The sequence below is a fragment of the Phoxinus phoxinus genome (genome assembly GCF_949152265.1).
Source record: "Phoxinus phoxinus genome assembly, chromosome: 2".
NCBI lineage: Eukaryota > Metazoa > Chordata > Actinopteri > Cypriniformes > Leuciscidae > Phoxinus > Phoxinus phoxinus.
In genome coordinates, this window is record NC_136877.1 from 51,277,234 (window position 1) to 51,349,322 (window position 72,089).

A 72,089-nucleotide genomic window follows, 5' to 3' on the forward strand; every position below is an offset into this window, starting at 1 on the left:
CATCTAAATTAATTTGTGCCAATGAGACCACAACTCGTGTCATGTGTAGCCTGCTCAACGGATTCACATATTGATCTATAATATAAAATATACAAGTATGTGATCATAATTATAGTAATTGAAAAAAAACAAACAACTTTGGGTGTTCTGTTTTTATAAAATAAATAAGTCATGTTATTGTAACAACAATTAGTCTCAAATGAGTCTCGGGGAATATTAGTTCAAATGGACTGGATATTCATGAGTCTATGAATATGATTTGCTTGTTATCTAAAGATATTAACCTTCCAAATAAAGGGAATATTTAATCATGTACACGTAACCTTTATCAGTTTAGTTTCAGTTATCTGGCATTTCTGTTTAGATCTTGCGCCTCATTGACTTTTGAGTTTGTGAGCAAATAACAGATTCAATTCAAATGCAATTATTGGATTTTAATAAAACAAAATAAAGAATACAAAACTACAATTTCACGATGTCACGATGACTCGCTTGCTGTAGTCCTCAGTTGTAAGTCGCTTTGGATAAAAGCGTCTGCTAAATGACTAAATGTAAAAAGCGCTATATAAATAAAGGTGACTTGACTTGACTATCAAAATGTTTTAAAACTTGCGCCTTGGAACCCATTTCACAGTGTGCATTCTCAAGCCATCAAACACTGTTGTAGTGCAAGTGAACGGCCAGAACACATGAAAAGATTTCTGTTTTCAGTAAAACGGTGTCGTATAAGCGGCCCTACGTTAATAACTAATGATCTTTATAATGGAAGTGAATCAATCAAAAACTAACTTTATTATTTCAACTTTTTATTTATTGTCAACAGAGTTGAAGCAAGATGTATGCCCAGTGGTTACATTTATTAACAATTCAGATTAAAACAAAAGTGCAGGAGAATAACTAACTTAATGTAGACAAGAACGGACAAATTACAAGGTCCATAAAAACACAGAGAAACCAAACAGCTAAACCTACCAGCTATCAGGCACTCAGCGTGAGACTCATGCAATGACACTGTTCTCATGCCTTCAGGCCACACACACATTTCATTACGCAATGAACAATCACAAAACAAAGAGGACACTGTCACCGACAGACAAGACAGAGCAGCAGAGCACTTTTGACATAAAACAGTCACAGCTTTAATTTTACTAAATTATTATGAAATTCAAACTGTAAATACATGTGACGTATCATGTTGCTGTAGAGCCTCAGGTCAAGAGGCATGTGAACGGATCATCTCTTCCTTTCTACCACTAGAGTAGTAGGTAAAAATGGATCAATCAGTGTTTCAACTGTGGAAAGATGTCAATAAAACAGCTTGAGAATTATGTCATGTAACGTAAAATTTAGCCCACCTCAGGAAAGCCATTTAATGACCATATCATGTTAATTAGCTAAAAAAATTAACTAATAGAGTAGTATTTTGCTAAATATATGCACTATTTTACATATGATATTTTTACTTCTATTAAGTCAAGTCACCTTTATTTATATAGCACTTTTTATAATACAGTTTGTTTGTAAAAGCAGCTTTACAGAGATTACAGGAAAATAATGCAACAAAGTTTGTTTCTAGAGAAAATATAGATTCCCTTTCGAAGGGAACTCGACAATACGTCATCGACGCTTTGGGGAACGCCTCAGGCGTGACAGGTGTCTGAAATCACAATCAAATCACGGCAATCACATTGACCGGCGACAGCCCGTGAATCATTAAAGTGAATGATTAACGTGCAAACTGGAAGTATATAAGGCCGCCTTGCAAACATGACAAATCATCTTTTCGTCTTCAGGGACTGTTCTGTCCTCACTAGACGTGTCACTTTTCTATCCAGCTAGACAGACAGTGAACAGGCGAGATGTTGGTTCATGGCTTTTAATCTCATGAATCTTTTCTCGTTAATCTTTAACATTGTAAAACTGTAAACACAAGAAAATACAGCAATTAGAATTGTACATATTATTCAAAGTGCATATCTGACTGAACAGTATTTACTGCCTAAATAAAGCACTTAATTGAAACATTAAATCAACATATTGAGCATTAAAAGTTCTATTTTCATGTGCATTTGGTAATAATATTCTTAGTTTTAGATAATTGCTTGAAATCACGGAATCCAAATTAGCCTAATTAACATAACAAAAGATCGCTAGCATACGGCGCTAACTACTGCCAATGTATTGCACAATCACCTTTCATCACGGATTACACAAGCACTTTACGTTTCGTTTATAACACATTTGCATCTTTAGACTAATGAATTGACTGTCAAGCATGAGAAACCTACTAATCATCATATTTACATGACAAATAATAGTAACTTACAGCTTTATGCGGGCCACGACTTCACCATGCGAGCCGCTCTTCAGCCATGACACTTTACAATGAACTCAACTCACACAAGTAAAACGGAAGTTTCCAAACACAATCCTCGCCACAAGAGGGCGCTTAAGGGTAGACAAACAAATCAAACTACTGAACCATTACACTCCCCGTCTGGTATAAATGCTTTTATACCACTAGGCCCAATTAACACTTATCAGTCTTTGTATCACTACTTTGGGGGAGCAGGAGAATAAGTTGAGTCACTGGGCGCAAGTAAACACGAGAAGTCCCTTGCTTCACAACTTTGACTTCCACTTTTCTGACCTTCTTGTCTTCACTAGGGATGCATTTAGTAATGAGTCCTATGGGCCATTCATTACGTTTAATTATATCGTCTTTCAACAAGACTACGTCCCCCACTTGAATGTTATCTTTGTCATGAGTCCATTTCCTCCTTGGTTGAAGTACTGACAGATATTCTTGTCTCCAGCGCTTCCAAAAGGTGTCTGCAAGACCTTGAACATGTTGCCATTGTTTTTTGTACATGTCTTTTATGTCAAATGTCCCTTCAGGAGCAGGAGCATCTCCTGCCTTTGGAGTTAGAAGCATAGAAGGAGTCAAAATAGTTGGTGAATCTGAATCAGTACTTATGGGAACCAGTGGACGAGCATTAATGATTGCCATGACTTCTGCCATTAGTGTTGTGAGGACTTCATGGGTAAGGCGAGTTGGACCTGACTGCAGTAACATGGCGTCTAGAATGCGGCGAGCGATGCCAATCATTCTTTCCCATGAGCCGCCCATATGTGATGAGTGAGGCGGGTTGAATGTCCATGTGCAGCCTTCGTTGCTAAAGTAGTCTTGGATCTCCGGATGATCGGTACTGATTTTTAGCTCCTTACAGGCTCCAATAAAGTTGGTGCCGCGGTCGGATCTGAGAACTTTGGAAGGTCCTCTAACTGCGAAAAACCTTCTCAGTGCATTAATAAAGCATGAGGTGGACATAGATTCAATTACTTCTATGTGAACTGCACGAGTCCCTAAGCAACTAAACAAAACTGCCCAGCGTTTGCTTTCAGCGGCCCCACCCCGAGTCTTGCGAGTGACTACACACCAGGGCCCAAAAACATCTAAGCCGACCCTAGTGAATGGGGGCTCCATGGTGAGTCGATCTTCTGGGAGGTTGGCCATTTTTTGTTCAACAGGTTTTCCTCTTAACCTGCGACAAGTGACACACTGATAGATTACACTTGAGACTAGTTTCCTGCCTCCGATTATCCAAACACCAGCAGATCGTAACGCTCCCTCAGTGAGGTGACGACCTTGGTGAGCGACTTCTTGGTGATAATGTCTCACAAGCAGAGTTGACACATGATGTTTTTTAGGGAGTACCAGCGGGTGCTTTTCATCATATGGAAGGTTGGCTAGAGACGTCCGACCCCCCACCCTTAACAGCCCATCTGCGTCTATGAAGGGGTTTAGAGTCCACAAGGGACTTGTTTTTGGGATTCGTTCCCCGTTATGCAGTTTCTTGATGTCCTCTTTGAATGCACATTGTTGGACGCTTGAGATGACTGTAAGCTTAGCTTGAGTTTGGGGATTTGTTGAGTTTTGATCCGAGGCTTTGGACTTGTTTCTAGCTAGAGTAATGAGTTTTGCCATACCTCGTATGAGATGTTTCCACGTTGAGAATCGTTCGAACCGATGTGGTCTGAGGGGTTCAACGCTGGCTTTAGTTGCGTAGACATTCACTTCTGGTCGAATCTCTGAATCATGCTCTGGTTCTATTAGCTCAAACTCATTTGCATCTGCTGTAGATGAACATTGGGACAGTTCCTTCGACAAGAATGGGGGTCCAGTGAACCAGTATGTTTGCTGCAATAGAAGTGCTGCTATTGGGCGAGTAGCAACGTCTGCGGAGTTGTTTTCTGATGAGACATGATGCCACTGTGTTGGTACTGAAGATTTTCTGATTCTAGAAACTCTGTTCGATACATAGACATAAAATCTTCTTGAGGTATTGTAGATGTAACCTAATACAATCTTACTATCAGTGTAGTACTTTACAGCATGAAGCTCCAGGTCGATTTCTTGGCATATAAGCTCTGCCATTTCTGTAGCAAGGACAGCGGCGCATAGCTCCAGCCGTGGAATTGTGTGAGCTGGTTTTGGTGCTAATTTAGCTTTGCCCATGACAAATCCGGTGAGGTGCTGTCCCTGCTCATTGACAACTCGCAAGTAGGCAACAGTTGCTATTGCTGTGGAGGAGGCATCACTGAAGACGCAAAGCTCTCTGTGTTGCGTTGAGGAAAGAGACAACGGTACGTATGGTCTGGGAATGTGTAGTTGCTCCAACTCGAGAAGAGAGTCTCTCCATACAGACCATAATCTTTCTTTGGCTGGCGATAGGGGGTCATCCCAGTCGCATGGTTCTGAGGTTAGTTCTCTTATGAGTGCTTTTCCCTGTACAGTTATAGGCGCAACAAAGCCTAAGGGGTCGTACAAACTATTAACAGTGGATAGCACGCCTCTTTTGGTGAATGGTTTTTGTTCTTTAGAGACTTGAAATGTGAAGGTATCTGATTCGAGACTCCAGCTGATGCCTAAACTTCTTTGCACAGGTAATGGGTCAGCATCTAAGTCAAGGCTTTTGATGTCTTTTGCCAAGTCATTTGCTGGGAATGCCTCCATGACTTTGCTGCTGTTTGAGGCAATTTTGTGTAAGCGCAGATTCGACTCCGCTAACATTTTCTGTGTTTTTTGCAGGAGAGCGTTTGCTTCACATTCAGTTGGGAGTGAAATGAGACCGTCGTCAACGTAAAAGTTCCTGGTGACAAAATGCTCTGCGTCCTTGCCATATTCTTTCGAACCAGCTTCAGCTGCCTTGCGGAGCCCATAGATAGCAACAGAGGGAGACGGACGGTTTCCAAAAACATGGACTTTCATGCGATACTCGATAATCTCTTTTCTGATGTTGTTGTCTTTAAACCAGAGAAATCGTAGGAAATTGCGATGGTCTTCCCTTACTGTGAAACAGTAGAACATTTGTTCTACATCTGCTGTTATTGCGATGGGCTCTCGGCGGAATCTGATTAGAACCCCAAGCAAAGCGTTGTTTAGATCTGGGCCGCTTAAGAGGACATCGTTGAGCGCTACGCCCTCATGTTTGGCGCTCGAGTCAAAAACTACACGGATTTGCTTGGGTTTCTGCGGATGGTACACCCCAAACATGGGGAGATACCAACACTCCTCATTCCTCTGTAAAGGGGGTGCGACTTCTGCTTGCTTGTTGTCTATGACTTTTTGCATGAAATGTACAAAGTGCTCTCTCATCTCAGTTTTTCTGTCGAGGCTTCGTTTCAGTGTGTTGAGCCTATTTAAAGCCTGGTGTCGGTTATTTGGTAGACGTTGTCTGGGTGTAACAAAGGGAAGAGGTGCAACCCAGCTGTTTGTCTCATCTTGATACATTTCGTTCTGCATTATTGTGAGAAATTGCCCATCCTGTTGTGAAGGTGCCAATTTTTCATCATCCTCCCTCCTGATGAAGACAGTGTCCCCGAGAGTGTCTGTTTGTGTTGCTTGGTAAGTATCTGTGCAGATTTGAATGTCTTTTGTTTGACTTACAGATTTGTCTTTTATTTGCAGGACATTGGTACATGGACTGAAGTACGATGGACGACCGTTGAGCAATGTGTTAGTTTTGTACGTTGCGACAGACCTTGGTTTGTGTGCGCCATTCAAACAGACATCTCCCACAATAACCCAGCCGAGGTCTAAGCGCTGGGCGAATGGTGCATTATGGGGACCGTTGCACTGCTGTCTCACTTTGTGCAAACTCAGGATGTCTCTACCTAAAAGCAACAGGATTTGTGCATTTGAGTCTATGGGATGTATCTTGTGTGCGATTGCTTTTAAGTGTGGGTGGAGTTGGGCAACTTCAGGCGAGGGGATCTCCGAGCGATCCTCTGGGATCATGTCACATTCTAGCATCGCAGGCAGTGGCACCTTTATGTGACCATCCATAGACTCGACAATAAAGTCTTTAGCTTTTCTTCCCCTCACTTCCATGATACCTGAGCATGTCTTTAAAGTATACACCTCCGTGTCACCTTTGACACTGAAGAGGTCAAAAAAGTCAGAGCGGGCAAGAGACTGATTACTTTGCTCATCCATAACAGCATACAGGTTTATTGCCTTGTTCCTATGACCTAATGGATACACTTTGGCTAGGCATATTTTAGCACAAGACCTTGAGCCGCGCTGTTCGCCACATACCTCTGTGCACATTGCTGTAGCTGAGACTGATGGTGTGCTGAGCTCAGGCTCCCCGCCATGCTGTTTCAGCTCTGTCGGCGGTGTGATGCTGTTAGGAGGAGGTGGACCTGGATGTAGCACTGTGTTGTGTCTTTCACTCCCACATTCTTTGCAGATGGCTTTGATCTGACAGCTTCTGGCTTGATGTTTGGTTGATGCACAACACTTGAAGCATATGTTGTTTTCCTTCAGATAAGTTTTTCTCTCTTCTAGGGACTTACTACGGAAACTGCGACATTTTCTGAGGGGATATGGCTTCTTATGCAAAGGACATTGTTTGTCAGGATTCTCACTAACATCTGTTGTTTCATTACTCTGTGCTATTTCTGTCTTTTTCACTGAAATCATAGGGCGAGTACTGTTTTTAACAGGTCCGTCGAACCTGGACTGCGCTGCTGACAGAAACGAGAAGCTTGGATCATTTCTTATGCGTGCTTGCTCCCGTACAAAGTTAGAGAAGGTAGAAAATGGTGGAAATGTGGCATTGTAATCTACCTTGTATTTGGATGCATGAGAGATCCATCTTTCCTGTAGGGAGTAAGGGAGCTTTTCCACTATGGGATTAACCCCACGAGCTGTATCTAGAAAGGCTAACCCAGGTGAATAACCCTCTGCTTTAGCTAGTTGTAGTTCAAGTAAGAGGTCTCCTAGCTATCTTAGTTTACTTGAGTCTCTAGCTGTAATCTTAGGGAAGTTTTCAACCTTTTGAAAGAGGGCATGTTCAATTACCTCAGGTGCTCCATAGGTTTCTTCCAAGCGTTGCCAGATCATATTTAGGGCTTCAGAAGCATCATTGATTTGAGCTGCACTGATTCTTTTCGCTTGTTGGTTTGACTTTGGTCCAAGCCATTTTACAAGTAGATCTAGTTCTTCTTTAGAGGACAAAGACAAGTCTTTAGTAACATTTAGAAATGAGGACTTCCAGCTTCGATAATTTTGTGGATCATCATCAAAGGTTTGCAAAGTAGCTGACACCAGTTCACGTCTCATTAGATATTTAGCCATATCATTTACTGTAGACGTATGTTGAAGATTTTGTGGCACTGACCTGAATGACTGGTGATTCAGCACTGGACGTGACATGTTAGGATGCGGTGTTGACATGTATATGGACGGCTGTTGTTGTCTGTGATCCAGGGTTTCTTGCTTGGTTACAGGAGTATTGTAGGTGATTGGTGATGGTTCGGCACCAGTGTTATCATGTTGGTAGAAGGGGTTCGTGATTGAGATTTGAGGCTGTGACGGCACTTGGTTGTTTTGCAAGAATACTTGACTGTCAATGAAGTTTTGAACCTTTTCCTTGGAGTCCACAGGGTTGTCGCACAGATGTTCTTGACTGTAAGGCTGTTGTTCTTCAAACTGTGCGGCTGCTTCTAGTATCACTGCTTCTGCTGCTGCAGCTGCTGCTTCTTTCTTTATCTTTAAAATATGTAGCTTAGCCTGCATTTCAGCTTGATGTTTCATTACTTCAGCTTCTTCTTCTGCGAAGATCACCTGCGCTTGTACAGCCTCAGCTTTGGCTCGCGCTTTGAGAGCTGCTACGCTTGCAGATGACCTGCTCGACCGCGTTGAAGAAGCAGAGCACCGGGATCTCGTTTCCAGTACCTCCTCTTGAACTTTCAGCATTTGGCTCCCCGGCTGTTGTTGACGATGCGGGTCCAATGGCTGCCACATGATGACTGAAGTTAACGTTCAAGGCGATGTCTGCTGATAATAAAGCTTTTTACTGTTCTGTCCTCACTAGACGTGTCACTTTTCTATCCAGCTAGACAGACAGTGAACAGGCGAGATGTTGGTTCATGGCTTTTAATCTCATGAATCTTTTCTCGTTAATCTTTAACATTGTAAAACTGTAAACACAAGAAAATACAGCAATTAGAATTGTACATATTATTCAAAGTGCATATCTGACTGAACAGTATTTACTGCCTAAATAAAGCACTTAATTGAAACATTAAATCAACATATTGAGCATTAAAAGTTCTATTTTCATGTGCATTTGGTAATAATATTCTTAGTTTTAGATAATTGCTTGAAATCACGGAATCCAAATTAGCCTAATTAACATAACAAAAGATCGCTAGCATACGGCGCTAACTACTGCCAATGTATTGCACAATCACCTTTCATCACGGATTACACAAGCACTTTACGTTTCGTTTATAACACATTTGCATCTTTAGACTAATGAATTGACTGTCAAGCATGAGAAACCTACTAATCATCATATTTACATGACAAATAATAGTAACTTACAGCTTTATGCGGGCCACGACTTCACCATGCGAGCCGCTCTTCAGCCATGACACTTTACAATGAACTCAACTCACACAAGTAAAACGGAAGTTTCCAAACACAATCCTCGCCACAAGAGGGCGCTTAAGGGTAGACAAACAAATCAAACTACTGAACCATTACAGGGACTGTTTTGTCTGTAACCGCTTTTGAAAATCAAAAGGTAATTTTGAAATGCACTGAGAAGGCTGAGTTTTTTCAGCTGTGCGTTTTCTGTCTGGGAAGGAAGAGCGCGCAATTGCGAGCGTTTTTTTCTTTGAGAACGCTCCGATCTCGTCTGGCCCTCTCCTTGAGAGAAGAGGGCTCAGCATCTCGGTGAAAGATCCCAGATGAAGCCCGCCGATCGCCTTGAGAGGGGTATAATCCTCTCAGACGATGTGGCGGCTGACGAGAGTAAGCAGTGAGTGCTTTTCCGGACAAACAGGAGATGGCTGATGAGGTAATCGGAATAATAGATCCTGAATCTTCTCAGCCACCCTGCCCCGTGTATGCTGCACTGGTTGGTGTTATGGAAACGCTCCGCGAGCAGGCTCAAAAAAAAAAAAAAAAAAAACAGCTGCCGTGGCTGCACGTTGGGGGAAAAATCGCTCACTATGAGAACGGTTTTTCCCCGGTCATAAAACCACCAGCTCAGGTGAGCCTTTCATTTCTTCCCGATCTCATACTGAGATCGAGAGGACATGGAAGAACCCATACTCTGCCCATGTCCACCGACATCAGCGGACTAGTCTCACTGATGTTGGAGTGATAGGAGAGCAGGGGTATGTGTCGATGCCGCCCATTGACGGGATGTTTGCAACTATCTCGTGTCTGGCAGGCGTCGACACTAAGAGCTCCAACCCTGCCAGTTTAATGGCAGAGCATACACGCCAGCGGGTCAGGCCGGTGCTACCCTGCACACCATGGCGGTATTGCAGGTACACCAGGCCAATCTGCTGGGGGATCTTGTCCAGGGGGTGGGGCCCCTGAGGCGGTTACTGAGCTGCGCCACGGAGTGAACCTGGCCGACATTGGGGAGAAGAGAGAAAGTCTTTCTCCTCGATTCGCTGGTTTCGCCCTCTGAGCTTTTCGGCACCTCCGTGTAGGCGGTGGCTGGAAAGTTCAGAGAGGCGAGGGCGTGCCCAGCTGTATTAGGACCTACATACCGCTGAGATCCGTATACACACCCAGACAGACAGGAGGGCCTGGCCCATCATGGTCCGGGGACCTTAGACAGGGCCAGAGAGCCAGTGTTGCCTCTCGTGCGCCTCCTCGGTGGAGGAGTAGATCACAGAAGAGGTGCAACTCCCGCAAGAAGAGGGATCTGAGGGAGGTGATCCAGCACGATTGCACACAGCATCGGAATGGATCACCTCCCCCTGAGGGCGTGATTATATCTTAGCCCTCTCCTCTCTCCCGACTCCCCAGACGCTTCCTACATCAGGCCTGAGGCTGGGCTCATGGTTAGAACAACGTTCTGATGGCCCGCCTCTGCTTGGTTAGTGAGAGTGCCTCTTTCAGGCATGTAAAGGTGGTAGACCCCATGTTCATAAAGAACTGTCTGGTAAGTCTTCACTTCGCAAGCCGCAGGTGAGCTGAGTGGTCTTCTTTAAGAGTAATTTTGTGTGCAACTAACACTAAAATGTATCTCTCTACAGACGTCGTTCCCTGTATAGAGCTATGGGGTCATGTAAGGTACATTTTTGGATTATTAGGGCCCTGAAGTCCCCCTTTAGGTGGCTAGAACGACTATTTTAGCCCTCGGGCTGTTAGCCACCTCAGGGTAGGGTAGTTGGTCTCTCTCCCACAGGATTTTTATCTTGGAGTATAGACTGACGCTACTGCTTCAGATAGATCTTATGTCCGGTCCATGGGACCGTCTGACTTCCTTCCTGAGTACATCGCCCCCTTGAGCTCTGTTTGGGTTTTCAGTGGGCTGAGCGATTCTGCAGCCAGTTGTATGAAATAATAACTATTTTTCTAGTAAGGCTGTGGCTCCACCGAGCCCTCAGGTAGATCTATGCTTGCAGGCTGGCCCTCACCAGGGCCGCCTCTGTAGCTGGCCTAGGCTGTGCCAGGGATTGTGGAGGCGCTCTGCTTAAGCATTTCTGCCTCTGAACCTTCACTTTGTGAATATAGGTTCCTAGCATCCCTGTATGACAGCCTCCTCCAATGGGAGTCGTTAGGCCAAGGCCCGCCCCCTTCTCTGCATTCTGGGGCGACAAGAGTAATGCAGCGTGGTGCAGAGGCATGGTTTATAAAGATCCTGGGTTAGGCCTCAAATAGGCCTCCCCGGTACAATGTGTCTTTATTGAGCAGGGTTAGGCCGTCTTTCACCTCATGAAGAGACTGGGTCTGTCTGCCCGACCCTGCCGTGCAGAACTAGCAATCGGATCTGGGCCGCCAGTATAGGCTTCACTCACCTCGCTGAGCTACTGCTCGAGCGTCGGGTTGTAGGTGGTTGGCTCACAAACAAGCCCCACTCCCCTAGGTTGGGCACAGATACATTTTCTGTCACCCCTAGAGCCACTGGCAGGCCCGCACCTTGGTAAACCTCAGGGTGAGGTGGAGAGTATTCCCCTGTGATACAGGGTAGGTCTGAGTCCTTCACTTTCAGTTCTGTATTATCCTACCTCGCACCACTATGGCTCGGGTTGAGCGGAAAGTTCTAGCCTTCACTTCTTTTTTGGTAACGAAGTACGCTCCCTTGAAGCCAGAGCATTGCCATGTGCTGACGCCCATGCGTACAGATGGTAGGCCCCTGACTCTGGGGCCTCCGTTGAGGCAGAGTGGCGTATGTTGTACTCCCCTTGCTTAAAGGGTGCTAGCGCTCTTGCTGAGTACACTGCCATGGGCAATGTGACTAGGTACCAGAATGCTGTAGGCGCTGTGTAAACAGCTTATCTGCCAACGTAGGCTGCACCGTTAGGTAGTAGGCCTCAGCAGGCCTCCTGAATGGGCAGCCCCCAAGAGAGCGCTGTAGGCCAGCTCACCTCATGTGGCTGGCCTTGGTGGTTCGGGCAGTTGACTCACTGATGGGTAGTAGGCCCTAAACAGGCCTCCTCGGAGGTGAGTCCCAACATTGTGGGACATACTTTAAAGCCGCGACCAGGTAGCTAGCCATATTAGGCCTCCTGTGGGTGGACCCAATAGTTATGTTGGTATTGTATGATTCCCAACAGTGTACCTTTGTAGCAGAATTGACTCGCTATCAGCTAGTAGGCCCGACCAGGCCTCCCTGATAGGCGAGTCCCTAGCTGGCTGGCCTTAGCAGGCCGCCTTGGAATCGTCAACCTAGGCCTTCACAGGCCTCCTCAGTGTTATGAAACACAAACACTGGGTAGATCTGTGGATCGAGTAGAGAAACTCCCCTTGCTGGCAAGGGTTGTAAAGCACTATGCTGAGTCATACTCTCCGGGATATCCCGTCTCTGAGATCCAGGCCGAGTGGTTTACTGCCAGCTTCGCAGTCCCTCGGTTTGGATGCCTTACCTAAGGCAAATGTTCAGAGGCTCTGTCTCCGGACAGACAGGAAGTTTGCCGGACTGAAGTGTCCGACGTAAATGGCACCAGGTCAGGCCTTCTTGGTGGCATTTCGGGGCCAGTTATCAGGTAGTAGGCCTCACCAGGCCTCCCTGAAGGTGAGTTTCCACATACTGTGGTTATCAGGTGATAGGCCTCACCAGGCCTCCCTGAAGGTGAGTTCCCACACTCTGTGGTTATCAGGTAGTAGGTCTCACCAGGCCTCCCTGAAGGTGAGCTCCCACAAACTGCGGTTATCAGGTAGTAGGCCCCGCCAGGCCTCCCTGTGAGTGGTTCCCCAACGATGCTGGGTTCTGGAAGCTAGTGGCCGCTTGCTATCAGTTCAGCTGGCCTAATTTGGCAGCTGCTGAAAGCAAGCTTGTGCCCTGGCTCAACTAAAGTGTTCGCCCTCTGCTACTGGTTCCCTCCCGGAACTTCTTACTCTGCCTACAGCCTGGTTTGCCTACCAGGCGGACCATTGCTCCCCTCACTGAGGGTCACTATGAGTGTTTGGACCCCTGAGTCTGGTCAGACGGTCGTAGGCCACTCGTGAGGCCTCCCAGTTAGATCAGCACCTAGGCCTTCACAGGCCTCCTCAGTGTTATGAAACACAAACACTGGGTAGATCCGTGGATCGAGTAGAAAAACTCCCCTCGCTGGCAAGGGTTGTAAAGCACTATGCTGAGTCATACTCTCCGGGATATCCCGTCTCTGAGATCCGGGCCGAGTGGTTCACTGCCAGCTTCGCAGTCCCTCGGTTTGTATGCCTTACCTAAGGCAAATGTCCAGAGGCTCTGTCTCCGGACAGACAGGAAGTTGGCCAGACTGAAGTGTCCGACTTAGTGACACCAGGTCGGGCCGTCCTGGTGGCATTTCGGGTGGTAGTTTCCCCGAATAGTGACTGGCTGGGGTTCCCTCGGGTTCCCTAGCCACATTCCCTAGAAGGGACCCCTTCTAAAATTGAAGTTGTGGTCCTAGGCCTTTGAGCAGGCCTAGGTAGGCCTCTGGTAAAACATTGTTTTGGAGGGCCTCCTGTTAGGCTTATAGCTTGGGCTATGACCGTAGGGAATGCTGTCACTGACAGCCCAGTGTGACCTGAGGGTGAGTGGTTCTTGCATTTCATTTGAATTTGCTGGTTCTGACAGTTGTCACTGCCTCCTGGCATGCACTCCCCTCAGCATGGCGGAGTGGGTATTTCGTTCCCCAAAGCGTCGATGACGTATTGTCGAGTTCCCTTCGAAAGGGAACGTCTCAGGTTACAACTGTAACCTATGTTCCCTGAGAACAGGGAACGAGACAATACGTCTCCCTGCCATGCCTCGGGGCCTGCCTACCAAACAGTCCCTTCAGACGAAGGATGATTTGTCATGTTTGCAAGGCGCCCTTATATACTTCCAGGTCGCACGTTAATCATTCACTTTAATGATTCACGGGCTGTCGCCGGTCAATGTGATTGCCGTGATTTGATTGTGATTTCAGACACCTGTCACGCCTGAGGCGTTCCCCAAAGCGTCGATGACGTATTGTCTCGTTCCCTGTTCTCAGGGAACATAGGTTACAGTTGTAACCTGAGACGTTTTTTTTTGTAAAAAAAAAATATTTAGTTTATTTCTATAAAAATAGCCGCTCTGGAGAAAACCGTGATGTCGTCCATCTCAGTTCAGTTCTCATATAATGGTGTCAATGCAGGATCAATAATATTGTTGAATATTAAATGAAATGTCCCCAACTAAGCAAGCCAACAGCCAATTGCGAAAAAGTGGCAAGGAACAAAAAATCCATCAGCGACAGAATGGAGAAAAAAACCTTTGGAGAAACCAGGCTCAGTCGGAGGGCCAGTTCTCCTCTGGCCAACGAACAAACAGTGTATGATTATGATTCAGGCAGCCTCATAAAGAATGGTGTGATATATACTGTATATATATTAGAGTTTTCAAAAAGTACTGACTCCGGTACCAGGTCGGTACTGGAATTTTCAAACACCTCTGATTGGCCATTGTGTTCACGCGCTCATCGGATCTGTCTGTGATTGGCTACAATGATCAGCGCACAGGAGCGTTTGATAGCGCACGGAAGTGTTTGAAAGCGGGAGTGGGAGCGTTTGTCTATCAGCGGACCTGCTTTCAAACGCTCCCGTGTGTATCTGTGTAAGCGCTCGCTGAAGAGTGTCATTGATGTATAAAACGTGCTTTTGAAGCGCTGATCATTGTAGCCAATCACAGACATATCCGATGAGCATGTGGACACAATGGCCAATCAGAGGTGTTTACGATTCCGTTCAACAGCGCTCAAAGCGTCACATTTTTTTAATTTCAGTACCGACTGATACGGAAGGTGGTACTTTTATATAAACCGTATATATATATTTTGTCACTGTTGGGCGGAAACCTTGTATCTCCATATTATATTGTGTGAGCACTGTAGTATACATTCATGTGTACCCCAGACTGCAACATAGTGTCTGCCCAGATCCGGGCCACATCCGGCACATATGGATTCCATGGGAATGTCTTGGACATGCAATGTTGCTGTCTTGGACTGTGTATAGTGATGAATATAGCCTATATTCACTGTTTAAACTGCAACAAAAATGAATGGTCCCATTTGTTCTTTCTTGTTTTATTTTAACAAATACTTCAAGTGAAATGATCACATAGAAATTAAATATTATTTCATACAAACAAACTACAAAAAGTCATTGCATGCATGTAAGTTTAAATATTCAGACAGACCCACCCTTTTTACCAGTTTATGTCAAAACACAAGACCGGTTCTAACGGGGGTGCACACCTGGTTTGCTCTCAAGTTAATGCTCAGTCATACTCACGTTAATTTGGGTAAATACATTTTTGATTTTGATCCAAAATCTAGTAATGCATGATTGATCAACGCATCAAGTCTGAACTGGAATTCGGAAGGTCTTACTGTATGTGCCCAAAAAATAAAATCATATAATTATGAACTTTTTTTTTACCAAACTGGTGCTGGTTGTTGTAACTGACTAGGTTAGACAACCTGCCCACAAAGAACATTCTTCTTTTACCACTCTTTCAATGTTTAAAAACAGATTTTAACTGCTAAAGTTGTTTTATTTTTCATGTTTATGAGTGTACATCCTTTTTTTGAGGCAAACGTCAAAAGTTATAACAAATAATAAGTGTATGATTTGTATATAACATCATTTTTTAGATGAGCTGAGAAAGTTCAATAAGACAAAACAAATTCTAATTTATTTGCATGCATATTCAATCATTTTAAGCTTTTAGCATAATTTCTATTGGATATGTAGAATGTTACGGAGTACATAACATTTTATCATGTTTATGGGCAATCTGTATACCCATTTTAACACGAGCAATGACAAAGCAAAATCAAATATGCACTCCTGTTTGAACTTGCAGAAAGGGCGAACTATATATATATATGCACAAATTAAATTAGAGGAATAGATTCAATTTTTTTTTTTTTTTTTTTGTGAAACTACAACTCTCCTAAACGTATTCGTATCAAAAAAAATATTTGCATGTGATAATGACTTTACTTGCATTTATACACACTGTTCAGGTAAAGCAGGAAAGATCATCAACAAAAATGGGACAAAATATTTTCTGCAGTAAAAAAAAAACATGACTTGAATGACTTTGGACATGGTAGCTGGTTTGTTACGGCCCCAAGGTGGTCTTCCAGCTTTAAACAGTCCGATTAAAATCTACCAGGTCTATTTTAAAACATTGCTTGACAATGCATTGACCGAGCACAGGCACAGAAACTTAGATCAAGCTCAGGGCCAGAACTGACATTTTTCACTGTTTAGACTATTTGGTCACAGAAACCAAAAACTTAATTTGCCACATACACTAGTTGCTTGTTATGACCTGTAAGAGATGCATATAAAACGAGTGTTGCATAACCAAAATAATTACTTGTCACTTGTAACCGCACATCAGGTGCCGCCGGCCCCCTCTGGAGCTCTATATAAGCAGAACCCCAATCGAACACATCTCAGTCTAACACAACTCTTCTTCCTGACCTGTACCAGACGAGCTACTCTTCAGTTCTTCAGACTAAAGTCATTCATGTGAGTATATTTCAGTGAGCATTTAAAATGCAATTCATGTAGCCAATGGCTTGGAATTTGCAGGAGGTTAATACAGGACTAGTAATAAATGGTGAAACTTTTTTGTGCAGATGAAATAAAAACAAATCCACATTTATGTGAATCACGGAATACGAATAAAAAGGTCTTTGAGTAAAAAATACCATTTTAAAATTCATGCATTAGAGACATAAAAAATATGATTTAGATATCTAGGCTTAATTAATCATGTAATTTCTTTTCAGATCTAATTTCTTCAAAGATGTCCACACTTGTGTCTACGATTGGTGGTGGAGGAGGTGCTCCGTTTTCATTGACTGGTGAAAGCAATGGTGCCAGTTTAGAGAAGATCTGGGTGTGGGTGGAAGATTGGCAGGTGAGGGGTGTCAGGGTCTGGCTTACAGATGGGAGAAATGAAACCTTTGGAAAGCCATCTGGACAGTATCAAGAGTATATATTCAAGGCCGGTGAGTGTTTCACATCACTGTCCCTGTGGGGGAATGGAGAAGGAACACGTCTTGGAGCCATCAAATTCAAGACCAGTACGGGGGGAGAGTTTTTTGCAAAGATGACAAAATGGAGTTTAAAAACAGAATATCCCATGGATGTGGGCTCTGGGTATTGTTTGGGAGTTGTAGGAAGAGGTGGTTCTGACATTGACTGCATGGGATTCATGTTTATCAATACAGTTGAATCAACAGTTCTCACCAATGTCCACTATCCCACTCTCCACCAACTGATACCACAGGTGGCCGTGGAAGACATCAAATCCGTCGATTTCAGGAACGACTCCTCTGCCGTACAACATCAAAAAGTCGAATCCTCAAAGAAGGTGACCAAAAAATCCACATGGACTACGAGCAAGAGTTTTACTGCCACATTTACTATGGAAGTGAAGGCTGGGATTCCAGATGTTGTAGAGGTTTCTACAGGATTCAGTTTCAGCGTTGAATCTGAAAGCACGTATAGTCAGGAGAACACAGAAGAGAGAACCGAAACTCTGACTACCGATGTAGAAGTGCCAGCAGGGAAGAAGCTGCATGTTGACGTCACCATTGGCAGAGCCACTTTTGACATGCCCTACACTGGCACAGTGGTGATGACCTGCAGGAACGGCAGTGTGTTACAGTATGAAACCAAGGGCACATACAAAGGCGTCACTTACACTGATATCAAAGTGAAGACTAAAGAATTTCCCCTGTAATGTCAAGACAGATTGTTCTTGTCTGGTCTTTATCTGATTTTACCAGCAATGTATCAATTGTTCTACATTTAATCGTTTTGTTTGAGCCTTTCTTCATCTGTTTCATTTCAAAGTGTTCTTTGCCCCTTTATTTTTAACAGGGGGAAATATATACTCAGCATTGTTTTTTCAAATGATATTTTCTGAATCTTTTACAAAATATTGACATTATTTCACACTTTGAATAATCTAGTAATAGAGATTATTGTGATGATTACACAATGTATTTTATCATATTAACTTCAAATGTTTAATCTGACATTTAATAAAAGCATTTCATGAGCCCTGTTTATCTGTATTCATTTTTGTCAAAAAACGACAACATTAGTCTTCAGAGAATATATTTTAGCTAAGCAGTTTGTTGAAAGTAACTATTTTTGTCATTCGTCTACAGAAGTTATACTTAAGAATTAGCAGAGCTTTAGCTCTAGCCACTGTTGCTATTTTATTGAAAATATTTTCATTTGATGTCATCACTATCGTAATTAGTCTTTGTTTTAGTTGGACCCTTGACCCAGTGGGGTTTATGTGAACATTGTTCATTCAAATTAAAAGTAGTTTTTTTTGGTCTTTAATAGTTAATTACTTAAATGAATAGTGGTAAATAAAATAATAATAAGGTAATTTGCAGATTATTCATATACAATGTTAAAAATGAAGGCTTTCCGTATTACTGAATGGTTATACTTACTCAATTTATCCCAAGAAATTGAAAAAATAAATAAATAGAGGCATCAGTGTCAGTATTGGTATCAGCAGGGCCGTCGCCAGAGAGAAGAAATGTATTGTTAAAAAATATCTGTTGAAAGAACTTGACTTAGTCAAGTCATCTTGTTGCATGGTCTCATTGACATTGTTAAGTTTAGCTAACATTAGGTGTTAAGTTCACTCAACTTATATGTAGTTGTTGAAATAACTTGCAGTAATTGAGCCAACATACTGGATCACTTAATGAGCATTTAGTTTTTTTAGTTAAGTCAACTGAAAAACACATTGGTTGAACTTAATTTATGTTTTCACAAACATGAACCAAGTCTAATTGACATAAAATAGTAATTTTCCCTCAACATCATAATTTAACTATTTTAGTTTACTGGACCTTTATTTGGCAATAAGTTCTGGATATCTATCTAGATTGTTTTATGAAATCAACACAACTGCAAAATTGAAACTTAGCATTTTTCAAATTCCAAAAACACAGACACAAATAATTATCTTGCAAATATATAAAAACCCTACACAAGAAAAACCCTCACATATACACAGCTCACAAGTACAAATAACTCTGTCATTATTATTAGATATTTTCATTGCAGGAACAAAATAATAATTCACAATAATCTCTGTTAGAAAACTTCACATTAAACTGAGTCTTCAATTCACAATCGTAGAAACATGACAAGGAAAGAGGAAGCAGGGCAAGGTAACAAGAAAACAGTGTTTGAACAAATTCAAGAGTACCAATGTTACACTTAAAACAATGAGATCTAAAACAACAATGCTCTTACACTTTAAAACAGTACAACAATTAAACCGTAGCAATAAGGAACAAATATTTAGTTTGTTTTCTGTCTTATTGCACTCTTCAAAGAGTGAACTCTTGCGGTGCAAGAGCCTTATCCAACTCCAATAAACTGTATCTTCAAAAGTGAATTTGAATTCCTTTGGGCAGTCAAGGTTTAATGCGTACACCAGACCCATTAGGTATCACTCAAGAGATGCATTACCACTCATTCCTCAATCACAAGGGCAACGTCATTGTAGAACGCTGGTAGAGGTTCCATCACAATTTCCACAACCGCTAGAATCACCACACGCTTGATCACATCCTCTTCACGGTCACTGGGCTTTGTAGAATGTAAACAAAACAAGGAACTATTACTGAAAAGCAACTACGCAAAAATAGTCCCCAGACCCCTGCAAATTAAGAGATATAATGTTCAATGCTCCCTTGTTTTGCCTTGCATGTTTCAGCTTACCTTGCATATCTTTAAGAATTTTGAAGGAGTCTCGCGCATGTACCACAGCAGGCCCAGCAATGCTGCTGTCCTCATCCAATGGTTTTCTGTAAAATATAGGACAGTTAAAGTACCAGCTTTATTCGTTCAATCCGTTGTCTTTGTATTTTCATTTATCCTTTCTCCCCTTCCTCTGTCAGAGTTTAACTTTTACCTGGTTCAACACACCTGCCTGGAAGCCTGTAGTGATCCTGGACACCTTGATTAGCTGGTGTTGGAGTGTTTAATTGGGGTTGAAGCTAAACTCTGCAGGATCTTGGCTCCCCAGGAGCAGGAATGTCTCCCCTGCCTTAAATTCATTGGGGTTGTAACAACACTTAAAGGATTTAAAAGGATAGGTTACCAAAGATGATAATTTTCATTTACTCACCAACAGGCCACTCAAAACACATGCACAAATATTAATATCTTAATTCGATACAATTAAAATTAATTTTGCTAATACAATCAAACATTATTGTGAACAAAGACTGACATTTTTATGTTTCATCATACAAAGAGATTAAATTATATCAGAAGACGTGGAATATGTTATACAAATCATAGGTTACTTTTTAGACACTTACTCTGAAGTCACTGTATGAAAAGATTTCACTATCAATATAGCTTTATGATCCATAGAAGAACAAAGGTCATAGAGGTTTGGAAAAACATTCAAGTACTGAATGAGATTTGGGAGATGACCATCTAGGCCTTCAAACAAGGATCTGCTCAGGTCCTTTGACACAAGCCTGGTGAATTATTTGCTGATCTATAAAAACATAAATACATTTACATTTAGTCACTTAGCAGACGCTTTTAACCAAAGCGACTTACAACTGAGGACTACAGCAAGCGAGTCATCGTGAAGAGGCAAAAAATAACGCAAGAAGTGCTCAAAATACAAAGTTATGGCATTGCTCAGAGTAGCATAAGCCAAACAAGGGAGGATATGTTTTTTATTTTTTTATTTTTATGTCAAGTGCTCACGGAAGAGATGAGTTTTCAGTTGTCTTTTGAATGTGGTCAGGGTTTCTGCATTCCGGATGAGGGTAGGGAGATCATTCCACCAGCAAGGAACCGTGAATGAGAATGTTCTGGAGAGTGATTTTGTGGCTCTCTGTGATGGTACCACGAGCCGTCGCTCATTGACCGAACGCAGGCTTCTGGTAGGGATGTAGACTCGTAGGAGCGAGTGAAAGTAGGAGGGAGCTGAGCCTGTGGTCGATCTGTAAGCAAGCGTCAATGCCTTGGAACTTGATGCGAGCAACGAGTGGTAGCCAGTGCAGAGAGATGAACAGAGGAGTGACGTGGGCCCTTTTGGGCTCGTTGAAGACAAGACGGGCTGCAGCATTCTGGATCATTTGTAGAGGTTTAGTTGCACATGATGGAAGACCAGCCAGAAGAGCATTGCAGTAATCAAGCCTAGATATAACCAAGGCCTAGGCGAGAAGTTGTGTTGCATGCTCAGTTAGGAAAGGCCTGATCTTCCTGATGTTGTGCAGTGCAAACCTGCATGATCAAGCTGTCTTTGTGATGTGGTCTGTGAAGGTCAGATGCTCATCAAATGTTACTCCAAGGTTTCTGACCGACCTTGATGGGGTGATTAAAGTTGAATCTACCTGGATAGTGAAGTCGTGCTGTAGAGACGAATTGGCAGGGAGGACGAGAAGCTCAGTCTTTGCCAGGTTGAGCTGCAGGTGATGTTCCTTCATCCATGCCGAGATGTCCGCCAGGCAGCTTGAGATACGTGCAGCTACTGTGGGATCATCAGATTGAAATGAGAGGTAGAGCTGGGTGTCATCAGCATAGCAATGGTAAGAGAAGCCATGTGCCTGTATGATGGGTCCCAGTGATGTGGTGTAAATGGAGAAGAGGAGTGGTCCAATAACTGAACTCTGAGGAAACCCTGTAGTCAGTTGATGTGCTTTGGATACCTCGCCACTCCATGCGACCCTGAAGGACCTTCCTGTGAGATAGGACTCAACCAGTGGAGAGGAGTTCCTGTGATGCCCAGTGATGAGAGGGTGGACAGGAGGATCTGATGATTCACAGTGTCGAAGGCAGCAGACAGATCCAGGAGAATGAGAACTGATGATTTGGAGGCAGCTTTTGCGATCCGTAGGGCATCTGTGACTGACAGCAATGCAGTCTCGGTTGAATGCCCTTTCTTGAAGCCAGATTGGTTTACATCTAGTTGGTTGGTCAGAGAGAGGAAAGATGATACTTGGTTGAAGGCAACTCCTTCAAGTGTTTTCGCAATGAATGGTAGGAGAGAGACAGGTCTGTAATTCTATAAGAGTGATGTGTTAAATGTCGGTTTCTTAAGCAGTGGAGTTACCCGAGCCTGCTTGAATGATGTAGGGAAAGTGCCAGTGTGGAGGGATGAGTTGATGATGTGGGTGAGTGCTGGTAGAAGTGTGGGAGAGATGGCTTGTAGAAGGTGTGAGGGGATGGGATCTAGAGGGCAGGTGGTAGGGTGACTGGAGAGGAGAAGTTTAGATACTTCTTCCTCGGTTAGAAGGAGAAGGAGGAGAGAATGTGTTTGGGAGTGGGAGGGGTTGGACTGGGTTCCTGTGTGTGTGGAGCTGAGAACTGCTTGCTGATAGTTGTTGTTTTGTTGGTGAAGAAGTTAGCAAAATCATCAGCAGTTAAAGAGGAGGTGGGTGGTGGTGGAGGTGGACAGAGGAGATAGTTGAATGTCTTGAAAAGAGTTTGTGTGTTAGCTGTGCTGTTGATCTTGTTGTGAAAATAAGACGATTTTGCAGCATGAACATCAGCAGAAAAGGAAGAGAGCAGAGATTGATACATACTAAGGTCAGTTGTGTATTTTGATTTGCGCCATTTCCTCTCTGTTGCCCTGAGTTAGGTCAGGTGTTCACAAAGAATCTCAGATAACCAGGGGTTAGAGGGAGTAATGCGTGCTGGCCTGGAGGAGATAGGGCAGATATTGTCTAAAGAAGAAGTTAAAGTGGAGCATAAAGTATCTGTTGCGGTATTGACATCCAGAGATGAGAATTGTGAGGGTGAGGGAAGAGAAGATGACACAGCAGAGGAAAGATGGGAGGGAGAGATTGAGCGCAGGTTTCGTCTGAAAGTAACTGGTAGGGGGGTTGGTGGAGCATGGGTAGTGAGTTGAAGATTGAAAGTAATGAGGAAATGATCAGAAATGTGGAGAGGTTTCACCAAAATGTTGTCTGTGATACAGTTGCGTGTGTAAACCAGGTCCAGTTGGTTACCTGATTTGTGAGTACCTGAGGTGATGAGCTGTTTGAGATCGAATGAGGCTAGGAGAGAGATGAAGTCTGTTGCATTTGGCTTCTCTAGATGAATGTTGAAATCACCAAAGACTACAAGTGGGGTGCCATCCTCAGGGAAAGAAGACAGCAGCACATCCAGCTCCTCTACAAAGCTTCCCAGTTGACCTGGGGGGCGATATATGACTACAATATGGATCTTAATGGGAGTTGTAAGTGTAATAGCATGATATTCAAACGAGTAGTTATTGCATAGAGAGGAGAGGGTTGAGTATTTCCAATTGTTAGAAATAAGAAGACCTGTGAGAAATGAGACACCTCCCAGACTGGCGAGGAGTGTGAGAGAAGGAGAAGTTGTTTGAGAGAGCAGCAGGGGTTGCTGAGTCTTCTGGACGAATCCAGGTCTCAGTCAAGCCTAAAATATTAAGAGTAGAATGAGATGCAAAGGCTGGAATGAAGTCAGCTTTGTTGACTGCTGACTGACAATTCAATAGACCCACAGAAAGAGAGAGAGGTGTGTGAGAGGATGAGAGAATGTGACGCAGATTTGCAGTGTTGCGCTGCCTTCTGTGCATGATGGGAGAGCGTTGTCGAGAGACAACAGGAATGTATTGAAAGCACATATTTAGTAGGGAAATACAATACCAGTGTGAAGGGAAGAGGGTGAAGAGGATACTTAAGTGCCTTTTAGATGTCCTTGCTCGGTGGAGTCGCGCAAGTAGAGTCGATGGTCTTTACCCGAGTCGGTCTTCACACGAGGAGAGCTGAACGCTTCCGCTGACGCTTCCGCGACAGCACGCACACTACAGAAATATAGTGCTTTCAAACGCCTGAGTGAGGACAGCTGCTAGTCCAAGCAATTAACACAGCCAAAGCAAATAATCCGAAAATGGGTGTTTGGACAGCGCTACACTTAAGTGCTATACAATTTAAACTGCAATTCTTCTCAGACGCGGCTGTTATTTAAAGTAGGAACGCGTCTAATTAAAATACAGATTTGTTTGAAGGTAAAAATGTATAAATAACCAAAGAAACGAAAATAACCCTACTTGATGGAAAACAATACACTGAATCAACAAGAGAACTGAATATTTAGAAAAAACCACTTGCGCGCTCTTGTCCTTTTCGGAGACTGAAGCTTGTCCTGTCTTGTTCAGATTCTCCTCGACTTTATATCTGTATTCACAGTTGCTGCCTCTCCAAGCAATTAACACAGCCAAAGCAAATAATCCGAAAATGGGAGAAATCAAAACTGCCTGTTATGAGTGTACATCCTGTCTTTAATCAGCCTGGGAAATGGGAGAGAGAAGCATGAATCCGTTATTCACACTCCTGGATGGAAACATTAGATGTTCTGAATGAGCGAAGACTACTTGAGTGCTACATACTAGTGCTTCATACTAGTGCGACCAGGAAGTATATAAGAGACGCCTAGGGAACATGTCAGCCACCGAGAGTCTTAGGGGACTGTGCAGGCAGCCCAGAGGCAGGGAACTCGCAACTGGGGAATGAAATACCTGCGCCTCCATGCTGAGGGGAGTGCATAACAAAACAACGGCTGTCAATATCGCACAAAAATTGCAACTTCCAGCAGGAGAGCCAACACCACTCTTCCCTTATGGCCAGTCACTTTTAGGGTGACAGTATGTCAACCACCATAGCCACCAGGGAGGCTGACCTTAGGCTGAGACCTAATCTAGCCAATTACCTGTCTGTTTCTTAAACAGAGCCTCTTACAATTACTGCCTCATAAGAGGTAGCCAGAGGAAAGGGACTGCAAAAAGGCAGTAACCAACTCACACCGGATAAAGAGATGGGTATCCTGGAGAACAGGACTCAGCATAGCGCTTTCCAACCCTTACAATCAAGGGGAGTTACTCTGCTCAACCCTGGACCTACAGAGTGCTATCTTTTTCAAAGCACTGTGGAGGCTGTGTGCTCTAAAGAGAGTACCTAACAGCCTGATAATATGATCTACAGTGGAGGTCTCATTTGAGTCCTTCGACCTTCTGACCAGACTTAGGGAGCGAAATACTCTACAGAAAGACCCTCCTCAAATGAGGGGAGTACTACCAAGCTCAACTGAGCAGATCATCAACCAAGCCTAAACAATAACAGAGAAGCTCCATATGAGCCTGCAACATGATGAAACTCTAGGGAGCTAGGACACTGATTTAGGTGAAAGTGCTAAAAAACTCCCTCTAAGAGACGTATTCCTAAAGTACTTGGCCTAGGCCGGATATCGGGGCGGCCCAAAAACATTTTGAGGGCCGGCACACACCTCTTCATGACCTTCCTGGAGCTCAGTTGAGCAGTGTCTTCAACATACTGTCTCTCTTAGCAAGAGGAGGCCAACTCACTTAATACACTTCTTTTTTTTCTCCATTCTGTCACCTGATGGAGTCTTGGTTCCTTGCCACTGTCGGCTTTTTCGCCTTTGTCGCCATTGGCTTTTGGCTTGCTTAATTGGGGACATTTAATTTAATATTCAACAATATTATTGATCTGCCTGCATTGACACCATTATATGAGAATTGGACTGAGCTGGACGATGACATCACTGTTTTCTCCAGAGCGGCTATATGTATTAATTAACTAAATTAATAACTTTTTTACAACAAAAATGAAACGTCACTGAACTTACATAAGCTGGAATGTGACGCTATTTTCTTCAAAAAAAAAAAAAAAAACTGTGTTGCATTATTTTACTGTTATCTCTGTAAAGCAGCTTTGAATCTGTATTGTAAAAAGCACTATGTAAATAAAGGTGACTTGACTTGACTCTCAAAAATTTTCAAAACTTGGGTCTTGAAACCTATTTCACAGTTTGCGTTCTCAAGCTATCAAACACTGTTGTCGTGCAAGTGAACGGCCAGAACACATTAAAAGTTTCTGTTTTCGGTAAAACTATGTTGTGTAAGCGGCCCTTAGTTAATAACTAATGATCTTTACAATGGAAGTGAATCATTCAGAAACTAACTTTAGCTGGACAATAACTTTATTCTAGAGCTGCTGTAAAGCCAAAACACTCTCTGGTACTTTCATTTCCTATTATCACTGTAAAGCTGCTTTGAAACAATCTATATTGTTAAAAGTACCATATAAATGAAGGGAAAACATTTTTTATTTTTTATTTTTTAAGGTGACGACAGGAATCTGACCACCTGGTGGCTTCGGCATGTAAGGCCCGGCTCAATCGACCCAATGGAGGCAGTCAGTCAGCGGGTGAAGGTTTTTGCGCGTTACTGTCTTTCCTTTTACGCAACACAACAAGATTAAATGGAACACATTTTCTCATATGTTTTACTCGTTATTTCATCTGACTCCATAAATGATAAGGTTTTAATGATATCTGGGCATCATTAAAAGTGAGCGTATATTTGATTATTCTTAATACTAGACTCTTAAACTATATTTTACCCACTCAGATTAGGAAAAAATATAACTTTGAGGTCCTGGTCTTTCACAGGTCTCCGACACAATCTCGCCAGTTCCAGTCATCAAACAGAGGTAATTGGCTATATACCTGAGATTGCCGAATTCACACTTACACAATCAAAAATGCATTAATAACCCCCTTGGAATGCATCCTCTTGAACTTAATTCAATCATTTTACTTCAGTAGAGGTTTTGGCCACCATTAAAGACGTTAGTGAATCAACTTTACTTTTCTTATAATAGTTTGGATTGGCCAAGCCCATGATTGCTCACGTACACTTATCTAAATTAACATTAAATTAAAACAGAGGTAATTAAAGATTTAGGCTGATCAAACAGCATTCGCTGCACTAAACAGAAATAACTCATCTCTGCACCCAAGTACACTTGAAATGATGCCAGTTATTAGCCGTTGCTAATCTGACTCAAAACTTGTGGAAATATACGAATCCAATAATCTATTTGGGAAAAACATATTTTGGAGTCAATCAGAATAAAATCAAACGTTTACAATTTATTGACCAGGTAATGAAGTAATAATTCAAATCCAATTCATAAGAAAAAAATCATCAGTTAATCATATCATAACAACAATTCAAAACTCAAGGAATTTGTAGAAATTATTACCTGGCAATGAAAATTACACACAGCGTTTGTGTGGGAAGTCAACCTACAGACTCACATAACTTTTTTGCTCCTTTTCCTTATAAACCAAGATAATTCAATATTCTTTCCAAATGGTGGTGTCTGCCATTATAATTAGATCTTGGTCCTCTATTGAGGAGTTCACAACTGTGGGATCATAATTTGTAATTGAATAGGTTCTTGTTCTTCAAGAATACTTCAAGTGAAATGATCACATAGAAATTAAATATTATTTCATACAAACAAACTACAAAAAGTCATTACATGCATGTAAGTTTAAATATTCAGACAGACCCACCCTTTTTACCAGTTTATATATCAAAACACAAGACCGGTTCTAACGGGGGTGCACACCTGGTTTGCTCTCAAGTTAATGCTCAGTCATACTCACGTTAATTTGGGTAAATCAATTTTTTGATTTTGATCCAAAATCTAGTAATGCATGACTGATCAATGCATCAAGTCTGAACTGGAATTCGGAAGTTCGTACTGTATGTGCCCAAAAAATAAAATTATATAATTATGATCTTTTTTACCAAACTGGAGCTGGTTTTTGTAACTGACTAGGTTAGACGACCTGCCCACAAAGAACATTCTTCTTTTACCACTCTTTCAATGTTTAAAAACAGATTTTAACTGCTAAAGTCGTTTTATTTTCCATGGTTATGAGTGTTCATCCTGTTTTTGAGGCAAACGTCAAAAGTTATAACAAATAATTAGTGTATGATTTGTATATAACATCATTTTTTAGATGAGCTGAGAAAGTTCAATAAGACAAAACAAATTCTAATTTATTTGCATGTATATTCAATCATTTAAAGCTTTTAGCATAATTTATATTGTGTATAGAATGTTACGGAGTAGATAACATTGTATCATGTTTATGGGCAATCTGTATACCCATTTTAACTCGAGCAATGACAAAGCAAAATCAAGTGTGCACTCTTGTTTGAACTTGCAGAAAGGGCAAACTATATGCAGAAATTCAATTAGAGTAATAAATAAACTTTATACACTGAATATGTTTTTTTTTTTTATTGTGAAACTACAACTTTCCTAAACGTATTCATATACAAAAAATTATTAGGATTTTAGCTTATATGTGATATTGATTTTACTTGCATTTATACACACTGTTCAGGTAAAGCAGGAAAGATCATCAACAAAAATGGGTCCAAATATTTTCTGCAGTAAAAAACATGACTTGAATGACTTTGGACATGGTAGCTGGTTTGTTACGACCCCAAGGTGGTCAGCCAGCTAAAAAGTCTGATTAAAATCTACCAGGTCATTTTTAAAACGTTGCTTGAAAATGCATTGACCGAGCACAGGGACAGAAACTCTTAGGGCCAGTGAACTGAAATTTTTCCCAGTGTAGACTATTTGGTTACAGATTTGGTCAGTTGCTTGTTATGACCTGCAAGAGATGCAAATTATGCGAATGAGTGTTGCGTAATTAAAATAATTACTTGTCACTTGTAACCGCACACCATGTGCCGCCTGGCCCCTCTGGAGCTCTATATAAGCAGAAGCCCAATCGAACACATCTCAGTCTAACACAACTCTTCTTCCTGACGTGTACCAGACGAGCTCTTCAGTTCTTCAGACTAAAGTCATTCATGTGAGTATATTTCAGTGAGCATTTAAGATGCAATGCATGTAGCCAATGGCTTGGAATTTGCAGGAGGTTAATACAGGACTAGTAATAAATGGTGAAACTTTTTTGTGCATATGAAATAAAAACAAATCCAAATTTATGTGAATTACGGAATAAGAATAAAAAGGTCTTGGAGTAAAAAATACCATTTTAAAATTCATGCATAAGAGGACATAAAAAAAAAACATGATTTGGATATCTAGGGTTAATTAATCTTGTAATTTTTTTTTTCAGATTTAATTTATTCAAAGATGTCCACACTTCTGTATATGATTGGTGGTGGAGGAGGTGCTCCGTTTTCATTGACTGGTGAAAGCAATGGTGCCAGTTTAGAGAAGATCTGGGTGTGGGTGGAAGATTGGCAGGTGAGGGGTGTCAGGGTCTGGCTTACAGATGGGAGAAATGAAACCTTTGGAAAGCCATCTGGACAGTATCAAGAGTATATATTCAAGGCCGGTGAGTGCTTCACATCACTGTCCCTGTGGGGGAATGGGGAAGGAACACGTCTTGGAGCCATCAAGTTCAAGACCAGTACGGGGGGAGAGTTTTTTGCAAAGATGACAAAATGGGATTTAAAAAAAGAATATCCCATGGATGTCGGCTCTGGGTATTGTTTGGGAGTTGCAGGAAGAGGTGGTTCTGACATTGACTGCATGGGATTCATGTTTATCAATACAGTTGAATCAACAGTTCTCACCAATGTCCACTATCCCACTCTCCACCAACTGATACCACAGGTGGCCGTGGAAGAGCTGAAATCCATCGATTTCAGGAACGACTCCTCTGCCGTACAACATCAAAAAATCGAATCCTCAAAGAAGGTGACCAAAACATCCACATGGTCTACGAGCAAGAGTTTTACTGCCACTTTTAGTATGGAAGTGAAGGCTGGGATTCCAGCGGTTGCTGAAGTTACTACAGGATTCAGTGTCAGTGTTGGAACAGAAAGGACGTATAGTCAGGAGAACACAGAAGAGAGAACCGAAACTCTGACTAACGATGTAGAAGTCCCACCGGGGAAGAAGCTGCATGTTGACGTCACCATTGGCAGAGCCACTTTTGACATGCCCTACACTGGCACAGTGGTGATGACCTGCAGGAACGGCAGTGTGTTACAGTATGAAACCAAGGGCACATACAAAGGCGTCACTTACACTGATATCAAAGTGAAGACTAAAGAATTTCCTCTGTAATGTCAAGACAGATTGTTCTTGTCTGGTCTTTATCTGATTTTACCAGCAATGTATCAATTGTTCTACATTTAATCGTTTTGTTTGAGCCTTTCTTCATCTGTTTCATTTCAAAGTGTTCTTTGCCCCTTTATTTTTAACAGGGGGAAATATATACTCAGCATTGTCTTTTCAAATGATATTTTCTGAATCTTTTACAAAATATTGACATTACTTCATACTTTGAGTAATCTAGTAATAGAGATTATAGTGATGATTACACAATGTATTTTATCATATTAACTTCAAATGTTTAATCTGACATTTAATAAAAGCATTTCATGAGCCCTGTTTATCTGTATTCATTTTTTGTCAAAAAACGACAACATTAGTCTTCAGAGACAATATTTTAGCTAAGCAGTTTGTTGAAAGTAACTATTTTTGTCATTCGTCTACAGAAGTTATAATTAAGAAATAATTAACAGAGGTTTAGCTCTAGCCACTGTTGCTATTTTATTGAAAATATTTTCATTTGATGTCATCACTATCGTAATTAGTCTTTGTTTTAGTTGGGCCCTTGACCCAGTGGGGTTTATGTGAACATTGTTCATTCAAATTAAAAGTAGTTTTGTTTTGTCTTTAATTGTTAATCAGTTGTAAATAAAATGATAATAAGGTAATTTGCAGATTATTCATATACACTGTTAAAAATGAAGGCTTTCCGTATTACTGAATGGTTATACCTACTCAATTTATACCAAGAAATAAAAAATAAATAAATAGAGGCATCAGTGTAAGTATTGGTATCAGCAGGGCCGTCGCTAGAGAGAAGAAATGTATTGTAAAAAAATATCTGTTGACAAAACTTGACTTAGTCAAGTCATCTTGTTGCATTGTCTCATTGACATTGTTAAGTTTAGCTAACATTAGGTGTTAAGTTCACTCAACTTATATGTAGTTTGTAATGTAGACCTTATGCTTCGAATTAACTCAAATGATCCATAGGGAATTTTAATAACTAATCATGAATATGATTAATATTTTGCATATTACAGTTACATTAAATTGTCGAAAGTGAAAGTGGATTATATGAATATATGAATAATCAATCACAACAAATTATAATTCCTCATTCATATATCAATAATCTCATTTCAGATCGATGATAAGATAATCCTTAAGGGAAATTAATGCAATTATCAAATCGGTGTTCGTCCAGCGAGCAACCGTCAGATTAAATGATCAATCTCTCAATAAAGCTATCCTTTCTTATAAACTCCAAGAAATATTAACTTTCTGGCCGTGAACATTAATTTTCCTGTGTTTATAAAATTAAAACTACTTAATGTAGTAAATAATAAGAGCTGGTAGCTCGGGTCGTGAACCTCATTGACGTTTGTATTTTTACAAGCACTTTCACAGAAACAGTTGAATATATTGTTTTAATAAATGCAAAACTAGAGAATATACAGACTACACATCCTGATTATATGTTTGTACATATCTTACATGTGAACACACAAGACAACGAATAATAGATGAGAGAGAGAAGGTGAGAGAGATAAAGTTCTGAGATTGTGAGAGCGAGGTCAGGGGCGTAAGGGTGACGCGCGCCGTTCGCGCGCGGTTTGAGGGATAGAGAGAAGGAGAAGATCACGAATGATCGTAGGAATAGCAAAATCACAGACCTTTGAGAGAGCCATCAATCGAAACAAACCTTAAAACATTAAAACTCGTTAGAGTTTGATACTTGCAAAGTTCGTTTGTGTGGAGCTGTGTCCAGCCTGCGCGTGTTCTCGGAGCAGAGTGCGCGCGCTCGTGCTGAGGCGCGCGTGCTTGTTGCCAGAGCAAGCTGTTCGCGGGAGTTTTGAAGAAGGCCTCTTTGGAAGGGAAGTTGCTGAAGGAATTCAGGCTTCGTTCGTTTGACTCGTAGGTGGAAACGAACAAAGTGGAATTTGAAAATTAAACAAAAGACTGAGATAAAGCAAATAAAGGGGGGGGGGGACTCCTGGAGGGAGTCCCTGACCAACGATTTCACATGCTGACGACAGGAAGAGCAGGGGACGAGAGAGAGAGGAGGAGGACTGGCTTTCTTTTTTAAAGACTGTATGGGTCACGCCTTCGTTCGGCGTGATCAGCCAATAGCCTTCGGAATTTCAACTTTCTTTTGTCCTGTCAAGACCCCAGTCTGTGTAGTTTATGACAGAGCTCCGGGACTAGTCATTTCTATGACTGGAAAGAATTCATATCGAAATAATCTTACCATTACAGTCTATTATCGAGATTCAACTCCGTTAGGTCTTAAGATTCAAAATGGTATCAAACACATCATTTTCAGAGTATATGATAACAAAGTTACATAAAATATACAGATTAGAAGCATTTAGATTTTGATTAATACACATTAATATTGAAATCAATTCCACATCGGTCGTGACACATAAATAGCAACACAGAAAAATATCAAGTCCATTTGTTAATGTCTTAAATATGATTCTGTTGAAATAAAGTCTCTTGGTGTGTGTGTGTGCTTATCTCTCTGGAGGCATGGGTGTCCTGTTACATGTGTTCCTTGGTGTGAGGAATTTTGGGTGTCCTGTTACATGTCTCTTTGTGTGTGTGTGTGTTGGAATGCACGAAAGAGACCACGCTCTCGTCTGGTCACACAACGAATGAAGTGTATTAGAGAATCATGATTCTCTAATTTGACCAGATGTCAGAGTCAATGTTGCTACAAGTTGTTGAAATAACTTGCAGTAATTGAGCCAACATACTGGATCACTTAATGAGCATTTAGTTTTTTTAGTTAAGTCAACTGAAAAACATATTGGTTGAACTTAATTTATGTTTTCACAAACAAGAACCAAGTCTAATTGACATAAAATAGTAATTTTTCCTCAACATTATAATTTAACTATTTTAGTTTACTGGACCTTGCTTTGACAAGAAGTTCTGGATATCTATCTGGAACCAGATTGTTTTATGAAATCAACACAACTGCAAAATTGAAACTCTCAGCATTTTATTTTTAAACAGATACATTGCATCCAAAAACACAGCCTCAAATAATTCTCTTGCAAATATATAAAAACCCTACACAAGAAAAACCCTCACATATACACAGCTCACAAGTACAAATAACAAATAACCGTCATTATTATTAGATATTTTCATTGCAGGAACAATGTAATAATTCACAATAATCTGTGTTAGAAAACTTCACATTAAACTGAGTCTTCAATTCACAATCATAGAAACATGACAAGGAAAGAGGAAGCAGGGCAAGGTAACAAGAAAATAGTGTTTGAAAAAAAAATTAAGAGTACCAATGTTACACTTAAAACAATGAGATCTAAAACAACAATGCTCTTACACTTTAAAACAGTACAACAATTAAACCGTAGCAATAAGGAAACAGTATTTAGTTTGTTTTCTGTCTTATCGGAGTAAATTACTCTTCAAAGAGTGAACTCTTGCGGTGCAAGAGCCTTATCCAACTCCAATAAACTGTATCTTCAAAAGTGAATTTTAATTTCTTTGGGCCGTCAAGGTTTAATCTGTACACCAGGCCCATCAGGTTCAGAAAAGCATTAGGTATCACTCAAGAGACGCATTACCACTCATTCCTCAATCACAAGGGCAACGTCATTGTAGAACGCTGGGAGAGGTTCCATCACAATTTCCACAACCGCTAGAATCACCACACGCTTGATCACATCTTCTTCACGGTCACTGGGCTTTGTAGAATGTAAACAAAACAAGGAACTATTACTTAAAAGCAACTACGCAAAAATAGTCCCCAGACCCCTGCAAATTAAGAGATCTAATGTTCAATGCTCCCTTGTTTTGCCTTGCATGTTTCAGCTTACCTTGCATATCTTCAAGAATTTTGAAGGAGTCTCGCGCATGTACCACGGCAGGCCCAGCAATGCTACTGTCCTCATCCAATGGTTGTCTGTAAAATATAGGACAGTTAAAGTACCAGTTTTATTCGTTCAATCCTTTGTTTTTGTATTTTCATTTATCCTTTCTCCCCTTCCTCTGTCAGAGTTTAACTTCTACCTGGTTCAACACACCTGCCTGGAAGCCTGTAGTGATCCTGGACACCTTGATTAGCTGGTGTTGGTGTGTTTAATTGGGGTTGAAGCTAAACTCTGCAGGATCTTGGCTCCCCAGGAGCAGGACTGTCTCCCCTGCCTTAAATTCAATGGGGTTGTAACAACACTTTAAAGGATTTAAAAGGATAGGTTACCAAAGATGATAATTGTAATTTACCTGTACTCACCAACATGCCACTCCAAACACATGCAAACATATTAATATCTTAATTCGATACAATTAAAATGAACAGTGGCTAGGCTGTTAAGCTCTATAAAGGACAAGTCAACACTATACAACATGCAGTAAAAGTAGTGCATGAGTCATGTTGCCTATTTGAAAAGTTTTTGGAAGATAACTTTGTGTAATGACCCGATCATATCAGTTTTGATGTTACTACGACATAATACAACAACAATATCAAACATCATTAGCTCTTGTGTCATGACATTTGATCAAAAGACTTGCAAGACCCAATGAGGTTTGATATTTATGTAGTAGCTAATACATTTAAACATTATTGTGAACAAAGACTGACATTTTTATGTTTCATCATACAAAGAGATTAAATTATATCAGAAGACTTAGCTTACTTTTTAGACACTTACTCTGAAGTCACTGTATGAAAAGATGTCACTATCCATAGTTGTATGATCCATAGAAGAAAAAAGGTCATAGAGGTTTGGACAAACATTAAAGTGAGTAAATCACATAATTGTCATTTTGGGGAGAGAAAGACTTTAAAACAAATTTAACTCACATCCTTTCAAGCCTCTGCAGTATTGAAGTCATTTCTGGAGTGTCCTCATAACGCTTTGACCTGAACAACTGTATGAGCTTTGAGAGATGACCATCTAGGCCTTCAAACAAGGATCTGCTCAGGTCCTTTGACACAAGCCTGGTGAATTATTTGCTGATCTATAAAAACAAATTAAACACATTTTTACAAATGTAACAAAGATGCCAGGCTCTCAGCGACAGTCTTCAACAGTACTAAACTAAAACATCATGCAGGAAGTTAAAACATTTTCATTTCACTCAACATGACAGAGCTGGTCATATAATCTTAGGATGTTAAGTTTGCCCATATCTTCTAATATAACAGCACAACTTTCATAGCCCAAGATTTCCTTATAAATTCAAAGCACACAGAAACAAATCAACAAAATTTGCATGTCTCTCTGTGAAAAGTGCTGGCCATCGGACTTTAATTTGTGACACGGGTGGCTCCTCCTCAACGGCTTCTTGTCTTCTCAAAGAATATGTGCTGCTCACTGTGAAACACTGTAAGCCTCTGAAAAATGACACAGGTCACAGTTCACATTTGATGTTGCTTTGGCCATTTTGAGGAGGCTTGAACACACTGACTATGGTCGCAAGTGAAATGCTTCTTCAGAGACAGTGACCTCCTGAATGTGCATACACAATCTGTGTAGATGCATGGGAGTGGACCGTGACTTGCCGGATGGCAGTGTTTCAGCTTGTAGTGTGTGATTAGGGCACGCTGGTTGGGCGAGGGAAATCTACAAATCTTGCAACACACCTCATCAGTATGGAGTCGTGCTTCCACTCTTGCTCTGTACAGATCCTACAAATACAAAACTACAAACTCCAGCCTGGTACAAATGTTACATACAGAAATATTCACTGAACATTTTACTTACCAAATACAATAAGGAAATAATATCAATAGTTTTTATTTCTATGGCTGGGTGATACATTGAATATTATAGTGATGATGTTGCTGGCAATATGACATTGAGCAACGCTGTATATAGCTTGTATTATGTGAAAATGTTTTCTATAAATAACGTAATTATAAATTGGATGATTGTTCAGGGCTTCGCAGTTAACACAAATGACAAAAGTTTAATCGTGATTATTAAACTACAAAAAGTTGTGACATTACATTAATACAAGATCATTGACCAAGTTAGCTAACGTTATACAGAAGACACGCCGTTTGCACATGCTCAAACACATTCATATGTGTAATTTGAAAGAACTTGAAAGAAGTCAATCAAGCATTTTTATAATGCAACAACAAATTACAACTAAATGTTGTTGCAACCATAAATAAATATGCATATTTGTCATATTAAACACAAATATTGACTGGCAGCGGTGCTTCAAATATTACTGTCATTCTGTGTTTCTATGATAAAAACGAACGATGAGATCCAATTAAGAACACGCTAAAAAGTCACTTATGTGCACTGTTTTATCTATTTATCAACATTAACTTACAATAGTCAAAGATGGCTTCTCTTTCTGCTCACATCTTGACAGCAGCTCGCTAGAGAAATCCTGATCATTAATCAAGTTGTGTTAGTTTGTAAAATGTGATTTCCTCAAATAAAAACGCGGGCGGTGAGTGCTAACGAAACAAGCCTAAATTAGCATTAAAGAAAGCACAAATCAGGGTATACTTACTTTCTTGTCTTTATTTGCAGTCCATAAAGTCAATCTGTAATTGTTCATACGCAGACTCCTTCCTCTTCTCATGATAAAAAATGGTGGATGGTGCATACAATTCGTTAAAATAGCACGTCATCATGACGTAGAGTTTCTGGCACATGCGCATCACACAGAAACATAGAATCTATGTTTTGATGTTATATGAACACGTTATTTAAAGTTTTCCATTTCCCTTCAAGTTGAGGTTGTTATAACTCATACTTGAGTGTAGTGAAACACTGCAAGATGACAGGACATGATTGTACTTGTCCACCGGACTAAAACTCATTTAAAACTGGTTTCAAATAATTATTTTTACAGTGGTGACGATTCTCGGCATACCCTGGAGCCTATTTAGTTCAAACTATTTCGAACCAAATGCAAACGTATAAAAAGGCAGATGCATTATATGCAACTTTTGTTTGCTAGAAGGACGACTGTGGTCACTTTAAACCTTCCTGACAGATTGTGCTGTTGTGTGTGCAATATAACCGATTGCTATTTTTTTATGCTGTGTAATGACTAAACCAAGCAATAATAGTTTCAGATGAAAGGCACAGACTGATTCAATAATATATTAAAAGTATATTCAGAATATGAGTCTGTGTGTAACATGTCTGTTATGTCTTGTTTTTTCTTCCTGTTTTACCCTGTGTTTTTTAGACTGTGCCTGAGTTTTCCTTTTTTTTCTTGTCCTGTCTCATTTTTGGATTTCTCCTGTTATTCCCAGTGTTACTTAATTGTGTATTTATTAAAGATGTATTTGATAAGATTTATTTATTGCTTCTACGCCGTGTGCATCATTTTCACAGCCAGCCATGACCAGTACCATGAGTTTTTTATCCTTTTCCCCATGAAACTGCCAGCAATTTATTTACTGCGCCTGGGGCAGGGAGAATTTCCACTGGAAGACCAAAAGCGGGACTTTTAGTGATGGGAAGTACGGATAATTTTACTGACTTGCGTTCGATCTCGTTCATCAAAATGAACAAATCTATTTTCAAGAATTTCGTTGATTTGAGTGGTGTTAAATGTTATTTTTTACACCCGCAACACTGTGCGTCACCTAGGGAGGGCATGGAGGAAAGCCCTGCCCACAACCCCGCTGTTGTGGATGTGATTTAAATGTCCTCTGGGAATGTTTCTCCTACCCCTAATGTTTCCGCCCAGCCCTGAATCTCCTGCTTCTCCGCTGGTTCTGCCCAGCGCCATGTCGCTTATGATCCCTCCCTGCCTTCGTTTCCTGCCTACACTAACAGCCAGTTCCTCAGCCCGGTCTCTGATGGTTCTCATCAGCCCCTCTGGATCTCCTACACTATCCTGTGAGGATCTGCCTCTGAGTTTCAGGTCACCAGCTCTGCCCAGCTCTCCACCTCCAATCTCAGAACCCATTGCTCCACCACGGCCTGTCGACCTGTTGGCTCAGCCTTGGCTCCTCTCTGGCTCGGCTCCACAATAAACCATCATCCTGATGGCTCCACCGGGCTCCTTCGTCCCACCGGCTCCGCTTGGTCAGACGTCATCCTGCCTGCACCTTCGGCTCCGTCTTCCCCTCGGCTACGTCTTTGTCCTCAGTCCTCAGAGATGAAGAGGAGAGAAGAATGATATAGGATCACTGGACTAAAGATAACATTACATCCAAAGGATCCTAATGCTAGGAAAGTGGTTATTTATTTTCAACAATGTGATTGTCTCAGTTTAGCATTATTTATTTCTATTCGTTTTCTGGTAAATCAGTCGCAATTTTGGCGCAGGCTTTGCAAACAGACTTTTACGATATGGACTGGACAGTAATGGGTCCCACTTTATATTAAGTGGCTTTAAATACTATGTACTTACATCGATGTACTTATTGTGTTCATGTTGTATTGTAAAACACTTTTGCTGCTATTGAGATGTGATACGGGTAAGGTTAGGGACAGGTGTGCTGGTATGGGTAGGTATAAGGGTGGGTTAAGATGTAAAGGAAGGGTCAACTGTGTTATTACAAATGTAAATACATGAATTAATTACAGTTGTAATTACATGCTGGTATTTTAAAAATATAAGTACAATGTAAAAACATGTATGTACACAATAAATCCATTGTATCAAAAGTCTATGTGTCAGTAAATCAAACTCGTGTCAAACATGTTCAAGTTCACATTGTTTCTCTTAGTAGGACGAAAATATCACTGCAACCTTTCATGCCACTATCTCAATATAATCCTATAGATCTAAATATAACACTTTAATCAACATCACGATTAGTTGAACCTTGAGAGCTGTAATAGTAAAAACGTGCTAAAAGATTTGGAGAGAGTTCCACATGTAATACTTGCTAAAAATTAGGGTAGAAAATTCCTTTTATTACTAAATTATTAAAGATTTTGAAGTAAAAATCATACTAACATTATAAGTGCACCCCATAGGAAACGTTATAAAACAAAACAATGCAGTTCATGACCCCTTTAATGTAAATTTATCTTAATTCTCAAAACTGTTGATATCAGAATAAGCATGTTTCATCACAGATGTTTAATGTCAACCAGATGAGCTCGAGAGCAGGAGAGGAGAGAACACTTCACAAACATTGTTCTGCTTATGGGAACATTAAAATGTCCAGTTTTCTTAATGTTAGTGAAACGTTTTTTTTTTTTTTTTTTTAAGGTTAGTAGTATGATGTTTAGTTTATTTGTTTAGCACATGTTTAGTACAAGTACAAAACTATGCAAGGAGGGAACGAAGCCACTCTAGGCTTGTACAGAGTTCCACTCCTACTCATATTAATTCATGAGACATGCAGACTAAACACTCAAAAAAACAAAAATAAAAACAAACAACAAACGAAACAAAGCAAAAGCATAAGCATAAGCAGAAGAAATAATAATACAAAAATAATAAAAAAAACAAAAAAAACAATACATAACAAAACACAATGCAATAACATAAAAGATGATCAATCCAGATAATAATGCAACCTTCCTGAAAACATTTTATTTTTATTTATTTTTATTAACAACTCAACTACACAGTAAATAACGTCAAAAATGTTACTGATTAATATACCAAATAATAATGGAGAATTTTATAACAACATGATATGAATTTGATTTGAATCTGTTTGATTAAAACAGATGTGGTTATCACGGTGGGTGTGGTGTAGGTAGAAGAAAGGCAAACAGGCAAAGAGCTCCAATACAAACGTTTACTTAAAATTAAACTCACACAGGTACAGGGATCACGGGTTGAAGGTACAAACACACCTTGGCTGCGTTCCAATCCAGGAGAGTGTGGTGTTATAATCCAGTTTTCATGAGTGAGTTGAGCAGTCTGATGGCTTGTGGGAAAAAGCTATTGCTGAGTCTGGTATTCCTACTGCTGTAGCGCTTGCCAGATGTTAGAAGGGTGAACAGTTTATACGTGGGGTGGGTGGGGTCTTTGATGATGTCGGTGGCTCTTTTGTGGCAGCGGGATGGGTATATGTCCTGGATGGGTGTTTGGGCTGATCTGGTGATCTTCTCAGCTGACTCCACAACCCTCTGTAGAGCTTTCCGGTCAGCAGCAGAGCAGCTACCATACCAGACTGAGAGACTGCTGGTGAGGATGCTCTCAATGGCACCCCTGTAGAAGGTAGTGAGTGCCAGTGGGGGGAGGTTGGCTCTTCTCATCGTGCGTAAGAAGTGCATTCCACTTCATGAAGTGGACGAGGGAAGTTTATATGGACAGACCCTTGTTCCCTCGATTTTGACCGAGGGAGTGAGTCTACTTCATATGTACACTTCAGGCACCTATATGTCCCACAATGCAGTACGATTGTGACGTCACCACAGGTCACGTCTAATCACCACCACAACAAACAACTCTATGATGTATTAATTATATATTTTTTTATTTAAAACAACCAAAACACACCATTATACATTTGGATGCTGCATTAAACAAATTCTTAAAGGGATTTAAAAATAATAATAATAATAATACATCAACTCCACAGCTGATTCCAAGTTATCAAGGGCTTAGGACGTTCCAATTCAGCCCATTGCAGTTTCCGCCAGAAGTGGACACTCTTACAACGTAAGCAATGACGCACATCCGAGTGAACGAGACGGAGGAAAGTTAGCGAGTGAAGGGCATGAAAATTTTGCGTTTCAATTTATTTGGATGGTCCCTTTAACACATTCTGTTGTCTATAAGTAACATTGCCCCTTCATGTCTACTAACTATCATTAGAGTGTTAGTAGAGCATTAGTAGACTGGTAGGGTTAGGGTTAGAATAAGTTGGCATGTAGTTGCAAAGTTACTTATAGTCAGTCGAGTGTCTGTTGGAGGAGCATCACAATAAAGAGTTTGCAGATATTAAGCAGACGGTCTACTAATACTCTAATGAGAGTTAGTTGACATGTAGTTGCACAGTTACTTATAGTTAACAGAATGTTCAAAAGGGACCATCAAAATAAAGTGTTACCCAATTTTGGACTGGAACGCAGCCTAGGTTCAATGAAACAGACGAGAACAGACAAAGACAGAGGGAGAACACAGGGTATAAATGCACAGGCAAACAAAGGGAGATGACGAGTGAATAACAAGGAACAGATGAATTAAATGACTAATCAACAGACTGGGGAAAACTAGGTCACCGGACTAAACCAAAATGAAACAGATGGGGGAAACAGAACATACATGTTACAGTACGCCCCCTCCCAAAAGGCGCGTCATCGCGCCGTAAATGGTCCAACTGAGGAGGGAGTGGGGGAGGGGTTCTGGAGGAGAACGTGGAGCAGACTGAAAGAAAAAAACAAAAAGAGTCCACGGTAAAAAACAAAAACTGTCCATGGAGGAGTGGATGGTGGGAGAGGCCAGTAAAGTGCCAGAAGCAGGAGGTGCCAGATGGAATACCAGAGGCCAGCCAGGAAGAGGTTCCAGGGTGGAGTCGAAGGCGGGAGGAGCCATGTTGGAGTGGACCTAGTGGCAGACGACGTTCTGGGGACGACCAACTGAGGCAGAGCATTAGGGAGAGGAGACCAGGGCGGAACCGAAGAGCCGACGCACCAGGGTGACGCGGAGGTTCCGGTGGGGCACAGCGAAGCCGGCGGCTCCAGCGACTGAAGCGCAGACGGGGATCCCCAAGGGCCGCGCCGGCGCCGGAGCGACCGAAGACCCAGGTGGAGCCGGAGGAAGTGAGGAGCCCAACTGAGCCTGAGGGACGGAGTGACGAGGGGATGTTGGAGGAGGGTAGTCCCAGGGCGAGGGCGGGTCGACGAGGGACCAAGACAGAGCCGGAGGGATGAGAGAGCCCGGCAGAGCTGGTGGACTGAGGGTCCACGGTGGAGCTGAGGGCGGTTGGAGCCAAGGCTGCGTCGATGGCTCGACGGGCCGAGGCGGAGTCCAGGTAGCGGAGGTGGAGACCGGGGATCCATCGACCCAGATTGAGTTGGTGACGGGCAGACCTGCGGGAAATTCATCTCTCTGCAGAGGGGTTGTGGATGAGCAGAAGGGCTGACAGGAGACAACGGAGACTGGGATGAAAAATGAATGTTGATGGGTAGAGGTGGGAGAGGGAGGCGGGAGAGGGTGGCTGGAATTCAGGCTCTGGTGTGACAACAGGCTCAGGGCTGGACGGGACCAGCGGTGAAGAAGTCTCTGGCTCGGCGGGCATGACGTGAAGTGCAGGCTCAGTAGGCATGACGTGAAGATCAGGCTGGTCAGGCATGACGTGAAGATCAGGCTGGTCAGGCATGACGTGAAGATCAGGCTGGTCAGGCATGACGTGAAGATCAGGCTGGTCAGGCATGACGTGAAGATTCTCAGGCTCGGAAGACATGACGGGCAGCTTAGTCTCGGTGTCAAAGTAAATTAAGTCATCTTTTTCATGACTCTGGACGAGGACAGGAAGCGTGGCGAAGAAGATGGCTGGTGTTGGTGGTTGAGTGGCGATGTCATCATTAGTCTATGGTGAAGGCTGAACCACAGCACATGATCCAGGTACTGGGCGAGCGTACCTGGGATCGCTGCTGCTGGAGCTTACTGGTAGAGGATATCATCCAACCCACACCAAAAGACGATCTTTTGGATATCATCTGCCCAGCTTACCCCATCAGAGAGCTCCAGGAACTTGGTGACATATTTTTCGATGTGACGGCCATCCTGGAAACAGGTCAGAAGACGGTTGGTGGAGTTGGAAGGGTTGAAGAGAATGCCCATCTTCAGTGGCGTATCCAGGACATTTGTACTGGGGTGGCCAAGATGGGACACAAAGCTAGTGTGGGGTGGCCATATCTACTATAAAGTAATGTTATGTAAACCTTGAAACTCGCATGAACAATAGAGGATTCTAATAATAGTAACAAAGTGCAATAGAGGTATAGCTAGTTCTAGCTTTTTGCTCATTCTCCTGCTACAAAATGCTTTCACATAGGCCATAAGACCACAAGACAAGACTGAAAGTCCAATGATGCCAACTGGTGGAATGGTACACAGAAGTCACGGTTCGGTATGAATTCGGTACAATGGAGGGAAAAGCAAAACAAAAATGCAGAAGGCATTTTTATTTTATTGTGCATGTCTCAGTCTGTACCACCTAGTGTCATACAGTCCCATGAGCAGCTGCAACAGCCTGAAGTGTGTAAAGTAATATGTGAACAGTAAACAATAAGTACCCCACATTATCTTGTTAACATTAGGTTAGTTAACATTAACTTGTAAACAAAATAAGACAATCAGCCATAAAACTGAAAATACAGCATTATTTATGTGCTGATTGCCTAATCTTAACCTTGCGTCTAAATGAGTTGCTTACATTAACAAAATGAGCCTACAATAGAAGACATAAGCCCTTTAAATAAAAATAAATGGCCATGTTTTATAAAAAGGTTCACAAAACTAAATAAAAATGTTTAGAAAATATGTAACGTTAATTTAGTTGTAGGTTACGTTCTCATATCCATTTTTTCTCTCTAATGTCACGGAATAATCTGGTTTAGCTACTGCTTTACACAACTCTTTTGTAGTGTGGTTTTGGTCTACTAAAGTGTTGTACTTAAATAAACATTCACGAATGTACCTTACTACTTCTCGCCGCCGATTCCTGGTGGTTTAGAGAATACCGAGTCGCATCCTGTCGTTTCAAAGAAAAGTAGCGCGAAGTAAATGCCTCGTCCATTTGAGGAGGCGCGCGCGCAGTCATCGGAGGCTCGCGCTGCGGAGGGAGGCGAAAGTATAAACAAACCTAGTTTAAGGCGGGGCTACAGATTAGGTTTCCACAAATAACCTGCGTATCTAGCAGTAGTTCCGCAGCATTACATTCATTAATTTGCACGCGAGTTTTATTTATTTTTGATACCATGTATTATCCGTGTAAATTCATGCACCGAACCGTTTCGGTTCAATACGAATACATGTACCGTTCCACCCCTATGCCAACAGACCAAAAATATTTTAAGGATTAAGGTGCTTCTTTAAAAAGTAACTTTTGAACATTGTACTGGCCCTAAATCAGTTGATCAGCTGTCATCATTGACAGCATCTCTTGTTGTGTTGACGAACATGCAACTACCTATCAGATCTGGGGTGGCCAATGAGCTTTCAGGGGTGGCCCTGGCCACCCCAGGCCACCCCCTAGAATCGCCACTGCCCATCTTGTCCCGTTGTTTGTGGTCCATTCTTCTGTTAGGTAGAAAAAAAGCCAAACAGGCAAAGAGCTCCAATACAAACGTTTACTTAAATGAAACTCACACAGGTAGGGATGGCTGACGCGAAACAGTCGTTCCGAAGCTTTGCGGGATCCCGAAGCGCAGATGTTTCGAAACACTGGTCCGAAGCGTGATTCAAAACACCCATGTCACGTGACTATGGCCAAACGAAGCCTCGAAGTGTTTCATGAGTGTTTCATCAGGTGTGATCCGCCGAATCAGCGTTTGATTGACACGGTCGGGAACAGACCACACAAGCGCACATCTGTATAAAAGTGAAATCAACGCATATTGGTTTTTGTGAGAGGAGTTTGATTTTGAGATAGCGGATTTTTGGTGATATAGTGATTTGATTAGTTAGCTATAAGCTAGGCTTAAATTTAAATTTACACAACACATTGACTGATAGGCTAGAGACAGAGTATAGCCTACATATAGTGACACATCAATAGATAGATATAAATATAGACAGCTAGATTAATAGATAGATACATATATAGATAGATTATAGATAGCCTACATATATAAATACATATATAGATTATAGATACATATCTAGATACATAGATAGATTCATATAGATAGATACATAGATAGATAGATTTGGATAGATAGATGCCCAGAACTCATGATCCACTAACTTACTGGAAAGAGAGAGCAGTAATCTTTCCTTTTTTGTATGTCCTAGCTAAAAATGTCTTTGCATGCCAGCAACAAGTGTCCCTTGTGAGAGGATTTTTTCAAAGGCTGGAGAAATTATCTGTAAAAAAAGAAGTAAGCTAAGTCCGTCCACAGCAGAGAAATTAATATTTTTGAATAAAAATCTCTAAAAAAGTGAGACATTGTGGCTTGATTTCTTTTATTAATATTCATTTTGCAGGACCAAAATAACATTATGCACAGTGATGAGCCTATAGGTTACAAGCGTCACATAAACAACACATTATTTTAATGGCTCGTCAAGGTTGTTTCAGATCAACACCTGCAAGTGACCACTAGGTGTCACCGTTGAGACGGGCGTCGGATTGATTCGAAGCCTCGAAACACTATGGCACATTTGGTTCAACTGTTTCATTGCTTCACGAAGCCTCGATCCGCCCACCACTACACACAGGTACAGGGGTTTACAGGTTGAAGGTACACACACTAGGTTCAATGAAACATAGACGAGAACGGACAAAGACTGAGGGAGAACACAGGGTATACGTGCATGGGCAAACAAAGAGAGATGAGGAGTGAATAACAAGGGACAGACGACTTAAATGGCTAATCAACAGACTGGGGAAACCTAGGTCACCGGACTAAACCAAAATGAAACACAGAAGGGGGAAACAGAACATTCATGTTACAGATATAGTGATAAAGTCCAATACAAGTCGGTTATTAAAGAATGAATAAAAAAGACCAAAAGCATTTTCAGTAAACCAACCCTTACAACAAGAACAGTTACAAGATTGAATATATTGTAAACAAACAAAAAAAATAGTTTAGCTTCATGTCGCCTCTTAAAAGATGATTTCAAATACCTGCCCATGCTTATAAAAGATCACACAATGTGGTGAATATGTTGGTCAGATCAGATGTACATTTATTTTGTAATAGATATTTGGGTCTTGACATCTACATCAGTTGGGAAAGCATGATTATTGTTTTTATTTTACATTACATTACAAAACAGTAACATATATAAAGAAAAAGGCCATTCAAATGAATGCTTGTAATTTAACAAGAAATAAACAGAATCTAAACTCCAGAGTAAGTGGTTAATTTACAAGACAAATAGAGTTTATCCAATGTCATAGAACCAGAAAAACAACATGCAAACGTTTGCTCATCAAACATAAAATAAAATCTTCCAAAAAATTATATGACAACAAGAGTAATTTAACCGCATTACAAAATCAATGTAAAAAAAGTAAATTTGACCTCATTTTCCTCACTACTTTCTGATAAAAGAAAACCTCTGCTGTAATGTGAGAGTTTCTAGCCCTGAAATCATCAGATCTACAGTAGAAAATCCCAGAATATGTAAACTTCTATAATTCAGAATTTGACTGAACAGTTTCTGCATGATTTTATACATCATTAAATGCACATATTTTTATAGATGTCAGTCTAGAGTGCTCTGCTTTTACTGTATTATTGATAATAATAGCAGATGATCCAGACGGATCAGTTCAATAATTTCTGGTTAATATATTCTTTGGCACTTTTAATTTCACTCAGAGTCTGCAGGAATTTAGCAACTGTTACTCTAATCTCAGGAATATGTTTCAAAGACATTTTTTTTTGTCCTGTTATTTTGTAATGATCAAGAATTTGTAATAGATCATTGATTTTGCCGTTTAGTTCCTTATTATGCAGCTCGAGAGGTTTGTCAATTCTCTCCATGTTCATGGATCTCACTCTACTCATTATGTCTTTATTTTGATCATAATCCTTCCTCATCTGCTGAAGCTCTTTCATAGTGTTAGAAATTGTTCTCAGATTCTCAATCATTGGCTTGGTTAAAGACAAACCCAAATCCACTATGGCTTTGATACTTTGTGTTGCTTCTACCCAACGTCCCACTGTAGTTTCCTCATGTTCATCAGTGACGTCGTTCAGCCTCTTTATGTGAGCCGTGAGAGTTTGATGATTTCTGTTAAATCCTGAGTTGAGGCCCTTAATTTTTTGTTGCAATTCATTCACAAGTTCCCTGAAATACATACAAAAATAATCATAAGTAGACAGCACTGGATATTTGTTTTGTCTGTTTTATGGTATTACCAAATTACACATGTTATATTAACATTATGCAAATTGTAATTGTCATGCTGTACTTTTGCCCTATGTTAACAACACTTTGTTAACATTAGTTAATTCATTGTGTAATAGATTCTGTGTTGTAGTTTTTATCCTTCTCTTGATAACTTCTCTCCGTCTCAGATGTTCATCATTGCTAACGTTACACCAGTGTCCTTTACTGGCAGAACCTGCGCTAGTTCCACTCACTCAACTAATCATGTGTGTTCATCACTGTTCATACTTGGGGTGTTGAATAAAATATTATAAAAATGCACTGATGATAATGAAGATAACAATATAATGATCTATGTAAAAACAGACGGCTTAAAGTATCTACAAGTATTATATTATTATCTCATAAGTTAGTTCATGTATAGAGTTGTGTGTGTGTGTGTGTGTGTTCTGTTGTGGTTTAAGGATCTGCTGAATACAATATAAGTTACACTGTCCATATAAACTTCCCTCGTACACGTCACCAGTAACTTTTCATTTAATTTTTTTTTAAATTAACTAAGATTGATAAAATGCTGTAATAATAGTTAATGTTATCTAATGTAGTTAATTAATGTTAGCAAATTAAACCTTATTGTAAATGTCATATGGATAATAGTCAGTTGATTATAAAGTTAATAAAGATAAAGTCAAAGCTTTGAATAAGAAACACTTACTCCTGATAGATCTCGTCTGCTGGATCCACTTCTCCTGTATCAGACATTAAACATTTTCACAGATTACTTCATTCACTATTCTTACTTATAATTCATAAGTAAGAATAGTGCTGTGATAGAAGTATTGTAGTATCCTTGAGTAACCACTAGGTGTTGTGTTTGTATTACAGTTGTGTGTGTGTTCTGACCTGAAGAAGATGAACACCCCATGAGTGTCTGTTGCTGTAACCGCTGTAAACAGAAGTAAAGTGAGAATTACAACTCAATGTATGTAGTAATCTGATGTATAGTGAAGATACTACAAGTATGTAATGATTTGGTGTGTGTATTTAATGTAGTTGAATGTTACATTCTTTGTTCTGTATTCCTGCAAGTATTTATTCCAATAAAATAGTTTCACTGCTTGTACACTTGTGTCAATGACGACGCTATCTCACGACCAATTCATACGAGTGAGTACGAGGCGGCTAATTCATACGATTGGGCAACTTGTAAAATATGTACGATTTAGCAAAGATGTGTACGAGTGAGGATGTAGGAATTATCCACCTCGTAAAATTCATACCAATTGCTGTAAGATCAGGTCGGTCAATGACGTGACAATAAAGTAAAGGAAAACTCATCAATTGTTAGAAACATTTGAATTGAATTAATCCATGATGCAAAGATATAAAACTGCCAGATTAAACCATGGCTCATAAATTGCTAAATGAAAGTTAGACTCACGCTGGACTGAAGATGATGTCAAACACTGTGATCAGAGACACTGCTTGATAAGGTCACCAGTCTGTGTGTGTGTGTGTGTGTGTTCAGATATGTCAAACACACTGAGAAGAGAAAATCACCATGAGAAAAACATCTACAATTCAAAAGTTATCAATCTTTATTTTACCGGCTGAAGCAACAAGAAGTGACAAGCAACGGCACACCTACTGTACACGAGCCAATGAGCTTCATCACACATCATCTCCTACTGTACACGAGCCAATGAGCTTCATCACACATCATCACCTACTGTACATGAGCCAATGAGCTTCATCACACATCATCTCCTACTGTACATGAGCCAATGAGCTTCATCACACATCATCTCCTACTGTACATGAGCCAATGAGCTTCATCACACATCATCTCCTACTGTACATGAGCCAATGAGCTTCATCACACATCATCTCCTACTGTACATGAGCCAATGAGCTTCATCACACATCATCACCTACTGTACATGAGCCAATGAGCTTCATCACACATCATCTCCTACTGTACATGAGCCAATGAGCTTCATCACACATCATCTCCTACTGTACATGAGCCAATGAGCTTCATCACACATCATCTCCTACTGTACATGAGCCAATGAGCTTCATCACACATCATCTCCTACTGTACATGAGCCAATGAGCTTCATCACACATCATCTCCTACTGTACATGAGCCAATGAGCTTCATCACACATCATCTCCTACTGTACATGAGCCAATGAGCTTCATCACACATCATCTCCTACTGTACATGAGCCAATGAGCTTCATCACACATCATCTCCTACTGTACATGAGCCAATGAGCTTCATCACACATCATCTCCTACTGTACACGAGCCAATGAGCTCCATCACACATCATCTCCTACTGTACATGAGCCAATGAGCTTCATCACACATCATCTCCTACTGTACATGAGCCAATGAGCTTCATCACACATGAGTTTAACAGTTTTGTAAACGAACATTATTGGCTGTTTTAATGACATTTTCGGACATGCCCATTGACTCCAATGTTAAATGGGTCCATGGACAATTCTATTATAGTCAAAAACTCGAGAGAGGAACCATTGTCAAAAAAATGTTGTCCACCACTCTTGTTCATCCAAAACAAACTACAATATAGACTCAAGGTGTTAAATACCGGAATTATCCTTTAAGAGTGGATCCATCCCTACACCCGAAGAGCATGAGATACTGTTTAAAACCACACACTGTCTGTACGCTTTCAAAATCATTCATCAGTGTCTGATTCGTCCAACTCGTCTGTTGTTTTTGAAAAGATCATATTAGTTTATCTTTTTTAATTAAAAATGTAACTAAATTAATTCATGCAGATTTTTTTTTTTTTAGATTTAGTCAGCATCATTTCTAAATACTACACTAGTGAAATATATAAACAAACTATATAATCATCTGTGTGTCATGGGAATATAATCATAATTTGCTATAAATAAAGAAGTATGAATATTCTTACCCACCTGGAGTGAGTGAAGAGCGTCTGAAGAGAGATTCGCTCGGACTGAGATACTGCTCATATTTATATGCTAATGCTCCATTTATATTCCGAAGAGTTTCGTTTCAATATGAGTTTACAAGGAACAACAGATTTAGGCCTACACATCACTATTGCAAAACTATCCGGTTCCTCTTTTGCCTTCAGGTGATTGTCTCGAAACTGTTTATCTTCTCTTTCACTTCATGCCAAGTATTCTCCTTCAGTGTGTCCTGGAATATCCTGGAAGTTTCTCTTATTATACTGATGAATATCAGTGTGTCTGATCTAATCTGGTTTTGTTGTTGTTGCAAGTCAAGTCATGTCAGCTTTATTTATATTGAGCTTTTTACAAAGCAGCTTTACAGTGATAACAGAAAAATGAATGCAACAAAGATTGTTTTGGCTGTAGAATAAAGACAAAAACAAGACTAGAATAAAGTCATTGTCCAGCTTAAGTACGTTTTTAATTGATTATTTTCTGTGGTGAGAATCAGTTATTCACTTATGCACGTCAGCGTTTTCAACTGAAAACTTTTAATGAGTTCTGGCCGTTAATTTACACAACTGTGTTTGGTGTCCTGAGGCTTATAAGGTAAGTGTTCAAAACATCGGCTTATAGAGTCACATAATTCAGTTTAACACCAGCACATAGTCTAGTGTCCGACCATTTTCTGTCTCCTTCAGGCTAAAAGATAGAGTATAATACAGACTTTGTTGTTAAATAATCTTTGACAGATCTGTATTAACACTAGCAGCTGTTCTTCCACATTATCACTGTCTTCTTACTCTACTCTCACAGCCTATACACATACATGTACACTTTCACATGCAAATACACATTCACATGCAAATACACATACACTTACACATACACACACATACACATATGTGGACAATTTCACAAGTTCACACTTAAAAATAAATCTGATAGAATTATTGTTATATGCATATTTGGCGTGCTGTCTGAGGAGTGGGATTCCTTTTCATGTTGCGTCGACCAACTATCCACTGGATAAGTTGGACGGAGAGCTGAGCTCCTGCGGGAGCGTTAGGGAACATCACTGCTGCGGCAGTGGAGATCATTTTCCAAAGAAATAACTTCTGTGGGAGCTGTTGTTGTTGTTGCTGTGGCTGTTGTTGTTGTTGTTGTTGTTGTTGTTGAATGGTGAAGTTGGTTCCCGTGGGAGTTTGGGTGGATGCTGCTGCAGCAGTTAGAATATTCACTAATTAGTGGATTGATGGTGTAAAGTGGATAAGGTGAGCCTGTAGGTTTGGGTGTATGGGAACGAGCTGGTGCTAAATCATTTAGCTGATGAGGGTTTGTTGAGCTGCTTTGATGTGGGAAAGATGTGATCAAATGTAACTGCTGATTATTTGAGTGTGCTCCTCCCAAACTTTGTTAATAAAACATCATTTAGATACTCCAATTCACCAATGCAGTATGTCTTTGAATATGTCTTTCGAGCAACAGGAGAGGACATCAGCTTGTGAGTGTTTACTTTTCTCATTCGATTTTAGCGCGGTTCTTCGTTGCTAGGAAACTTTATTTTGTTTACTGTGGTAAAAATGTTTGCTGAAGTCGCGTTTGTTTGTTTGTCGTGCATCTCACGTGGCTTTGAGTTTCGCTTTGCTTAGTAGTAGAGAGTGGCCTGCTGAATTCAATAACGAGGTATTAGGCGTGTATATTATTGGTTAGTGCACCGCGGCAGCCCTTGTGTGAAGCCCTCATCGTGTGAAGACCGAAGAGTGTAAAGACCAGCGAGTCTGATCTCGCGACTCCACCGAGCAAAGACACTGACAAGGCACTTGAGTATTATTTTCTTGTTGTTTCCTTTCTCTTCTGCACAACTTTTCTTCTCATCTTTGTTTGTGACCTCTCTTTTACACGTTTTCTCTCGTTTTCAAATCCCTACTATTACTAACACACGTAAATAAAATGTCACACGTAGGAGGTAGTACATTCCTAACAAGCTGCGTACGTTTCCGGTGTCTTCTAGTACGTTATTCTCTTTTCCTATTGGTCTCTGGAATTGCTAGTCCTCTGTAAACAAAGCTGACTTCATTACATCTATTTCTGGTCATTCAGGTCTCAGCCACCAGACCAGAGGACACTGCCACACGGGTGAGTGAATCAATGCTATACGAGCAGGGGACAGTTGTGCCTGCATCGCCATCGAATCCCAAACCATGCCTAGAAAAGTGGTCCGCTGAGATGGAAGGAGCACACTCTACTTGACGTTCAGCCTTAACCCCAACTTTCTTATATGCAACAGAACGACATCTTGATGCCGAACTGCCATCTGCTCGGATTGAGCTAAAATCAACCAATCATCGATGTAATTCAACGAATGCCCTGGAGTCTCAGTGGAGTCAGAGCTGCATCCACTGCATTCTCGGCTGGCCACTCGATATTTAGTTTAACAACAGCACGAGTCACAACCTCCATAAGCTCCTCATAAGCAGGGGTATGAGGTGGCGAATCCTCAAAATCCCATGCATCAATGCTTACAACATCCAGATCCTCAGAAAAGGATAATTGTAGCACTGGTACCTCGCCTCGGGGAAAGAAACTGCAGCGCGTGCTTGAGCATGCTCCATTCCCACTCCCAAACAAGCTGCACACAGTTTGTATATATCATGTTGAACAAGCAGCAGTATAAACTCGTTTCCTTACGGGTGGGAACATATATAGTGATTGTGCAATAACAAAACAACACCAAATAGAGAGAGACAGTGTCCCAGAGAGCGATTGCTGAAGACACAGAAGAAAGTGTCTGTATGATTTATAGTTTCCTGGTCTGTGATGTCATCCCCCTATGACGTCTCGACACCATTGGACTGATTCTACACGTGCTTCATGACGCAGCCCGAGTTCCCTTGAAAAGAGAAGTTAATTTGACCTAATTTTACTCACTATTTTCTGATAAAAGAAAACCTCTGCTGTAATGTGAGAGTTTCTAGCCCTGAAATCAGCAGATCTACAGTAGAAAATCCCAGAATATGTAAACTTCTATAATTCACTTATTTCAAAGACTGCACATTTTATGCATGATTTTATACACATCATTAAATGCACACATTAGTATTACCACTTAAAGTAAAGTAGTTTACATTTGTAAAGATTTCAGTTTTTAGAGTGCTCTACTTTTTTATAATAATACCAGACAGATAATTTCAATAATTTCTAAACAGATTTTGAACTTATTTATTAAAATATTTGCTAACACTTTACAATAAGGGTGCACTAATAAGCATTCATTCATGCTTAACTAATGCACAGATAATACTGAATTAATGTATTACTAATGATTATCTAAGCTGTTCATTAATGATTGCCTCATTAGCAACTAATGAAGAGTCTGTCTGGTTAATATTAGTTCATACATTAATTGTTATTAATTAAATATGTAAGTGTGTAAGGTGTATTAATACCTTATTTTATTAACTAATAGTGTTAATTAATTTTTAACGAGGCCTATATGTATTTTATGCATGATTACTTGATATTTTCTGTTACATTAAAGGGGACTTGACTTGCTGCCCGTAGGTATGGCTGCATTTGGACAGAACAGAACCATATTGCCAATATGCATTATCATTAAATATACAGGTAACACTTTACAATATATTAACCAGACAGACTCTTCATTAGTTGATAATGAGGCAATCATTAATGAATAGCTTAGATAATCATTAGTAATACATTAATTCAGTATTATCTGTGCACTCAATCAGTCTCCTGAAATTGAGCAGCTGTTAATTTCTCTCATCTGATTAATACATTTCGAAGTTTCTGCTTCGTCTCTTTTTCTGACAATATGATACTGTAATAATCAAGATCAACTAATACAATTGGGATTGTGTCAGTTAGTTGCTCAACCAGTTTAGCGGTGTGGAAATTCTGCGGTTTTCTCAGATCTCACTCTTGTCAGTATTTCCTTATTTTGAACAGAAATAATGTTCTCCATCTGCTGAAGCTCTTTTATGGTGTTATACATTTGTTGTTGATGTTAAATTATAAACATTGGGATGATTCTGTTATGGACATGTTTTATGATCTTCACAATAGTTTTGATCATGTTAGATGCTTCACCTGTTCCTCCAGCCATTCCCAATGTTAAAATTGATAAGGCCCGACGCGCTAACCATCCGAACATGCCTTCTGTAGTTTTCTTGTGCATGGATTCTAGTTCATCAGTGATGTCATTCAGCTCCTTTATTTTATCACTGAGAGTTTGATGATTTCTGTTAAATTTGGTTCTCCTAATGCTTTGTTGCAATTTGTCAAAAAGAGCTTTAAGTTTCCTGAAATATCCAAACTTTTTCAGAAGTAGACAGCACTAGACATGTTTTGTCAGTTTTATCGAGCACAGCGTCAGTTCAGACAGGCCACGTAGGCATAGGCTGCGATCAGCTGATCAACCACAACCAGCTCAAACTGCTGGCAACCCTCCCGCCCTCACCACTATAAGTATCAAGCATTTTCCTGTGCACCTTCTGGCTGTTATCTCTTTGTTTCAGATTACCAAGTAGTGATGGCAAAATGAGGTTTCCTGAACCACTGAGACCTCGCAGCCCATTGCTTCACCAAAAGGTTCATTACTCGAAGCTTCATTCATTATTGCTCACTAGTGACACCTACTGTAGCTACTGTGCAAAGAAATAGCAGACCAATAAATGAAAACTGAATTAATGACCTGAGCAGACATTTGTCCAGTGCCTGGGTATTAAATAAAATATGTTTATCTCTCTGTCTGAATTTACTTGTGCAGAGACAACTGTCACACACAGTTCATTAATTATTCATAAATCATTTGAATAGTGACAGTAGGAACAACAAAAGTGAGACTGTGTTGAGTGCAGTCCTTATGGTGGAGGGAGTGTAATAACGCAAATTGCAACAGAAAAGTGTGGGGTGGGGAAGATTAAGAATTGTTTCTGGTGTGTTTTGTGCATTGAACTGTTACTAGTTTTAGTGCAGTGTTGTGCTTATGGGACTATGGATTTAGAGGAACAAACTGCAACACTGTGGTTTGGGGTGGGTAAAGGAAGGATGACACATTATTTTTATTGAGGAAGATGATTTTTTCAAGTGTGTTGGGGCTTAGACGATTCCTCTTCTTGGACAGAACCTCTCCAGCCTTGGAAAAGATCCTTTCGCATGGAATAGAGGATGCGGGGGAACATAAAAATGTCAGTGCCAGCTGGTATAAATGAGGATACAGATGTTTATGTTGAGCCCAATATACTAGTGGATCCTCAGATCTTGTGAGATTCACTTCGGATAAATATCGGTCCACTTCTACAGTAGCATCTGCTGTTGCACTTGAGCTCATTCTACTGTGATCCACCGTGCTGTCCAGCAGATGCCAAAGGTCACCTAATAATAGAGGTACAAAGAAAAAAACTCCATTAACAATGGTTCACAGAAATAATCACTAATGTGAACATTCACACAACAAAGACATGTAGCACCCCCTTAGCGTGTCTTAGCTATTTTATTGAAGTGCGCTCCCCGAATTCCTACTTGGCAAAAGATCTCTCTTTCTGTTATTAATTAATGCACCAATGTAAATTACTAACTTCTCACTCTATGTTCACTTTTATTCCTACTACGTACGTTACTTAATTTATAATAACCACACAATGTCTGTATAGCTTAAATAAAGTAAAATATTAACTGTATGTCTCCCTCACATGCTAATTAAAAGGAACACTCACATTACTATCCGTTTTTGTATTACTCCTACTTAAATTACTATACTACCATAAGTATAATATTACTTTGACTGGAAAGGAATTATTATGTTACTTTAACACAACTGATTACATCCACTCTAAACCAAATTATTATACGCTAAATTATATTATTTACTTTCAGTATATCACCCGTATAAAGATATAAAACCCAAATATAAAGACAATCTTCACAGGAAATAGGTATGAACTATTTACTTAAAGAAAATATAAAATATGTACAAATATACTTAGATTAAAAAAAAAAAAAAAATTCAAATAATCACAATTCTCAATCACATTGAATTCCCCAAATAAAACCAATTTAAATTATAAATCTAATGCCGGCAAGTGACTAAATGGCCATCAAAATGAATAAACAAAATGAAAAATGATAGTCAAATGAATACCCGTGGCAGGCCTGTTCGTTGAGACCTAAAACACAATGGTCGCTTCACACCTCGGCGCAACAAACAAAATAAAACTCACGCGTCAAAACTGATGAGTCACCGTGTCGTCCTTCAACGCTCCGGAACACGATGCTTCCAATGCTCAACAGCTCGGAAGAATCCCTCCGAACCTTCACAGTCTTTTCCTCGAGGATTAGGCTTTTCAGGCGATGCACTCAACACAGCAACCGAGCAGGCTACTCGCTGGCAAAGTCTGTTTAGCTCGCGCGTGGTAACTAGCCGTCCACACCTTCTCCTCGTGGTGCGATTCGCGAACTATAACCGCAAAGTCCACGATATGAACTATCACACTGTAACTTATTTAAGTGTCTGTACCTCACTCTTCGCGCAGTATACAATGTCACTTATCCTAAAACATTAAACTCTGTGTTTTACCAACTTTTAACTCGTATCTCTCACAGCACAATCTTCACATCTCTCTCCATCTCATTTCAGTTCATTCTTTTTCTCCTCACCTCTCACCCCGCTCCTGATTGGACACTCTCACGGGTAAGCACATTTTCAAACAAACTTAATATATTAACACATATAAACATGATATAAACACTCGTGGAACAGTTAAATATATATTACAATGAAAATAACCAAAATAAAATATTGGCTTATGGAAATACTATTTTTTTCCATAGGGCTACAGACATATACTACTTACTGTTTGAAGATTGACCTGCTTCTGAAGAGGCTGGCAGCTGAGCTGGGGGTGTGTTGGTGGAAGCAGAACGGAGACCAGTAGCGCATTCCGATTTTAATCTTGATAAAGCTTCTTGCAGTTTCCCTTGACTCAAGAATCCCAGTTTTTTAAATCTGGGATCCAATAACGCGGGTATGGTCATCACACGTATTGATTTCTAAATGAACTGCGTGTTCCCTGACCCTCCGTCCAAGGCTGTCACCCAGCTGCCTTGTTAAGTTGGACTTAAGGCCTTCTAGCTTACTCATTACAGCATGATTAAGCATTGACATCAAAGGTATCACTTTGGAGGCACTTGTGTCAATGACAACGCTATCTCACGACCAATTCGTACGATTGGGCAACACATTATCCACCTCGTAAAATCCATAATAAATTAAATAATTTCAACTAATTTTCAATTTCAATTTAATTAATCCATGATCCAAAAATAATAATAAAACTGCCAGCGCAAACCATGGCTCAAAAATTGCTAAATGAAATGAAGACTCACGCTGGACTGAAGGATGATGTCAAACACTGTGATCAGAGACACTGTGTGTGTGTGTTCAGATCTGTCAAACACACTGAGAAAAATCATCTACATCTATCTGATTGGTTCAATAAACACGCCAGGCGCCATATGAAGAGAAGTCAATCCTTCCTGACATTCTGATTTGGCTCAGCATCGTCCTCGCCGTCAGAATGGTACTTTTAACGTGCACACAAATATATAAATATAAAATATGCCTATATTTAAATCCTTCATAAGTTGTGTACCATTAAGCCGACTCGCGTGTGTTCATACTGATTTCATATCACATACTCAAGCTAGTGTTAAGTAAATTTCATTGAAATGATGTATTGTCATGAGCCGGGTTTCCTTCTCTATCTCTCTGTCTCCCTCTCTGGTTTGTTTCTTCTAGACTCGCACACACACTCATCTACTCATTACTCTCTCGTTATCACTCCCAGCTGCTCCCTATCTCCTCTGCTCATCACTCTCTTCTCTCTTCACCTGTACGCCCTTTTCCCTGATGAGACGCTCTATTTCTAGTCTCCCTCTTCCCTTTGTTCTCCGCCAGATTATTATATCATGTCTCATACGTTACTGGATCTCTTACCTTCTGTCCTGTCCTGTCTGGAACGTGTTGTTGTCTGGTGAAGTTTTCGCTAACCTTCTTTACATAGCCTCCTGCTGACGTGAGTCTGCTGTAGCCTGTAGCGCCCACCGCTCGCCTGGACCTGCTCACTGTTCTCGCCGGGCTTCCCCGCTACTGGCGGTGCGCCAGCCTCCTCGTTTACATTTTGAAGAGACATTTTCTGTTTGTGTTATCGCCTTGTTTGCTGCCTGTGTTCCCTTTTGCCTTGTGGATTTCCTGAGTTTATTAAAGAGACATTATCTGCCTTTGCGTTTGGGTCCTCTCTCCTTCTGAACCGTGACATGCATATCATATAATCTGCTTAGACCTTTGATATGATGCTAAACTATATAATTACAACGTTTTATATCAAATATATAATTAAAACGTAATGTGCATGTTGCTAATTGTTATAATGCTGTCTCTTAAATGTGCTATGTGTAGGTTTTTCTATTAAAATTAATCCATTTTGTATTGCCTGTGTGTGAAGGGGGTTGTAATCTCACAATAAAATGATCGACTTGGCGGGTTTTGCTATTACCTCTGAAAGCAAGTATTCCTTGTTCTATGTGAAGTCTCAGGGTCAGATTTGCCGTGAAATCCAGTGACGTGACTGAGACCCGCGTGCACGTTTCCGAGCCTCTCGTAAGTAAGTAAGTACAATTTATTTGTATAGCACATTTCACAGATAAAAATCACAAAGTGCTTCACAACAAAAGGAAGAATTCACAGCTCTTATAAATACATTACGGCACATAATCAAAATAAACAGACGTACACATTAGACCAGCCTAACCACCCTACAGTCTAGTTAAAAGCCTCTTTAAAAAGAAGAGTTTTCAACTGGGTTTTAAAATTTTCCACATCCACAATCCAAGCAGCGTATGGAAGGAGGCAAAGCGTTCTACAACCTAGGTGCCACAACTTGAAATGAACGGTCCCCTCTAGTTTTAAAATGTGTAAGGAGGGCAACTAAAAATCTCTGACCTGTTGATCTCAGACTACGTGAGGACGTACGCAGCTGTATCAGGTCAGAGATGTATGGTGGTGCCTGGTTAATGGACTAAATTACATTTCCAAATTATATTTTACGCATATTTATAGCATGTCTTTTACAGTACAAGTTACTTTGGGTCTTTGTATATATAAATATAGACACTGTCATATTAACTTTAGGAAGGGTTTTTCCTCGCAGGCCAATGATAATAATGGGGATCTGAGGCATCTAACGTTAAACGATTGAACAGCTCTGCTCTAGTGTTCAAGCCAGAGCCAACTGGGGCCAACTCTCGATATAAAGCGATAACTAACGCGACAGGACTGGTTGTGTGTGTCAGGGTTGTGTTTATGTATAGTGGTGCCTGTCCTTGTAGGGCTCTAAAAGTTAGAACCAAAATTTTGAAGTGCATTCTAAATTTCACTGGTAGCCAATGAAGTGAAGCTAAAACAGGAGTAATATGTGCCCCTTTACTCGTGTGGGTTAAAAGCCTAGCAGCAGAATTCTGGACAGTCTGGAGACGACAAAGATCCTTCTTATTAAGGCAAATAAAAAGACTGTTACAATAGTCTATACGAGACGAGATAAAAGCATGAATGATCATCTCCAACTCGGCTTTTGACACTCTTATCTTAGAAATGTTCCTTTTAATAAGTTGTTTCGAGTGTTTCTCTATGGCCACATCAAAAACAACACCTAAGCTCCTGAGACTCGGCTGAACAGACGAACCTAAGGCACCGATATGCTGTTTTAACTGAGGGATGCTCTGCTCAGGGGCAATGATTAAAGTTTCAGTCTTGGCTGAGTTCAGCATTAAAAAGTTATCATTTAGCCACTGCTTGATCCTACTCAGACAGTTGATTAAAGATGACAGTTTATATAACTCAGTAGGCTTAAAAGAACAGTATAACTGAATGTCATCTGCATACAAGTGATAAGAGACATCCTGAAACTCGTCTACTGGCTTTGCACTTGTCACGGGGTGACGATCAAGTGGAACTGCCCCGCTCGAGTTTTGTTCCTAGAGGGAGCGAGTTCGATGGAACACCGGAACAGTTCCGGTTTCTTCCGGTGTAAACAACCCGACGGAGCTTGCTGATTAGGGAAATGAGTGACAGCTGGGCGAGAAGCAGAGATTGAACCATGAGGGGGATTATAAAAGGATCCGGTCGATGGGCAGAGGTGCGTGTTCTTTGGGCGTGTGTTCTTTGGGCGTGTGTTCTTTGGGCGTGTGTTCTTTGGGCGTGTGTTCTTTTCGGGAAACGTGACAGCGAAGTCTGCGCTTTGTGCGGGAGGTTTGGGCAGGAGGACTTTCTGGACGAACTCAGGTTGGAGACGATCCGTTGCGGCTGATCTACTGGTTGTATCGGACGATCTGAGGACAGATCGGGAAAGAACTCCCTACTAGGAAGAAAATGCTATGATGTGGTAAAACCCCCCGGCGTCCGGTGAGTCCTGTTCGGAATGGTTTAATGCCAGTCGAGACTCTAGCGCCAACGATATATACAGTTTGGATGTTCAGTTTGCCAGTGGAGCGGAGCGAGTCGACTGGGGGCTACGATAAGAGACCTTATTCACTGTGAGTTGATGTGAGTTGCAGTGCTTATTGTGAAAGTGAACACGGGTGGATCATTTGAAGTGACTGAATTATGCACTAGTGTGGAAACTGAAGTTTTACGTCTGCCTGTTCTCAGTCGTCTCTTCGTAGGCTCTGAAGGCCGAACTGAAATGTGCTAACTGTTGTGTATTGAGTATACGCTGTGTAGGAATGCAACTTCGTCCTGTCCAAGTGGAAGAGGATTTATGAGAAACTGCTCGCTGCCGTTGAATGCTGACAGCGCTGTACTGCGGTAAGAAGATTCAGCTGTTGGATGTTTAGTCTGTTATTCATCACGTCTGCTCTGTGAATGTAGAAAACTGCCTGTTGCTATGGAATGCTGTCGTTGCTGCCCTGTGGAGTGAAAGCTCAGCTGTTGACGACCGAAACCCGTATACCCTTCTTGGGTTCTGTGAACATAGAGACATTGTCTACTGCCCGCGAACACTGCCATCGTTGCTCTGTGCGCACTTGTCCTTGGCCATCGAATGCTGTCGTCGCTGCTCTGTGGTAAGAAGATTCAGATGCTAGATGTTTAGTCTGTTACTCATCACGTTTGTTCTGTGAACACAGAGAAATTGTCCTCTGCCCGCGAACACTGCCATCGTTGCTCTGTGCGCACTTGTCCTTGGCCATCGAATGCTGTCGTCGCCGCTCTGTGGTAAGAAGATTCGGATGCTGGATGTTCAGTTTGTTGTTCATCATGTTTGCCCTGTGAACATAGGGAAACTGCCCGTGGCTATTTGAATGTTGTTGTCGCCGTCCTGTGGAGAGAGAGCCCAATTGTGGACGACTGAAGCTGATACACACTTTGGGGCGGTGTGAACACAGGGAGTCTTGTTCGCTGCCCTCGAGATCCCGCTCTCGCTGTCCTGTGGTAAGAAGATACAGTGGCTGAATGTTAAGCCTTCGATTCCCTAACATCATTCTGTGCACATAGAGAACTGAACACCTCCAGCCGAAGAGGAGCTGCTGTACAAATCCCCGTCCGTGCCTGAGTCATCACTTATCTTCCATTGCTTACCTCCCACTACTTACCTCCAGCCGAAGAGGAGTTGCTGTGCAAGTCCCCACCAGTGCTGGAGCCATTACTTACCTTCCACTACTCACCTCCAGTCGAAGAGGAGTTGCTGTGCAAAGCCCCGTCAGTGCCTGAGCCACTACTTACCGTCCACTACTTGCCTCCAGCCGAAGAGGAGCTGCTGTGCAGACCCCCGTCCGTGCCGGAGTCATCACTTACCTTCCATTGCTTACCTCCCACTACTTACCTCCAGTCGAAGAGGAGTTGCTGTGCAAAGCCCCGTCAGTGCCTGAGCCACTACTTACCGTCCATTACTTACCTCCAGCCGAAGAGGAGCTGCTGTGCAGACCCCCGTCCGTGCCGGAGTCATCACTTACCTTCCATTGCTTACCTCCCACTACTTACCTCCAGTCGAAGAGGAGTTGCTGTGCAAGTCCCCACCAGTGCTGGAGCCATTACTTACCTTCCATTGCTTACCTCCAGCCGAAGAGGAACCACTGTGCGAAGCTCCAACAGCGATAGATTCATCACGTACTTCTGGTCGAGAGGGACTGAAGAGTGAACTACCCACGCCATCTGCTGGATAGAAAAAGGAGATTTGACTTGTTTTAAGTAAATAAAAATAAACGTTTTGATCATTACTTTGTCTGTCGCTTGGTGTCTCTGGGTAACTCCTCGAGGTGGTACGTTGCTGAAGGGGAGGGAAGTCCACCCCGACCTGTGACACACTCAACAGCGACGACACTGCAACTTTATGACATGGAGTCTGCTAATATAAGAAACAACCAGCACAACACAGACTCCAACACAAACTCCACATTATAATAAAAAATATAAAAAAAAGCACGCTAACTCGCTTGTAAACGTATTGGTTGCAATCTGAAACACCACCGCTAGATGCCGCTGAAAACTCCACATAGCCCCTTTAAGGACCTGTTGATGAATACTGTATTGGATAGACTCCATGCACGACTGTCCCATCTGCTTAATCGATCACCAGTTGATTTACATTTTTTGGAGTTTACCTGTTCCCAGGAGCTAGATTTTTTAAGTGCACTGTCAACCCAGGATGATTATTTCCCACATGCTGTAATGGATGGACTTAAGAGAAGATGTACAGGTGATTGGTGAAATCAACAACAATCACGTGTGTACGCACAACACTCTAGACTTTGAATCTGCCAAGCTTGGGCGAACAAGAATAGTTTTGTCAGAGGACCGTATTGAGGAACTAATAGCCATGTCTCTTCCAGTGCCGTGTGTTGCAAAATTGCTGGGAGTGAGCACAAGAACCATACGCTGGAGAATGCCAGAAATAGGACTGTCAGTCAAAGACACATACAGTAGGGTTCTGTATGAGGAACTGGACACATTAGTCACAGAAGTAAAATACAGACATCCTTATGCTGGATATAGGTTTTGGCTTTGGTATTGGCTTTTTGCACAAGTGACTTGGACTGCTGGTTTTAGTTCAGCAGATTGACTATATATATTCCTTTTTAATGCAACTTTCAAAATGTCGGACCCCTGAATTCCTGGACTATCAGGGGTCGTAACAATGGGGAAGGGTTTCCTGCAGGCTGAAGGTCATAGAGTGCAGTGGGAAAGAATCCGGGCCTCCATGCCCAGAGTTGACTGTGCAGGCATCATCTCCCGGCTGACACAGTTGGGATGTGTAGTTCGGCGCACATACTCCGTGCCAAGCCCAATAGCACTGATGCACAGTGATACTAATCATATGCTCATTTGGTATGTATATACTCACCCTAAATGAGTCGAATAAATTTTATTAGCTGAGCCTTTTCTTTTCATTGTTTTTTACTTTTCTCCAAAACAGCTACAACATTGTGATCTTCGGGGGCATCGATGGTTTCTCTAGAACGATATTTAAATTTAAACAAAGCGCTATTCTGCACTAAAGTAAACCAATGATTACTACCAAACTTACAATCATTGCTCGAGATATATAACATTTATATTGCATATTGATGTCAGAATCACATATTGTAAAAACCTACCTAGTCTTTTTTTCACGCAGATCATGTACCTTGGTGTTGCAACCAACAATCTGGCTTCAACAACCATTTACTTCTTCCATTGCTCAGTTGAAAGATTTGGTCTTCCACTCAGATGAATGTTGACTTTGATTCAATTTGCTTTTGGTCTAGAGCAGGAGTATCAACGCCTGCTCCAGTCCATTATCCTGCATTAGCTGGTTCAAGTGTGTTTGGTTAAAAGTTGAAGTTTAACTAATTTGCAGAACAGTGGTTGTCCAGGAACAGGCCTTGACATCCTAGTGTGAGAGTTTATGCCAACATGGGTTGTAAAGAATGTAATATATACAGTACTTAACATTTTATTCAAAGTACAATTTTGTATTTGTACTAGTGTAAACAAATGTTTTGTGAGATAGTTATTTTTAAAATGTGCTATCTAAATATTTTTTTAGGGTCAGGGGAGACCAAGGAGTTAAAAATGTAGAAGTGAATATAACTAATTTTACTATCTTTGAAACTTTGCATATATCGTTTATGTATAACAGAAATAATTTTGGACCCAGTACTGACCCCTGGGGGATACCACAAGCAATGTCCAAGCACGACGATGAATATTCCCCCAACCTCACAAATTGTTGCCTGTCTCTTAAATAATTTTATTTTTCAAAAGTGGGGTTAAAGGCTAACAGGTTAATGTAAATATATCTTAAAGCTGTTGATATGAGATGAATAAGCATGTTTCATCACAGATGTTTAATGTCCACCAGATGAAGCTCGAGAGCAGGAGAGACGAACAGATAACAGAACGCTTCCCAAACATTGTTCTGCTTATGGGAACATTAAAATGTAATTTTACTTATGGTGCGTTCACACCGGACGCGAATAGCGCGTCAGGCGCGAGTGATTTCAATGTTAAGTCAATGCAAAGACGCGTTTCCTAGAATTAGCAGACTCCATGTCATAAAGTCACAGTGTCGTCGCTGTTGAGTGCAAAGTCAGTAGACGAGGCGAGAGGCGAGACGCTCGGGAGCGCATGCAGGTCTCAGTCACGTCACTGGATTTCACGGCAAATCCGACCCGGAGTCTTCACATAGAAATTATGGCAAGCCGTTTTAGCTTTTATTCATTTCCAGGATATGAATTCTGGATATCAACAATTACATTTTCACTAGTTAAAATGATAGTTATTGATATCAGGAATTAGATTTATACTAGTAACAATGGCAATTTTTGATATCAGGAATTACATTACCACTAGTAACAATGCTAATTCTTGATATCAAAAATTAAATTTTTACTAGTTAAAATGTTAATTCTAGATATCAAGAATTTTATTTTTGATATCAAGAATTTAATTCTTGATATCTGTAATTGTATTTTCACTAGTGAAATGTCACCATAGGCTGCCATTCAAAATCAATTGTTGATATCAAGAATTGATTTCTTACTAGTTGAAATGCAGTTTCACATATCAGAAATACAAGTCTTACTAGTAAAAACCTTTATTTTTGATATCAAGAATTCAGTTGTCACTAGTTGAAATGTCTATTCTTGATATCAACAATTGAATTGCTAGTAACAATGTTCATTTTTGATATCAATAATTCCATGTTCACTAGTGACAATGTTAATTTCTGATATCATGAATGTGATTGTTACTAGTAAGAAAGCCATTTTAGATATCTGAAATATTATTGATATCAGAAATACATTTTCAGATATCAAAAATGAAAAATGTTACTAGTAGTAATTCAATTGTTGATATCAAGAATAGACATTTCAACTAGTGAAAATTGAATTATTGATATCAGTAATTCACATTTTTACTAGTAACAATGTAATTATTGATATCAAAAATTATATTTCTACTAGTAAGAAATCAATTATTGATATCAACAATTGATTTTGAATCGCAGCCTATGGTGACATTTCACTAGTGAAAATATAATTACAGATATCAACAATTCAATTGTTGATATGAACAATTACATTTTTGATATCAACAATTACAATTTTGATATCAAGAATTCAATTGTTGATATCAACAATTAAATTGTTGATATCAACAATTACATTTTTGATATCAAAAAATGTAATTGTTGATATCAAAAATGTAATTGTTGATATCAACAATTCATATCCTGGAAATGAATAAAAGCTAAAACGGCTTGCCATATAGAAATAGGAATACTTGCTTTCAGAGGTAATAGCAAAACCTGCCAAGTGGATCATTTTATTGTGAGATTACAACCCCTTCACACACAGGTAATAAACAATTGATTCATTTTAGTAGAAAAACTTCATACAGCACCTTTAAACTAGGTTTAAAGTTTAAAGAGAAGCGGGAACGATGCATAGACAGCTTGACTTCTTGCAGCTCTGTTTGTCGCTCTGTACGCTCCTGTACAGCTCCCTGTCATTTTTCCTGTGTTTTGTCACCTCGTTTTGAATATGATTATGATACTTTCCCTTTATACTCCCTTGTGCTCTGCCCATGTTGGCGTGTTTTGAGGATACCTAATGTGCTCTGCCTACGACGCCGTGTTTTGAGGATATACCAAGAGTAATGAGGACAGTTAATATGTCACGTGACTTACACAAAGCAACACCTAGGAAACTCAATGTTTCGATACATCAGGGAAGCAAGTGAATGCCACCTTTGTATGTTATGTTTTGATTAGTTAGAGTAGTGAGGGCGCTTCACGCTGAAGAAGTATGTCTTTACTTTTCTTTTTGTTTATTAGTTAGATTAGAGGTTTGGAATTAGTTAGATTGAGTTTTGTTTTTGTTCTTTTCTTTCATTTGGCTTCACTACGTCCTATACTCTCTGGGTTATTTATTTATTTGTTATCTCTCGATACGAGCGATTGTTTTTCTTTCATTGTTTAAATCCACCACAACAAGCATTATTATTATTATTATTACTCATCATTTTGTATTATACTTCCCTTATGTATAATAAATTACTTTTTTTCTTTCACATATATTCGCTATGTGTTGTCTCTTGCCACCTTAATTACGCCACCTTTTGATCACAACCTCAATGTTACTCTTTGTTGACTTAATGTCATGAGGGTTCGTAACAACATGATATGAATTTTGATTTTAGGTGAAACAGTCCAATACAAGTCACTTAATAATGAAAGAATGAAAAAGACCTGAAGCATATTAATAAACCAACCCGCGCAGTTACAAGACTGAATATATTGCAAACAAAAATGTGTTTATTTTAGCTTAATTTACTTCAGATACCTTCCTATGCTGACTAATAAAAGATCACACAATTTGGTGAATATGTTGGTGCGATCAGATGTACATTTATTTTGTAATCGATATCTGCATCATTTGGGAAAGCATTTTTATATATTAAACAGTAACACATACAACAAAGGGGCAATTCAAATGAATGCCTGAATAATTTTACAAGCAATAAACAGAATCTAAACTCCAGAACAAGTGGTTCATTTACAAGACAAATATAGTTCCACCAATGTCATAAAAACAAGAAGAAAGGTTTGATTGAACATGCAAACAGTTGCTCATCAAAAAATAAAATAAAATCTTTCAAAAACCTTTATGACAACTAGAGTAATTTAATCAAATATTACAAAGTCAATGTAAAAAAAAACAGTTAATTTGACCTCATTTTTGTCACTATTTTCTGATAAAAGAAAACCTCTGCTGTAATGTGAGAGTTTCTAGCCCTGAAATCATCAGATCTACAGTAGAAAAGAATATGTAAACTTCTATAATTCAGAATTCACTGCTTTCAAAGACTGAACACTTTCTGCAATATTTTATACATCATTAAATGCACAAGTTTGAAAAGATGTCAGTTTAGAGTGCTCTGCTTTTACTGTATTATTGATAATAATACCAGATGATGATAATACCAGACAGTTCAGTTCAATCATTTCTAAACAGATTTTCAACTAATTTGTTAATTTTTTTTGGTATGTTTAATCTCATTCAGGGTCTTCTGAAATTGAGCAGCTGTTTTACTCATCAGAGGAATCCATGTCAAAGTTTTTGATTTGATTGTTTCTGCATTTCTCTCGTTTCTTACGTTGATACTGTAATCATCAAGAGCTGGTAATAGAGTTGGGGTTGTGACTTTCAGTTGCTCATGCAGTTTGACAGCTTTGACAATTCTCTCCATGTTCACGGATCTCATTATATTTAGTATTTCCTCATCTTGAACAGAATACAGCTGAAGCTCTTTTATGGTATTGTAAATTACTGTCAGATGACAAACCATTGTTGTAATGTTAGATTCTGCACTTTTGACTCCAGCAGCAGCTTTTTTAGCAATAAGAGCAAAAGAACCACCTAATGTGAACTGAGCCGAATCTAAACACAGTACGGCTGCGATTCTTTCTGCTGATTCTCCCAAACGTCCCACTGTAGTTTTCTCAAGTTCACCAGTGATGTAATGCATCTTCTTTATTTCACCAGTGATAGTTTGAAGATTTCTTTTCAATTCTGAGTTCAGCTCCTTATTGCTGTGTCTCAATTTGTCACAAAGATCTTCAATGATCCTGAAATATCAAAAAAAAATGTTCATAAGTAGACAGCACTGGATATTTGTTTTGTCTGTTTTACGGTTTAACAGCCAAAGGGCACATATTCTATACACAATATGCAAATTGTAATTGTCATGCTGTACTTTTGCACTAACAAACAAACTACAGCTAGTTCAAAACGCAGCAGCTCGAGTTCTTACTAGAACCAGGAAGTATGACCATATTAGCCCTGTTCTGTCAACACTGCATTGGCTGCCTATTAAACATCGTATAAATTTTAAAATATTGCTGATCACTTACAAAGCACTAAATGGTTTAGCTCCGCAGTACTTGAGCGAGCTCTTAACGCATTATAGTCCTTCACGTCTACTGCGATCTCAAAATTCCGGCCAGTTAATAATACCTAGAATATCAAAATCGACTGCTGGCGGTAGATCCTTTTCCTACTTAGCACCAAAACTTTGGAACAGTCTTCCTAACATTGTCCGGGAAGCAGACACACTCTGTCAGTTCAAATCTAGACTAAAAACACATCTCTTCGGCCTAGCATACACATAACACATTATAGACTTCTATAATTAGGCTGCATAGTTTAGAACAGCCGGGACCGGGAACACTTCCCGTAATCCTGATGTACTTGGTACATCATAAGAAGGATGGCGTCTACGCTAATATTAGTCTCTCTGTCTATCCCGAGGTTTACCGCTGTCCACCGGAACCAGGCCGTATCCAGATCTGATGAAGGACCAGCGCCAGGACACGACGACGACGCCGCTGACCTGAAGTGTCAACCAGTCTCTCCTCCTCTCCACTCCGACTTCAACCAACCGGAACTGGACAAATACTCTGATTCATTCTGAACTTCATACACTGTTCACTCATTGGCCAGAGGAGAACTGGCCCCCGACTGAGCCTGGGTTCTCCCAAGGTTTTTTTCTCCATTCTGTCACCTGATGGAGTTTTGGTTCCTTGCCGCTGTTGCCTTACCTTCTGGCTTGCTTAGTTGGGGACATTTAATATTCAACAATATTATAGATCTGCCTTAAAGGTGGACGATGATGAAATTATTTTTTTGTATTTTCATGTTATCACTGTGAAGCTGCTTTGATACAATCTGTATTGTAAAAAGCGCTATATAAATAAAGATGACTTGACTTGACTTGACTATAGCACACTAACAACAACACTATAAACTTCACAATAAAATCTCTTTGTTAACATTAGTTAATTCATTGTGTAATAGATTCTGTGTTGTAGTTTTTATTCTTCTCTTGATAACTTCTCTCCGTCTCAGATGTTCATCATTGCTAACGTTACACCAGTGTCCTTTACTGGCAGAACCTGCGCTAGTTCCACTCACTCAACTAATCATGTGTTCATCACTGTTCATACTTGGGGTGTTGAATAAAATATTTAAAAAATGCACAAGCAAAAATTATAATAAAAACAGTCGGCTTAAAGTATCTACAAGTATTATATTATTATCTCATATGTTAATTCATATATAGAGTTGTGTGTGTGTAAATGAAATGTGAACACAGTCATGTTCTGTTGTGGTTTAAGGATCTGCTGAATACTGTATAAGTTACACTGTCCATATAAACTTCCCTCGTACACTTCACCAGTAACTTTTCATTTTAAAAATGTTGAAATTACCTAAGAATAATAAAATGCTGTAATAATAGTTCATGTTAACTAATGTAGTTAATTAATGTTAACAAATGAAGCCTTGTATATGATGTACTCATATGGATAATAGTCAGTTGATTATACAGTTAATAAAGATAAAGTCAAAGCTTTGAAGAAGAAACACTTACTCCTGATAGATCGTGTCTGCTGGATTCTCTTCTCCTGTATCAGACATTAAGCATTTTCACAGATTACTCAAATAATCATTCATAACTAACAATATAGTGCTGTGATAGAAGTATTGTAGTATCCTTGAGTAACCACTAGTTGTTGTGTTTGTATTACAAATGTGTGTGTGTTCTGACCTGAAGACCACGATGATCCCATGTCTGTCTGTTGTTGTAACCACTGTAAACAGAAGTAAAGTGATAAACACAACTCAATGTATGTAAAATCTGATTTATAGTGAAGATACTACAAGTATGTAATGACTGTGTGTGTGTGTGTGTGTGTGTGTGTGTGTGTGTGTGTGTGTGTGTGTGTGTGTGTGTGTGTGTTGTAGTTGAATGTCACATTCTTTGTTCTGTATTCCTGCAAGTATGTATTCCTATAAAATATTTTCACTGCTTGTACATTTGTGTCAGTGACGACGCTATCTCACGACCAATTCATACGAGTGAGTACGAGGCGGCTAATTCATACGATTAGATAACTCGTAAAATATGTAAGATTTAGCAAAGATGTGTACGAGTGAGGTTGTAGGAATTATCCACCTCGTAAAATTCATACCAATTGCTGTGAGATCAGGTCGGTCAATGACGTGACAATAAAGTAAAGGAAAACTCATCAATGATAGAACATTTAAGAATTTCAATTGAATTATTCCATGATGCAAAGATATAAAACTGCTAGAGTAAACCATGGCTCATAAAGTGCTAAAGTAAAGTTAGACTCACGCTGGACTGAAGGATGATGTCAAACACTGTGATCAGAGACACTGCTTGACAAGGTCACCAGTCTGTGTGTGTGTGTGTGTGTGTTCAGATCTGTCAAACACACTGAGAAAAATCACCATGAGAAAAACATCTACAATTCAAAAGTTATCAATCTTTATTTTACCGGCTGAAGCAACAAGAAGTGACAAGCAATGTTACACCTACTGTACATGAGCCAATGAGCTTCATCACACATCATCTCCTACTGTACACGAGCCAATGAGCTTCATCACACATCATCTCCTACTGTACATTAGCCAATGAGCTTCATCACACATCATCTCCTACTGTTCATGAGCCAATGAGCTTCATCACACATCATCTCCTACTGTACATTAGCCAATGAGCTTCATCACACATCATCTCCTACTGTTCATGAGACAATGAGCTTCATCACACATCATCACCTACTGTACACGAGCCAATGAGCTTCATCACACATCATCACCTACTGTACATGAGCCAATGAGCTTCATCACACATAATCTCCTACTGTACACGAGCCAATGAGCTTCATCACACATCATCTCCTACTGTACATGAGCCAATGAGCTTCAACACACATCATCTCCTACTGTACATGAGCCAATGAGCTTCATCACACATCATCTCCTACTGTACATGAGCCAATGAGCTTCATCACACATCATCTCCTACTGTACATGAGCCAATGAGCTTCATCACACATCATCTCCTACTGTACACGAGCCAATGAGCTTCATCACACATCATCTCCTACTGTACACGAGCCAATGAGCTTCATCACACATCATCTCCTACTGTACATGAGCCAATGAGCTTCAACACACATCATCTCCTACTGTACATGAGCCAATGAGCTTCATCACACATCATCTCCTACTGTACATGAGCCAATGAGCTTCATCACACATAATCTCCTACTGTACACGAGCCAATGAGCTTCATCACACATCATCTCCTACTGTACATGAGCCAATGAGCTTCATCACACATCATCTCCTACTGTACATGAGCCAATGAGCTTCATCACACATCATCTCCTACTGTACACGAGCCAATGAGCTTCATCACACATCATCTCCTACTGTTCATGAGCCAATGAGCTTCATCACACATCATCACCTACTGTACACGAGCCAATGAGCTTCATCACACATCATCACCTACTGTACATGAGCCAATGAGCTTCATCACACATAATCTCCTACTGTACACGAGCCAATGAGCTTCATCACACATCATCTCCTACTGTACATGAGCCAATGAGCTTCAACACACATCATCTCCTACTGTACATGAGCCAATGAGCTTCATCACACATCATCTCCTACTGTACATGAGCCAATGAGCTTCATCACACATAATCTCCTACTGTACATGAGCCAATGAGCTTCATCACACATCATCTCCTACTGTACATGAGCCAATGAGCTACATCACACATCATCTCCTAC

At 40.5% G+C, this 72,089-nt stretch overlaps 4 protein-coding genes and 1 long non-coding RNA gene across 11 annotated transcripts in view; 2 read left to right on the forward strand and 3 right to left on the reverse strand.

Moving 5' to 3' along the window:
- Positions 1-16,354: 16,354 nt before the first annotated feature.
- LOC306987502 (aerolysin-like protein) lies at positions 16,355-18,056 on the forward strand. The gene is made up of 2 exons (XM_079591840.1): positions 16,355-16,513; positions 16,777-18,056. Exon 2 carries the CDS (start codon positions 16,794-16,796, stop codon positions 17,733-17,735), a length of 942 nt encoding a protein of 313 aa, XP_079447966.1. The 5' UTR covers positions 16,355-16,513; positions 16,777-16,793; the 3' UTR covers positions 17,736-18,056.
- Positions 18,057-19,043: 987 nt separating this feature from the next.
- On the reverse strand, positions 19,044-20,050 carry LOC306988199. The gene is made up of 3 exons (XR_013795350.1): positions 19,947-20,050; positions 19,754-19,839; positions 19,044-19,621 (listed from the first exon to the last, which is right to left on the reverse strand). It is a non-coding gene; the product is annotated as an uncharacterized lncRNA (long non-coding RNA).
- Positions 20,051-28,657: 8,607 nt separating this feature from the next.
- Positions 28,658-30,282, forward strand: LOC306984065 (aerolysin-like protein). The gene is made up of 2 exons (XM_079585071.1): positions 28,658-28,732; positions 29,003-30,282. The coding sequence occupies exon 2, from the start codon at positions 29,020-29,022 to the stop codon at positions 29,959-29,961; it is 942 nt and encodes a 313-aa protein (XP_079441197.1). The 5' UTR covers positions 28,658-28,732; positions 29,003-29,019; the 3' UTR covers positions 29,962-30,282.
- Positions 30,283-45,787: 15,505 nt separating this feature from the next.
- LOC306993339 (uncharacterized protein) lies at positions 45,788-50,108 on the reverse strand. Of its 4 annotated transcripts, none has more exons than XR_013796434.1 (5): positions 49,860-50,108; positions 48,344-48,444; positions 47,806-47,848; positions 47,618-47,651; positions 45,788-46,860 (listed from the first exon to the last, which is right to left on the reverse strand). XR_013796434.1 is itself a non-coding variant. In XM_079603043.1 (4 exons), exons 1-4 carry the CDS (start codon positions 49,914-49,916, stop codon positions 46,335-46,337), a joined length of 660 nt encoding a protein of 219 aa, XP_079459169.1. In that variant the 5' UTR covers positions 49,917-50,108; the 3' UTR covers positions 45,788-46,334. The 4 variants fall into 4 exon arrangements, 1 of the variants encoding a protein (XP_079459169.1); XR_013796435.1 differs by having other exon boundaries at positions 49,856-50,108; XR_013796436.1 differs by lacking the exon at positions 49,860-50,108 and having other exon boundaries at positions 48,344-48,548.
- Positions 50,109-66,254: 16,146 nt separating this feature from the next.
- Positions 66,255-72,089, reverse strand: part of LOC306993291 (uncharacterized protein) — a 15,961-nt gene continuing 10,126 nt past the window's right edge. For 2 of the 4 annotated variants that reach the window (XM_079602964.1, XM_079602965.1), the window contains exons 2-4: positions 70,024-70,066; positions 69,847-69,880; positions 66,255-68,044 (exon numbers count right to left, since the gene is read on the reverse strand). In XM_079602964.1, coding sequence (XP_079459090.1) covers positions 67,447-68,044; positions 69,847-69,880; positions 70,024-70,066 — 675 coding nt within the window. In that variant the 3' untranslated portion in view covers positions 66,255-67,446. Of the gene's footprint in view, positions 68,045-69,846; positions 69,881-70,023; positions 70,067-70,614; positions 70,717-72,089 lie in introns of all 4 variants that reach the window. The other 2 variants (XR_013796422.1, XR_013796423.1) reach the window with 2 other exon arrangements.

Bases quoted from the DNA above. Each gene is read 5' to 3' on its own strand.
- LOC306987502 (XM_079591840.1), top strand. From the start codon at position 16,794: ATGTCCACACTTGTGTCTACGATTGGTGGTGGAGGAGGTGCTCCGTTT.
- LOC306984065 (XM_079585071.1), top strand. From the start codon at position 29,020: ATGTCCACACTTCTGTATATGATTGGTGGTGGAGGAGGTGCTCCGTTT.
- LOC306993339 (XM_079603043.1), bottom strand. From the start codon at position 49,916: ATGAGCAGTATCTCAGTCCGAGCGAATCTCTCTTCAGACGCTCTTCAC. The intron at 47,652-47,805 runs GTCAGAACACAC...TGTCTGATACAG, and splicing joins GGGGTGTTCATCTTCTTCAG to GAGAAGTGGATCCAGCAGAC. The intron at 46,861-47,617 runs GTAAGTGTTTCT...TATGTATTTCAG, and splicing joins GCAGACGAGATCTATCAGGA to GGAACTTGTGAATGAATTGC.